The 72,089-nt window shown below is 41.5% G+C and overlaps 4 protein-coding genes and 1 long non-coding RNA gene across 5 annotated transcripts in view; 2 read left to right on the top strand and 3 right to left on the bottom strand.

Moving 5' to 3' along the window:
* Positions 1 to 12,718: 12,718 nt before the first annotated feature.
* LOC125376754 lies at positions 12,719 to 19,764 on the top strand. Its single transcript, XR_007219240.1, has 3 exons — positions 12,719 to 12,885; positions 14,308 to 14,457; positions 19,597 to 19,764. It is a non-coding gene; the product is annotated as an uncharacterized LOC125376754 (long non-coding RNA).
* LOC124121493 (glutamate receptor ionotropic, kainate 4-like) lies at positions 19,765 to 28,587 on the top strand. Its single transcript, XM_046484500.2, has 7 exons — positions 19,765 to 19,770; positions 21,023 to 21,123; positions 21,603 to 21,690; positions 22,462 to 22,771; positions 25,153 to 25,367; positions 26,290 to 26,549; positions 28,239 to 28,587. Exons 1-7 carry the CDS (start codon positions 19,765 to 19,767, stop codon positions 28,450 to 28,452), a joined length of 1,194 nt encoding a protein of 397 aa, XP_046340456.2. The 3' UTR covers positions 28,453 to 28,587.
* A 3,585-nt stretch (positions 28,588 to 32,172) lies between these two features.
* On the bottom strand, positions 32,173 to 36,345 carry LOC125376755 (glutamate receptor ionotropic, kainate 2-like). Its single transcript, XM_048388574.1, has 4 exons — positions 36,044 to 36,345; positions 35,213 to 35,430; positions 34,385 to 34,644; positions 32,173 to 33,063 (listed from the first exon to the last, which is right to left on the bottom strand). Exons 1-4 carry the CDS (start codon positions 36,336 to 36,338, stop codon positions 32,790 to 32,792), a joined length of 1,047 nt encoding a protein of 348 aa, XP_048244531.1. The 5' UTR covers positions 36,339 to 36,345; the 3' UTR covers positions 32,173 to 32,789.
* A 7,863-nt stretch (positions 36,346 to 44,208) lies between these two features.
* Positions 44,209 to 47,950, bottom strand: LOC125376746. The gene is made up of 2 exons (XM_048388542.1): positions 47,683 to 47,950; positions 44,209 to 44,403 (listed from the first exon to the last, which is right to left on the bottom strand). Exons 1-2 carry the CDS (start codon positions 47,902 to 47,904, stop codon positions 44,209 to 44,211), a joined length of 417 nt encoding a protein of 138 aa, XP_048244499.1. The 5' UTR covers positions 47,905 to 47,950.
* An 18,022-nt stretch (positions 47,951 to 65,972) lies between these two features.
* LOC124121476 (glutamate receptor ionotropic, kainate 5-like) overlaps positions 65,973 to 72,089 on the bottom strand; it is a 22,348-nt gene continuing 16,231 nt past the window's right edge. The window contains exons 7-10 of the mRNA XM_048388543.1: positions 71,251 to 71,569; positions 70,307 to 70,524; positions 68,040 to 68,299; positions 65,973 to 66,213 (exon numbers count right to left, since the gene is read on the bottom strand). Coding sequence (XP_048244500.1) covers positions 65,979 to 66,213; positions 68,040 to 68,299; positions 70,307 to 70,524; positions 71,251 to 71,569 — 1,032 coding nt within the window. The 3' untranslated portion in view covers positions 65,973 to 65,978. The remainder of the gene's footprint in view (positions 66,214 to 68,039; positions 68,300 to 70,306; positions 70,525 to 71,250; positions 71,570 to 72,089) is intronic.

Raw genomic sequence — 72,089 nt, forward strand, 5'->3', positions numbered from 1 at the left:
TCTTTTCTTATTTACTCATTTCTATACTGAGTAAAAAATGGAGACATTGAGAAAACATAACAGTCTAGTTATCTTATGTGTTGTAGACACTGATGGTCCCCTGTTAGTTCACTGATATTTCACTTATAGTTTACAGTTCATTTATCCAAGTCGGATAAGATTGTCGACAAAATCCAGAAACTGGAGGAAAGTCTTCTGTCCCTGATGAAGTTGGTCCTTTAGACTTGATATACTATTGTCTATCTCACGATAAATTCTCTTCTGGCTTGGGGGTGCAGCTCTGAAGTTGAGCTGTGAAAGTTTGGCCCTGTCGGTTCAAGTTGTTGTGGAATATAATACCCTTACTCGTCTTTCGAATAAAAAAAAAGCGACAAAACCCTTTCAATATTCGTAAGCATCCACACATCATCGTCGAGGGTTGTTTTTTTAGAGAGGTTTTTATACAGTTTTACTGTATTGCAGACATCAATAATGTCAACAAGTTTACCAATATGGAGAATTGAACACCACATGAACCGTATTTGACCGAAGGGAAGCAAATCTGTGTCGAAGCCGACTGCACAGTATGTTTATTCTGAACAATTCTCCCGCTCCCATGCCAAACATCCCACGACATCCTACACTCCATACCCTATACTACATGACCAGTCCCTGATGTCTAACGTGTCATGTGGATGTCACAATGTCGTGGTATGATGAGTGCGTGGTTCACTACTGATCTGCAAACCATGGACTCAAGGTTTCACAAACACCCAGCATGTATCGTATCGGATACTTTCTCCCAATGGCCATTAGCAGTTATGTCAAATATTTGTTAATTGTGGTACGGATGAACGGTTGCTCACGCAAACAAAGGAACGATTCCACTTAGACAATATAGTGTAAATATTGTGTTAATAGACTCAGCAATGATATCGACCAGCTAATATCAGTCTGTGTAACGGTCATTATGGTTGTTCAGCAAATATGCTCGCCACAATAAGGAGATGACATATAAATGTTATTTTCGGGCACCAGAAGAAAGATCAGCTTTGATTATGACTGCCTGAGATGGCAATGTTCTGGTACCAAAACCTAACGCCCCAACACACCCTAAACATTTCACGTAGACCACGTGGGAAAGACAACGTAGGCACAATTTTATGGATAACAACTTCTTTAATACTGTGAAAAGCGACGTTTCGGTATAGATATCCTTATATCATTGTGAAGCAAGACTGAATGAGGGACATAGTACATAATATATATACACGTGGGAAAGGGGTCATTCTTGATTTTAACACTTCATGAAAAAGGTCTACAAGTCGCTCCGAGACATTGGTGTTGTTGATTTCCATTATCCACCATAACACGAAAACTCTCTACTCTTGCTTGAATGCATATTTGTGATTGGTTGCGCGTCGTCTACAACGTGGTGTACGCCTATGGGAATATTGGCATGCTTTATGCATGCTGGTAGAACTCAAACAGCCAATCAAATCGCTGTCCACTTGTGCCACAGAAGTTCAAATTACTAACCAGACGATTGGATATCATCTTCATACAGCTAATCTGCATGCTCGGCGACCAAGTGTTGAACCACCGTTAAAAAGATTAATCAACACATTCTAGCCAGACGCCAATGGTGTGTGGAGCGTTGAAACTGGGCCAATCGCCGATGGTCTCGTGTAATGTTTTCAGATGAATCCATCTGTGTCGTATGAGCGCCATGCTTGTCCACACAACAACGCTCTTGCCTACCGTGCACGTATCGCAACTGACCTCCAGCAGCAATGCTGAACATCACCAGTATGCAATTGCCAGCCACGAGTCTTGACCTTTCCCACAAATAGTACGTCTGGAACATGATCGGAAGACGTGTACGCCGACGTCAAAGGCCACCCCCTACGTCAGCGAACTGGGTCAGGCACTCAAAAGCAGTGGACAAGACTTTCTCAAATTGTCGTTAGGGGACTACTTCGGACCATGCCACGCCGTATAAACGAATGTTTGACGAATCGTTGGGGCATGAACCTTTTTTGATCAAATCATCTCAAAGGTTCGTGACATTTTGACTGCACACCCCTGCCGCCTATCTTGGCTGTTTGCACCCTTACAATACACCGCCAACATGTTCTGATGACCACCATGTTCCTGTTTAATATCCATCCTTTACCATCACTCCATTCCTTTTTGTATTTCTGGAATCATCTGTTATTTTCGAAAATCCCCTACTCTTTTTTTGGCGAGTATATACAAGTATACCAAAAAAAAACGCTACCCAAGTCTGGTTACATTGTATCCATATACTTAGAGACATTGATTTAAATGGTCGCGTAGTATAAAGCAGTATTATCTAGATGGTGGATGGTATGTAGCAGCATTAAAGCTCGTAATATTATTCACAGTGATACTTTTGTGTAAACGCACTGGACCCGGAAACAAAGAAATCTAGCAAGATTTGTGAACTAATGCTAGTATTCACTTGCAGTCAATTTAGGGTTGTTGCAAAACGGCCTCAAACGTCAAGACGGACACAACAAAAACGTCATCACAAACACTTAAACAAAAGTCAAAATGGCCTCAGGTAAAAAGTCAAAATGGCCTCAGGTAAAAAGTCAAAATGGCCGTTATGATAATAAATAAACATCCAATGTGAGCAGGATGTGTAAAGAGTACATGGTAGAGAGGTTGTAATTACAAAGTAATCTCTTTGTGATCTCTTCCAGTAGCATGGTAGAGAGGTTGTAATTACAAAGTAATCTCTTTGTGATCTCTTCCAGTAGCATGGTAGAGAGGTTGTTATTACAAAGTAATCTCTTTGTGATCTCTTCCAGTAGCATGGTAGAGAGGTTGTTATTACAAAGTAATCTCTTTGAAATCTCTTCCAGTAGCGTTCACTTGTTGTTCTAACCATTCTCATCAAATTACTTTGTTCTTTGTAATGGGGGCGGTCGGGTAGCCTAGTGGTTAAAGCGTTCGCTCGTCACGCCGAAGACCCGGGTTCGATTCCCGACATGGGTACAATGAGTGAAGCCCATTTCTGGTGTCCCCCGCCGTGATATTCCTGGAATATTGCTAAAAGCGGCGTAAAACCATACTCACTCACTCTTTGTAATGACCGGTGTACCAATATGTTGAAAACATGAATAAACTTGGATCCTAAAGAGGAAACATTTCATTTTCTGTATTTCAAACTAATTCATTCGTATAATGATATATAAGATGCAGGAGTTTGTCACTGCAAGAAATTATCCTCGCAGTCTGGAGACCAGTACAAAGAAGGAGACATGACACCATCCGAGCTATTGAACATCTGTGCCTCCAACCATGCACCACCGCTATAATCTGTGATATTGTCATAGCGACTGATTTACGACTACCATTGTCTGAAGTACATTTGACTCCAAAGGCAAATTACCCTGTAGCCATGTCTCCATAACTTAATTGTCATTACGTTTTAGGCGCTAATCCCCGTTGTTAATCCTCACCAACATTTCATTGTATATTGACTGACAGCCAAACTGGGCTACTTTATCACTTTTCCGTTCATTACTGTTATTTATAGTATGACATTTATTGCCTTAATTGTTCATCCCCTAAGCTGTGTCACCCCCAGAAGTCCCATGTCCAGAGCAACGTCATTGTCTTTCCATTGTTGTTCATTACTATATATGTGCTACCATTACACTGTTACTTGGGTGTTAGTAAAGCTTGGTATTCCGAGTGCTGGCATAGGGACGACCTCGAGCAGGATGTGCCGCTCGTAGGCAAACGCCCTGAGGTGAGCTGGAGCTCCGCTCACCTCTTGTACGCCTGCCCTGGAAGGTCCGCTCATCGCTGTGTTTGTGTTGTCAGAGCAGGTATTCCACTCATTGTACAATTGTTGTTTATTGTTAACATGTTGTGCATAAAGCGTTCCGGGACAGTGATGTCGATTTTGTCCTTTATTCCCCCAAGAGCTAATTCCCCGTCAACATGCGCGTTGACAAAATCAAGAACCGTATGATCAGTAGTGCTGAGTTAGTTAGCATCAAGAACCATGCCCATCGTACGTGTCACCACCACCAGGGTTAATGTGATTCCTTGTTGTATGTACAATGTATAACATGTATGTGACATAATAACTGTGTTTGTCTTTAATTAGTGTGGCTGTTTTGAATTTACCTTTTGCGATCATTCAGACATGAAGCCACTTTGACCTGCTCCCTTCCATTTCGATCGCAAATACGAATATGCTCGATACAAAACTTTGTATTTATTTAACAACTACCTGGAAATTCTCATAAGAGAAAATAAACACAATCCCCATCAGTAAATACAAATTAATACGTTTTGTTGTTACAGTCTGGGATTGTCAATATAGATTCTAAGATAGGTCTGCATGTATTTGAACGTTTCATTTGAGGGTCTACTTGAACGCGTGTTCAGCAACTACTTAAACACCAAGGTCTTTTAAAGTCATTTAAGTTTCTGTTTCTGTTTCTGTTTCTGCCTGAGAAACAATTAATCAATACCTACTGCAGAGACTCAACATCAGTTTGGAACCACTTGTGATGTCAGAGTCACTGGAATGATGAATACGAGACTAGTCCAGTCGATACATAGATTTACCTCCACGCTGACGGTCTTTCTAGTACAACGTCAGAAATGTTGGCTACAAGACTACTTACCTGTGTACTGCTTGAAGTATGCCGCTTCTCCGTCTACAAGTGTTACCTTGTGAATCAAACAGGTGAGTAAATACCCATATAAATCTTCATAGGACATTTTGTATATATGGTGGTTGTGTTATGCCGCGATAATTATGATATACATATATCTATTTCCATTAACTGGAGGGATTGGCAAGCAATCATATTTTGTCTTTGGGAGGCATTGAGAAGTGATACACATGAGGAAGAGAATATATGGATATGCGTATTTCGCACACGGGCCCGGCCAGGCCATTTAATGTGTTTCCGAAAGGGGCGAAAGTGGTCTGTGCAACCCAAGAGGGGGGTTTTAGGGGTTGCTTATATAGAATTTGGGAATTTTGAGATTTGGAATAGATGCCGATGGGATTGGGGAGGAGAACTAAGGGAGCTGGGTATGGTGGATGTTTGTTTATGTGATTTTGATTTGGTAGGTTATTGTGTTTTTAGATGCGTTTTATTAGTTCCGGTTTTATTAAGAATACGCCTAAGGCCTTGGAGTTTTCTAGTTTATTTTGTGGGTTTAGTATTGCTTCTAGAGTTAGAGCCTTGTTTAGATTGAGGGTGGTTTGTAATGCGGTTCGATGTGTTAGGTAGTGTGTGCAGTGGATGAGTGCGTGTTCTGGGGTTTCTGGTTGTTTGCAGTGTGGACAGTTACCTGTAGTGTGTTTTTAAATTTTTTAGGTGGTTATTTAGGTTGGTGTGTCCTGTTTGGAGTTTAGTGATTATTTTTTGGATGGATGGCGAATTTTTGGTTTGGTTAGTGGTTTGCTGAGCACTTTTTTGATTTGGCTATTTGAGTTTAGATATAGGTTATGCCATTTTTTTGTGATTTTTTGCTTGTTTACACTTTTAATTTCTGATTTTGAGATGGGTAAGTTTAAGCTTATTTCTGGGATTTTGAGGGATAGTTTAGCTGCTTTATCGGCGTTTTCATTACCGTATATTCCTACGTGGGCGGGTATCCACAAGAAGGTTATTTGTTTGTCTGCCTTAGTTAGGTCGTTGGAGCTTTTAAGTATTTGATTTATTAATTTAGGTCGGTTTTTGGTATTTTTGTTTTGGAGGGCTTGCAGTCCACTTAGGGAGTTGGTAAGTATTAGGACTTTTTTGTGTTTTTTGGATTCTTGATTATGGAGGGCTGAGGCCATGCCCATTAGTTCTGCCGTGAATATTGATTGGTTGTTTGGGAGTCGGAAGGATTGTGTGGTTTTAGTTGGTTGTGTAGTATGGACTCCGAAACCTGTGTGTTTGGAGGTCGGATCTGAGGATCCGTCCGTGTAAATGTGACACCAATTTGGCCAATTTTCGTGTATGTATGCTAGGTTTGGTAGTTTTAGCTATGTTTGGGTCGGTTTGTTTATTTATTTGGCTAGCTAGTGTTGTGTCTATTTTTGGTATTTTAAGTTTAGGGGTGAAGATATTTGATTGTTTGCAGTTTTGTTTAAGATTTTTAATTTGGTGTTCATTTAGGTAGTTTGTTATTCTTTGGGATATTGGGGTAAGTAAGGGGTGTTTACGAGCTAGAGCTTGGTTTTTGGGGCTGATGTTTTGGTTTATTAAGTTTTGGATGAGAGGGTTTGATTGGGACGCGGCCCAGAAATTTAAGCTTAGCTGTTCCCTGCGTAGACTTAGTGGCATTTCTCCTGTTAAGGCCTGAAGTGAGGTGTAGGAGGTGCCATGTTGGGTGCGTGTAATAAGTTTGAGAGCCTGATATTGTATTGAGTCAAGTTTTTTAGATAGAGAGTTGTTTAGGGTGTTGTATATGTCGCAGCCGTAGTCTAGTTTTGATCTACTTAGTGATATGTAGAGAGAGAGGAGGGTATCTTTGGATGCTCCCCAGTTAGAGCCAGTAAGGCATCTTAGGGTGTTTAGGTCTTTACTGCATTTAGTTGTTAGGTTTTGGATGTGAGCATCCCAGGTGAGATGTTCATCGAAAATAAGTCCTAAGAATTTGGTTTGTTTTTGAAATTTGCTTGTTTGATTGTTTATCTGGAGGATTGGGGAGGCGGGTTTCATGTTTTTATGTTTGAATACTATTCCTGTTGTTTTTTCTGAGTTAAGGGAGAAGCCCCATTTGTCAGCCCATTGTTGTATTTTATTAAGAGATTTTTGGAGTAAATTTTGGACCATGTTCATGCTTTTAGTGCGGATCCAGATGGCCCCATCATCCGCGAATTTTGATGTGTTTACTTTAGGGGATAGGCCCTCGAATAGATCGTTTATTATTATATTGAAGTGGGTGGGGCTGAGGATACTGCCCTGTGGAGTACCATTTTCTAGGGGCATTGGTCCGATAGAGTTTGGTCTATACCCACGGTTATTTTACGATTGTTTAGGAATGCCATGAGGCAGAGAGCATATATATATATATATATATATATATATATATATATATATATATATATATATATATATATGTGTGTGTGTGTGTGTGTACAGGTGAGGACAACAAAGAGAACAAAAGGTGGAAAATAACAAAGGGTAGAAACTAACAAGGGAAGCCAACAGATGATTGGCGCTGATAGGTGATTAGCAATAGACAATGGAAGCCAAAACTTTACAGTAATTAGACCCCTTAACACCAGACTCAAAGAACATCGGACCTCTGTTAACAAACTCGACCTGAAATCCGCTATTTCCGAACACAGTACTTGAGTTATCATAGATGAGTAATAGATAATGGACACTGGGCAAACGGGAGGCCGGGGTAATTAGCACTGATAGGTGAAAGGAAGGACATAGCAAAGGGCAAAATGCAGCCAGCTTGGTAATTAGCCCCGACAAAGATCAAAGCAATAAGACCCAAGCACTGGGCAGATAGGTTCCCTGGTCATGGTTCATGGCTGGCTGGTGTCTCATGATGTCAATGGTTTTTTGCAGTTTTATTTGTAGCCAGTTGTTAGAGTTGTTGGTAGACAGGACATTGGTGGCTTCCCACATGATGTTATGGTTTTGGTCCTCAGGATGTGTTCGGAAATAGCGGATTTCAGGTCGATTTTGTTAACAGAGGTCCTATTTTCTTTGAGTCTGGTGTTAAGGGGTCTAAGGGTTTCTCCAATGTACTGGTGGCCACAGTTGCAGGATATCTGGTACATACATTCTCGGGGGGTTGGACTCTGACTTGATTTGTAGATGGGTCTTGATGGACTTGCCGCTAGAGAAGGTGGCATCTATGTTGGTTTTGTTCTCGATGAGGCGGGAAATCTGATAAGTGACAGGGGCTTGGTAGGGTATGGTGATTCTGATGGGCGATGGAGCTGGTTTGAGCCTGGGGTCGGAGTTCTTGAGGGTCTTGCGGATGGTTTTGGAGACTAGGTGGGCAACCGTCTTTACAGTTCTCCGGAAGAGCGTTCCACAGTTCAATCGTAATGGGAAGAAAACAGTTTGCATACCTTTGGGTCCTACAATTGTTATTATCGGGGACTTGAGTTGGATTTAGTTCACTGAGGTATTCAGGTGCAATACCGGTATTGATTCTGTAAAAGGTCTTCATTTTGAAACTGATTCTTCTTTCGAAACGTGTTTCATTATAAAGTACATCACGACTAATGCCGTTTGTAAATGAATGAGCGGACCTTTGAAACAGTGGTACAACATAAGTCAACTTGTTCCTAATAAACGATCAAACAAAAAACATCCTTTGCTACTTGTCACAATTATATGATTACATTTCATTCAATTTTATTACTTTTTTCAGAACATACTAAATCATACTAAATTAAAGAAAAAGAAATTGTTTGAAAATTTTGGGCAGCGAGTTTCAAACTTTACCCCTCTAAATTGCAAAAGGACATTTCTTAAAGGTTCGCATCACTTTTAAGCAGCAGTATATCTGCACTTGTAGGCAGCAGACGTAAATCTAAATTAACAAATCGTTTTCAGTTTTAACAAAATCAGCACACTAATGTATCACTGGATTGTTTGATTCATCATTAGATTGTCTGCTCCAAGACTTGGCTGTTTACAGGCCGCCGTCGTATGGCAGGAGTAATGTTGTAACAACAAACAAACACGTACTTTTTATGTCAATTGTGGAAATGGCGGGTGTTGCCAGAAGTGCAGGGCACCCGTGAAGATTCGGGGTAGAATTGGTCTTCAGCAACCCATGTTTGTCGGAAATGGCGACTATGCTTGTCGTAAGAGACGACTAATGGGATCGGGTGGTCAGGCTCGCTGACATGGTTGAAGCATGTCATTGATCCCAATTGCGGCGATCGATGCTCATGATATCAATCACTGTATTGTCTGGTCCAGATTCGATTATTTACAGACCGCCGTCATTTCGCCGGAATATTGGTGATTGGGGCCTAAAACAACAAACCAACATGCTTATCCCTTTCGCGAACACCCGGTGTCAAAACTGATTTTCAGTGATCCATTTATATAATTTTTACAGCTCTTCTCTTTTTACGCCCAATGGAAACTGTTTCGGGGGAAAAATCGATTATTCCCTGGCTTATACTATAATTACTTTGTTTCTTTATTACATGCTTTTCTTTTCAACTATCCTTATTCGGTTTTTCTTATTTTGGAGTCAAATGCTTTGCAATGTGTTTCCTGCGTTCCTGGCTTTGCTCCAAACTGGGTCGGATTCTTACCTGCTTTAAATAAATACACATAATATGAGTTTCACCGAAAATAATCATAAAATGCCGTTAAAATACAACATGTTCGGTGGCTGTAACGAATCGATTTGCTACCACTCAAACGATTTGATCGGCCGATTGAATGTCGATCTCATAATATCTCGCGGTAATTTGTTTTAATGGTATCAAAATGTCTGAAGCAGACGTGGCAGCAGTCAACTGCTGCGCTATATTGTGTGAAGAAGACGACAACGCAAAAGCGAAGACAAAGAGAAGCTGTTGTACGAAAGACTGGATTCTCCGCCGCGACAAGCCTGGAGCATACAACAATCTATTTGAAGAATTAGAAATTGAGGATGAATTACAACTTTTATCGCCGTAAATGAAGCATTCCTCTTATCACTTTTGGAATAACCCTTGCATGAGACATTCCACAGGGTTCCGTCACTCAGATAGTGAGCCACAAAACCCTCGGTTTCCTCTCTTGAAAAGTCGAGGCGTGGTTTCTTCGCAGCACGTGACTCCCAAAATCAATTTGATTTGCCGCGCCACATCCAACTTGCCGAACAGCTAAAACAGACTCTACCCACTCGCTACACAATCGATGCGGGTTCGAGCGACCGATTTGTCCCTTTTGTCGAATTCGATTAATCACTCAGACGATACGACTCGGTCGGATTCGGCATTTCGATTCGAGGTGCCGAACCGTGTGAGTCGTCCTTAATGTGAGTCGACGCCATATTGTCAACAAATTGTGTCAAGGTCGGTTTCACATGTGGTAACTCGGCCCCCGTTTCTGTCGATGGTACACGCGATACAAACATAATACAACTACTGAAAACATCAACATAACTTCTACAATGATTCCAGCAATACCTTTTTGCACTTGGGTAAACCGCTTATGGATACGATGTGCTGTATAGTTTGATTTTGTTTTTCCTGTCATTGAAACTGTGATAATGGCGCTACGATTGGTTTGCTGAAATAGTATTTTCCGTGAGTCTAATGTACATGGTACATGCTGTGATTTTACAAGATAACTGATTTATTTCATCTTACTAAACATCTAACCTCTACTACTCCGAAGAAAGCAAAGTTTGTTCTATCACTTGGCAAGGCGGGTGATGGCTTCGGTTTTCCAAAGGATTCCAAAGGATTCCAAATATAAGATAATTCATGGCCACTATGGCCACTATTATGCTAATCTGCTCAGGCAACTGCGTCATAATACTATGGCACCAAGAGGTGAAAAACTGACTAAAGTGTGTTGTACCACCAGTAATGCATAACTGTGGCTTTGAACACATTGAACATCCTCCTTATTCACCACATGTGACACAGTGACATAACACACACACACACACACACACACACACACACACACACACACACACACACATACATACATACACACACACACATACACACACACACACACACATACACACACACACACACATACATACACACACACACATACACACACACACATACATACACACACATACACACACACACATACACATATATATATCCTTTGAATATTTGAATATGGTGTAATGTTCCAGGTTCCACTTCCTACTGTTTCATTGTCCTCTGCAAATGGCCACTTAACATTTGCAGCATTGATGCTAATGGACTAAATGTTTAGTACGGCTTTGAAGACACATTATCGGTGATAACTGCATATGGGCCATCCGGTGATCAGCATCATGACTCTAAAACGAAGAGGTTCCGAGTCAGTATTGATCAGCAACTGCTGGTCTGTGTCTGAAAGGATTCCCATTAACAGATGACAACCAGAGGACGACAAGGAGAAGGGCATCAGGTCACGGTGTCCAACGTTAACGTGCGACGTCACTGTCACAACTCATCAAACATATTAATGGTGTTTTCACACGGCAGCAGTGTTGTACCCTTTAACGGCTTTCGGCTGATATCCTTGTGTGCAAAGGTTGTCTGTATTATAATATTACTCCGAATACACATGTGTCATATACCGTGCCCATCATATACAACACTTTACATTGGTATATTAACAATCTTTATAATAATTAAATAAAGCGACAAAACCCTTTACATAGCCAATAGAAATTTCTGCATAAAGAAGAGGCGATTGTACGATTCCGACTATATCATGAGCATGTGTATATGAATCACTGTCAAATAGAATTTACACCAGGTGTTCGCGAGGAATGCGATATCCAACGGTATTTCATCATATTTACAGTAAAGGTAAAATCCATGTAGACGTGGCGTATTTTAAACAAATAGGTTGCGATTCGCAAACGTATTTAATCCTATTTACTATGTATGTAGAAATCATTTAGATACTGCACTGGTCGTAAAAGGTCGTTAATGGATTTGGTGGTAAGGCTCGGTGACATGGTTGATGGTGTGTCAACGGACTCCGACGTCGTGAATCGTTGCTCATAATATCAATCACTGGAGAGTCTGATCCAGACTCCATTAGGTACAGGCCGCCGTCATGGAGCCCTGCGTTAAACAACAAACAAACAAACAAAACAAATGCGTATATTTTCAGAACCACTGCACAATACCTGGTCGACAGCTATTGCTTCCGGAATCATCCAGCAGCTGGGTTGGACGTCCGTGACCATCATCACTGATCATTACACAGGTACACAACATATATCTCTGTATCATATTGATGGGTTACTCTTTCGAGGATTCTACATAGTCATAATCACTCACCACATATTTGTTTGAGTTTGTTTTTGTTTTGTTTTTGTTTTTTTGTTTTTGTTGTTTGTTTGTTTTTGTTGTGTTTTTTTTTGTGTGTTTTTTGTTGTTGTTTTTTTGTTGTTTTTTGTTGTTGTTTTGTTTGGGTTTTTTTGGGGGGGCACGGGTGGCCCAGTCGTCTAAGGCGCCGCTGTTCGCTGTGCAGAGTTGCGTCCTTTGGGCACGCCAGAAACCTATGATTGTGGGTTCGAATCCCGGTTCGCCCTGATTATGTTTCTAGGGTTGTCAGCACCATACCCGTGCTCGTGGGTTTCACCGAAGTGGTAAACGTCTAAGACCTGCATCACTTCGGGCTTTCCTCCCACACTTAGCTGACACGCAGCGATATAACTTGAATACTGTTAAAGGCGGCGTTAAAACCAACTCACTCACCCTCTGTTTGAGTTTGGATGTCATTTTTAAAATTTGCTAAATTGTGCAGTGTCCAATACTGTGTTGGCTGTGAGGGTTGGCTTGAACGCCGCCCAGTATATGTGTATGCCACGGCGTGTCACGTCAATGTTGAAATAAAGTCCTGGTCTTTGTCGGTTACCACCTGAGGGAAACCAGCACATGGGTTCTGTGAGACCATAGATGAACGTTTGAGCCGAATCATTTGATCCCAAGTGAGACATATAATATGAGAATCAACGTTGACTGTGGATATGCTCACGTAGGTTTATTTGTACATCGCAGAAGCGGGGGTGTCTCAACTTCTCGAATCCACTGACGTCACACTCTACGCCAATCTTCGTGTGGGTCCGGAAACAACTCGGGCATTTCTCAAGGGCATTCTGAAGCACGTGCAGCTGCTGAAGTCGCGTCATCGCAACTACCTCGTGATCTGTGGCCGAATCTGCATCACCGATGTTATCGATGTGGTTAGTAAAATTGGCTTTCAGGGATTCTACTCATACCTTGGCGCCCCGTTGAGATTCCTGGTTAGAATAGCTCCTCTGTACATAACGTGTTGGTCGTAAGGAGCGACTTGGCGGACCATGTGGTCAGGCTCGGTGACTTGGTTGATTGTGTGTCGTCGTACCTCTACGGCGTGGATCGTTGCTCACAGAATCAGAATCAGTTTATTCTCAGAAACCACAAAAGGTGGTACAAAAGGTGGTACAAAAGCACATTACAATAAATAATTATGCATATGTACAAAAAGCAGACAAGATGGCAATTAATAACAACATGTGATTACCTAGCATTTTTAATACTAATGGACATTTGTACAATAAATCTCGATATTTTTTTTAGATCCTGTGTGTTTGTTGTTGATAAGAGTTTTACAAATTTTATAATATTTGGCCATTCAGTATAATATGGTGAGAGAAATGTTCGCCTCTCTCTTTTAAAATAATTACATCTGAATAAGTAGTGAAATTCATCAGCAATAGATGGGGAATTACATAATTTACAAGTTCTATTTTCCTTTGGAATATTTTTCCATCGGCCAGTCTAATTAGGTAAATTATGATTACAGGTTCGAAATCGTAGTATTGGAATTGCTATTCGTTTTGGCAATAGAAGATATTTATCGAGAACCGGAATGTCCTTTAAATGTTTATAGTATAAGCCTTTAGAACTAGAATTAACGTCACTTCTCCATTTCTGAAAAAAGTGATCTTTAAGTATTTGCTCTACTTCTGACACTAGCCACTTTGTTGTGCAGATTGACGGATTGTTAAATACATAAGATAATCCAATACTGTCTAATATATCCATAACACATCTAACCCAGGGATTTGTTGATGCAAATAGTCTTGTTCCCGTTAATTGACAGATATTGATATAACAGCTGTGAAAGTTTATACACACCAGTTTGATATGTTAATTTGTGCCAGAAAGATATCATTCGTTTACAAATTATTATTCTTAATGGTAGCCTACCTAATTCGCCATATATCATATAACGAGGAGCTGAATTTCTTAATCATGTGATAAGTCTGAGGAATTTGAGATGTATTCTTTCTATAATTTCTAAATTTTCAAAGTCCCAGATTTCTGAACCATAAGTTAATATTGGTAATACCATCGTATACCAATACCAAGCACTTGAGGAGATTCGATTATTTACAGACCGCCGTCACATAGCTGGAATATTGTTGAGTGCGGCGTAAAACAACAAAAAACATGACTACTATTTGGTACGTTACTAAATTGGAGAGCAAAAGAAACTATACCTCTTGAATGATGTAATCTGTGTTTGATTTTCACTTGAAAAAATCAAGTTATTCAAAACCCTACCGGGTACCCATTCAATGATGAATCGTCATGATTTGTTCTTTTCTTTTGTTTTACAGGTGAACAATCTTGACACGGAGTCATGCCATATAACTTATACACGCCGTCAATCACGATGGCTGGTTATGGAGTCACCTTATATGGCGTCGTCTGACGGATTTCCAGATCTGATGTCATTGGGGAATCAACTGGATAACCTCGCTGTAATGGTGGGTATGGATTCGCTCACGAGCATCATTAAAGTCAGAAATATAAATTGAAAGTTAAACTTAAAGTCCCCGTGATGATCCCTGTTCAGAATAGACCCAGGTGGTAACTGTATGTTGTAAGTGAGTAAGTTGGGTTAAACGCCGCTTTGAACAGTATTCCAGTCATATCACGGCGGGTCAGCTTAATGTGGGAAGAAAGCCCGAAGTGATGCAGGTCTTAGATGTTTACCACTTCGGTGAAACCCACGAGCACGGGGATGGTGCTGACAAATCTGGAGTGAGTGAGTGAGTATGGTTTAACGCCGCTTTTAGCAATATTCCAGCAATTTCACGGCGGGAGACAAACCTGGAAACATCATCTCGACGAACCGGGACGCGAACCCACAGGCATACGTTTCTGGCGTTTCAGTACCGACATTGTGTTCACCGGATTTTCAGTACCGTTATTCTGTTCACACAAGATTTTCAGTATGGTTATTGTGTTCACCGATTTTCAGTAGCGTCATTGTGTTCACATCGGATTTTCAGTACCGTTATTGTGTTCACCGGATTTTCAGTACCGTCATTGTGTTCACCGGATTTTCAGTACCGTAATTGTGTTCACCGGATTTTCAGTACCGTTATTCTGTTCACACAAGATTTTCAGTATGGTTATTGTGTTCACCGATTTTCAGTAGCGTCATTGTGTTCACTTCGGATTTTCAGTATAGTTATTTTGTTCACCGGATTTTCAGTACCGTAATTGTGTTCACCGGATTTTCAGTACCGTTATTGTGTTCATCGGATTTTCAGTACCGTCATTGTGTTCACACCGGATTTTCAGTACCGACATTGTGTTCACCGGATTTTCAGTACCGTTATTGTGTGCACCGGATTTTCAGTACCGTCATTGTGTTCACACCGGATTTTCAGTACCGTTATTGTGTTCACACCGGATTTTCAGTACCGACATTGTGTTCACCAGATTTTGAGTACCGTTATTGTGTTCACACCGGATTTTTAGTACCGTTATTGTGAACACTGGATTTTCAGTGTGATTATTGTGTTCACTGGATTTTCAATACCGTTAATGTGTTCACTGGATTTTCGATACTGTTATTTTGTTCACTCGAATTTCCGTACAGTTATTGAGTTCACTGGAGTTTCCGTACCGTTATTGTGCCCACTGGATTCTCCGCATCGTTATTGTGCTTACTGAATGTCCAATGCCGTTTTTGTGTTCATTGGATTTTAAACACAGTAGTTGTGTTCACTGGATTGTCATAACCGTTATTGTGTTCACTGGATTTTCTCACCGTTATTGTGCTCACTGGATTTAAACACAGTAGTTGTGTTCACTGGATTGTCAGTACCGTTATTGTGTTCACTGGATTGTCAGTACCGTTATTGTCTCCAGTCCATATACGTTTGATACAATTTTCCGTATAACACACTATAGACAATTATACAACATACACATGTCAGACAGTAACAGTCTCGATTATCCGCCAAAACAGATTCCATGAAGCGTAACAGGCAAAATAGCGGTAACACTTGCGCGAATGGGTCACTGAAAAGAAACAACAGGTGTTCGCGGCTCTAGTAAGCATGTCCTAAGGGCAGGCCCCACCGGTCGCACCCGCGCCGTCACTCACACAATGTGCATGTGTTTGTTCGAAGGATGGGAATAGGTCTTGCCGGATGCAAGTTCGATGTATTAAATGCTTGCTCCTAACAAATTCAGTCAGTCGGGTATATCCCCGTTTCTCAAAGAGAAATCAAAGGTGGTACAGTTCCCATCTTCAATTCTTAGTTCTTTCTAGAGATCAGTTAATTCCGTGCAATCTGTTCAACGTTGCTGATGTCGGATTTCACGACGTAATCAAAGACATCATTTGGAGAATGTACCCGGTTTCATGTTTTGTTTATTGAGCATACGAAAGTTGTCTGGATTGGATCAACCACTTCATACACAATATAAACATAAATATAGTGTTTATATGTACTCTTTCAAATTAAAACGTATTATTTTTATAGAAACTGCCGGGCAATAGAAAGTTTTTTTTGCTTTTTTTTATGGTCTCTAAAAATGACTCAAGCAAAAAATAGTTATTCGATGGTGATGTATTTGGGATGGGTATCATAGTTGCGTTTTGGACCTTAAGTTGCATTGTTTACCGACTGTTTTCAGCCTAGTAACGTTCTGATAACGTTTGGAATTGTTGGTCCAAAAAAATTCCAAGTGTATACTTTCTTTTGCCCCGCAGTGTAGTTTAGTGATCCCTGGATTGCTCATGATTTACCTTGAACCGTGTGATCCAAATAACGTGATTAAACGAGCTGTATAAAAACGAACGTTAAGTCCCATAATGAAACATTATTAAAAACATTCAAATTTCATCGGTTATTCTTGTAAAACTTATGTTGGGGTAGTTAGATTTACACCGTGCCCACGCATTCGACTCCCGGGCTCACTGGCACAAAGCGATCTTAGCGCTAAGATGATCGTAACTCCGATACTTTAACACAGGCTTACAATAGTCGTAGCACTAAGATCGATTTGTGGATATGGGCCCCGGTAAGATGAGTGTGACCAATGTCATGTATTACGTCACTTTATGGCAGGTATATTGCAAATGAAGCATTTGATGGTATGAATGATGCCCGTCAAGGCCCGTTAGCAGATTTGTATGTGACAGCGGTTGACAAATAAAATAGCGGTTAATCTAATAACGATAAATGCCAATCTAATTTACAAAATCGAGAAAAGTCTACAAGGCTTGGTAAATGACAAACACTTTGAGACCCTTTGGAGATCCGGGGTAGAATAGGTTTTCAACCATGCATGCCGTGTTTGTCGTAAAAGGCGACTAACGGGATCGGGTGGTCAGGCTGGCTGACTTTGTTGTGAGGGAGTGAGGGAGTTTGGTTTAACGCAGCTTTTAACAGTATTGCAGTTATATCACGGCGTGTCAGCTTACTGTTGGAGGAAAGCCCGAAATGGTGCAGGCCTCAGACGTTTACCACTTAGGTGAAACCCACGAGCACGGGTATGGTGCTGACAAACCTAGAAACATAATCGGGGCGAACCGGTATTCGATCCCACAATCATAGGTTTCTGGCGTGCCAAAGGGACGCAACTCTGCACAGGAATCGCGGCGCCTCAGACGGCTGGGCCACTCGTGCCCCCGCTGACTTTGTTGATGCAGGTCATCGTATCTTAAATACGTAAATCGATGCTCATGATGTCAATCACTGGATTGTCTGATCCAGACTCGATTATTTACACTCTTCAAAAACAGAAACGCACAGGTAGATTTTTAGTAAATATATTGTACCTTATAAAGTCGATATATTTAATTTAATATCAAAGATAAAAATATGAAAATTTGATGCTCGATAGTCACGTGTTTTCGTTGTACAAAGGCATTGAAAACTGTTCATTGTCATGTCACATAAGGCCACAAGGTTGCGCTGAACTCAGTATCTCGTGTGACCGCCCCAGGCAGCAATCACCGCTCTGCATCTCCTCGGCACTGACTGGATGAGTGTACGAATTCTGCGCCATTCTGCTTTTAACGCGTTGGCTAGTTGTGAGAGTTTCTGCGGCGTGTTCTGACGTTGACGTACACGTCGATCGAGTTCATCCCATAGGTGTTCGATTGGGTTGATATCTTGAGATCTCGTCTGCCAAAGCAAGGGGTTGATGTTGGGACTATGAAGGTAATCTACCGTGACACGAGCTGTGCGCGGTGGAGCGTTGTCCTGTTGAAACAGCTCCCTCTGGCGGTCAAGATTGAAAGAAGGCAAGGTTGAAGAATTTGATTCATGTAGCAATTTGCTATCAAATTTCCCTGAACCACCACAACATAGTCAGATCTCGTGGTGTAGGATATGCCCCCCCCCCCCCCCCCCCCCACACACACACACACAACATGACACTACCGCCACCGAAATTGTCGAATTCACCTACACATTGTTGGGCAAAACGCTCATTTCGACGACGATAAGCACGTTGTCTTCCACCTTGCGGGTGAAGAAGAAATCGTGATTCATCGCTAAACCACACTCGTCTCCAGTTTCTCAAATTATGTAAGGTATGGCACAAACGCACGCGTCGCTGTCGATGGATCTGTTGCAAAATAGAGACGATAACTGGTCTTCTGGGTCAGATTCAAGTCTCGAGAAGATGGATTCTGACTGCTTTCTTTCTGATTGTCCGATATCCTCTTCAAACCAGGGATGCGTCCTGCAGTCACCGTAGCTGTGGCATTGCGATGACGTAGGTGGAACAGTCGAATGTAGCGATCCTGTGCAGGGGTGGTAACTCTTGGTCGGTCGGTTCTCGGACGGTCTGCAGTGGAATTCAACTGTGTGTATCGGGTCCCAAAGGCGGCAAATGATGCTGTGGTGGACGTTGAAGTGGCGTGAACAGAAGACGTCACGCCAGCATAATGAGGATGAAACGACCAGGGGGTTCCAGGTCGTAAGCATTTACCATTTACCTGAAAATCCAGTGAACACAATAACGGTACTGACAATCCAGTGAACACAATAACGTTACTGACAATCCAGGGAACACATTAACGGTACTGACAATCTGGAGAACACAATAACGGTACTGACAATCATAGGAACACAATAACTGTACTGACAATCCAGAGAACACAATAACGGTACTGACAATCCAGTGAACCAAATAACGGTACTGACAATCCAGTGAACACAATAAACGTATTGACAATCCAGGGAACATAATAACGGTACTGACAATCCACTGATAACCAATCCAGATTTTCATAGATGGAAGTAAAATATTTTTTAAACTAAAAAGGAGACTGGTTATTCTCTTGCACTGTCCTTTGATATGGCTGACTATAGCTGCTGACCCGCGGTGGGTAGCTGGGCGAAGTCTTCAAGTGATGGAACATTGTTTTACACAGTAATCGGCAAATACATCAAGACGGCCCGTAAACAATCGTGTAGAACCAGACAGGTGTACAGTAACATGGCTGAGAGCAACGAGAGGCCAACAGATCCACAAAAGTGGATTACCCCTTGAATATACACATGATTTTCCTGGTTTATGATGCAGACTCCAAAATCACCTCAGCAAATAGATGGAAATGGGATTATTTATTTTTGTCTTTGTGCTGCCAGAACCACACAGCGGATGATATTGAGGTGAACACGCTGATGTGGGTCCCTGGGGGGCGACAGTGGCGCCAGGTCAACATGGAGACGTGCAGGGAAAACTGCGCCCTGGCTGCTCAAATATTTCCCAACAGCATTACGGGATATAATGGGCGACAGTTAACTGTTGCATTGATGGAGGTAATGTACATCTACGTTTTCAATGAATGCGTACGTTTAATTTCGAATGAAAGGTTTTGCTTGTAAAGAGCGGACGAGCAAAATCTATTGAGTGAGTATTGTTTTACGCGGATTGGAGCTATATTCCAGCAATATCACGGCAAGGGAAACCAGAAATGTACCACATTGTATCTGTTTGGGGAGGCGAACCCGGATCTTCAGCGTGAAGGGCGAACGCTTCGACCACTAGTCTAGCCAACGGCCCACCGCCAAATCTGTATTGATGTGACCAAAGTCTTCTTGAGTGCAGAAAAACATAATTAAAAACTTACAACGTATAAAATTTTATTGTGGCAGGATATTTGAACATTTAAATGCAAACTTCGGACTTTCAACATGTTTGAACTGCTTGTATATCTTTCATACTTGATTATGTTGTAAAGAGTTAAGTCACCCTCATCATACATCAGGTTAATTTACGAGCCTATCATTATCATCAAAATCGATGCAACAATAGCTGAATACCTCCATTACCACACTGTCAGAGACATGTACAAACATTTCTTGTCGTCAACATGGACGTGGCTAACTACTTAATACCCCATCAATGTGTACACCGAGTCAACGCCTCGGAGCTTCCACTTCACACGTCGACCTGGCAATAGTTAATTGCCCTGATGTACAAGGACAATGGCTCAAATTATCCTAAAGAACAAACTACGTATTGACTTGTATTAGATGATAGCAGACTGTGCATGCTATATCCTCTTTAATCGAAAATAGTAACTAATAAATGGTGATTATTATGTAATACATGACACAACGTATTCAAATTGTCGTTTTATCCCATTATTTGGATATTAAGAGTGAGTTTGCTTTTTAGCAATAGTCATGCCAGGGGAAACACAAAATGGGCTTCACTAATTGTTCCATGTAGGGAATCGAACAATTCAAGCATGTCAATATGAGTGAGTGAGTGAGTTGGGTTTAACGCCGCTTTCAGGTTATATCACGGCGTGTCAGCTTGAAGTGGGAGGAAAGCCCGAAGTGATGCAGGTCTCAGACGTTTACCACTTCGGTGAAACCCACGAGCACGGGTATGGTGCTGACAAACCTAGAAACATAATCAGGGCGAACTGGGATTCGAACCCACAATCATAGGTTTCTGGCGTGCCCAAGGGACGCAACTCTGCACAGCGAATCGCGGCGCCTTTGACGACTGGGCCACCCGTGCCCCCAATGTCAATATGAACTTGTATGATTTTGTTTTCAGTGGAGACAGTTCATCATAAAGTCAGAGAGTAACGGGTCAACCATCTACAAAGGCCACTGTATAGACCTGCTGGACATAATGGCCTACCTGCTTAATTTCACGTATGTCACCGCTTTTGGTTACAAATCCAAACCCACTGGAAATGGTGTATTAATTGAGTTATCAAAAAGAATATTATTGTTTCTTTATATGTAGCCATTTGAAATAGCATGCGCAAATTTGTTTATACCATTGACCGAGACTGACCACAGCGAGGGGAGTTCCTGGACTAGTGGGGGTCAAGAAGGGATTCTTTAGACTTGAGAAATATAACCCTATAAATATTCACACTTGCACTGTTATATAGTTCAAACTGAGTAACTTAAAATCTTGTTATTATATTATGAGTTTTCCGATCGAGGAACATGATAAACCAAGTGATGAAGAATGCATTATATTCAAAATGTTATTCTTTCCTAAGTGAGATATTAGTATCACTTGAGCAATGTCCTGCCATCACTTGTGCAGCATCATGACTCCTGGCCGGGACGGTGATGTGCGTGTATTCCACGGCATCGTTCACATCAACATCTCTTTCCAGATACGTCTTAGTGGAACCTCCTGACCGACGCTGGGGTGTTGAGATCGACGGCCACTGGGACGGTATCGTACGTCAACTCATCGACAGGGTACGTGGAAGACGTAGTACATTTGTGTAAAGAGTGTCCCATAAGTGAACACTAGAGTGAGTGAGTGAGTGAGTTTGGTTTAACGCCGCTTTTAACAGTATTCCAGTTATATCGCGGCGTGTCAGCTTAATGTGGGAGGAAAGCCCGAAGTGATGCAGGTCTCAGACGTTTACCACTTCGGTGAAACCTACGAGCACGGGTATGGTGCTGACAAACCTAGAAACATAATCGGGGCGAACTGGGATTCGAACCCACAATCATAGGCTTCTGGCGTGCCCAAGGGACGGAACACTAGAGCTATCAACATAAAGCGGAATAAACCCTAGAGGCCGTCGGATGAACTTGTTGTTCAACTTGGTACCCTGAAATCTCCGAGGTATTTCGCGAAGTAGATGCCATTCCACATTTAGTAATTATTGTAGAACTACGTGACCCAAGCACTAAATATTCTTTCTGGAATTGTCCAGCGCCATTTGTAAAATAATAAAAATCTTCATTGTTTATTCAAAGAAATTTTTATTCATCACCAACATTATTTCCCCATTGCCAAAGCAATGTCTTTCTCGAACACCTGATGCCATCACTCATATTCAGTGACCCAGTCATAAATGTTTCACCGTTATGTATTTATGAACAAATGGAATCTGTTTCGGCGGATAATTGAGGGTGATTATACGCTTCGCGTTGACGTTATGTAAATATTTTATTATCGAGGACCAAACAGTGTCATTATTATACTATTCCTTTGATGCTATTTCTTTGAATTATCAGGTAGTGGATTTTACGGTTGCTCCCTTGGCGATGTCCTCAGAACGGCAGCGCGTGATCGACTTCCTATCCACGCCTATCTCATATGAGTATTCTGACGTAGCGTTCAGACGGCTCGACCAGACCATGTCAAAATGGCGTCTCTTACTGGACTTGTTTCACCCCAAGGTCTACTTATGCCTGGCGGTAGCTCTAGTCACAGTGAGCTCTATCTTGGCCTACATCGTGCACCGGACTGAAGGAAGAACACATGGTTTTGTGATGTCTTTTGCTGTTTCATTGTGGCATATGTACGCATGTATGTGTCAGAGAGGTAATTAACATGGTAAACATAAAATATGATAGATTAGATTAGAAATAGTTACAAAGTTTGAGAGAGACAGACAGAGACACAGATAGAGAGCACATTCACATCACAATCAATATCAGCATAAACACATCACAACCTCTATCAGCACAAACACACAACAATCACTATCAGCCAGACACATCACAATCGCTATCAGCCAGACACATCACAATCGCTATCAGCACAGACACATCACAATCGCTATCAGCCAGACACATCACAATCGCTATCAGCCAGACGCATCACAATCACTATCAGCACAGACACATCACAATCGCTATCAGCACATTCACATCACAATCACTATCAGCACATTCACATCACAATCACTATCAGCACATTCACATCACAATCACTATCAGCACATTCACATCACAATCACTATCAGCACATTCACATCACAATCACTATCAGCCAGACACATGACAATCACTATCAGCACATTCACATCACAATCACTATCAGCCAGACACATCACAATCACTATCAGCCAGGAACATCATAACCACTATCAGCCAGACACATCACAATCACTATCAGCCAGACACATGACAATCACTATCAGCACATTCACATCACAATCACTATCAGCCAGGAACATCATAACCACTATCAGCACATTCACATCACAATCACTATCAGCCAGACACATGACAATCACTATCAGCCAGACACATCACAATCACTATCAGCCAGGAACATGACAATCACTATCAGCACATTCACATCACAATCACTATCAGCCAGACACATGACAATCACTATCAGCACAGACACATCACAATCACTATCAGCCAGACACATCACAATCACTATCAGCCAGACACATGACTATCACTATCAGCACAGACACATCACAATCACTATCAGCACATTCACATCACAATCACTATCAGCACATTCACATCACAATCACTATCAGCACATTCACATCACAATCACTATCAGCCAGACACATCACAACCACTATCAGCTAGACACATCACAACCACTATCAGCTAGACACATCACAACCACTATCAGCACAGACTCATCACAATCACTATCAGCACATTCACATCACAATCACTATCAGCCAGACACATCACAATCACTATCAGCACAGACACATCACAATCGCTATCAGCCAGACACATCACAATCACTATCAGCACAGACACATCACAATCACTATCAGCCAGACACATCACAATCACTATTAGCCAGACACATCACAATCACTATCAGCCAGACACATCACAATCACTATCAGCCAGACACATCACAATCACTATCAGCCAGACACATCACAATCACTATCAGCACAGGCACATCACAATCACTATCAGCCAGACACATCACAATCACTATCAGCCAGACACATCACAATCACTATCAGCACATTCACATCACAATCACTATCAGCCAGACACATCACAATCACTATCAGCCAGACACATCACAATCACTATCAGCACAGGCACATCACAATCACTATCAGCCAGACACATCACAATCACTATCAGCCAGACACATCACAATCACTATCAGCACAGCGGAAAGATGAAAAAGACATATTCGTGTCAACAAAGACAGGCAGCGGGAAATATCTTTCATACGAAGGTGTACCAGTCGTAGATGTTTATTTTGTGAAACATTCTCTGTTCTCTATTGATATGTGCGATTGTCCAATCATATTTAGCACAGGAAAGTTGGATTGGTGGGACAAAGGTGGGAACAAGACTTTGATAAAAAGGCTAGTGGACGCTCTCGTACCTCAATAAGACTTCACTCCCCCCTCCTGTAGGTGGACGTCGTTATCTCAATAAGACTGCACTCCCCCCTCCTGTAGGTGGACGTCGTTATCTCAATAAGACTTCACTCCCCCCTCCTGTAGGTGGACGTCGTTATCTCAATAAGACTTCACTCCCCCTCCTGTAGGTGGACGTCTTTATCTCAATAAGACTTCACTCCCCCCTCCTGTAGGTTGACGTCGTTATCTCAATAAGACTTCACTCATCCTGCAGGTTAACGTTATCTCAATAAGACTTCACACTTCTCCTCCTGTAGGTTAACGTCGTTACCTCAATAAGACTTCACTCCTGCAGGTTAACGTTATCTCAATAAGACTTCACGTTTCTCCTCCTACAAGTGAACATTGTCTCAATAAGACTTCACATTTCTCCTCCTACAAGTGAACGTAATCTCAATAAGACTTCACACTTCTCCTCCTACAAGTGAACATTATCTCAATAAGACTTCACATTTCTCCTCCTACAAGTGAACGTAATCTCAATAAGACTTCACACTTCTCCTCCTACAAGTGAACATTATCTCAATAAGACTTCACACTTCTCCTCCTGCAGGTGGACTTATTCCTCGAACGGGGTCCGGGCGGATGTTGGTCTCATCGTGGTGTTTGTTCTCTGTGATCATGGCGTCAATCTTCAGCGGTAAACTCATAGCTACTCTTGCTGTCCCTAAAACGCCTACTCCCTTCCATTCCCTCACAGAGTTGTTGGACAGTGAGCAGTACACGTTGGGGATCGTTGGGGGAGAAGCCCATCAGCAGTTTATATCGGTAACGTTTACATTAATAGACTCATTGGAGTAACCAAGATATTAAAGCGTTCGCTCGTCAAGCCGAAGGCTGAGGTTCGAATCCTCACATGGCTACGTATACAAACTGTGAAACAATTTCTACACTACTGTTAGAGTTGGTTGGTTGGTTGTATGTTTAACGCCGCACTCAGTTGTATTCCAGCTATATGACGGCGGTCTGTAAATAATCGAGTCTAGACCTGACAATCCAGTGATTAATATCATGAGCATCGATCCACGCAATTGGAATACGATAACATGCATCAACCAAGTCACCAAGCCTGACCACCCGATCCCGTTAGTCGCCTCTTACGCCAAGCATAGTAACCTCTTACGGCAAGCACCGGTTGCTGAAGACCTATTCTACCCCGGATACAGTATATTTCATCATAGGCGGCAGACATTATCGCTTTTTGGACAGTCCCCAAAACTACACTCTGTCAAAGGAGATTTGAGAAACCGGTTGACCTTTCTAAAAGGATGGGGAGAGTGGCATAAAGATGGATCAGCAACCATTGATAAACCCCAATCAAATGACCCCACTTGCAGCAAATGTTTTTTTTAGATTCGGGGTAGATTCAGCAACCAATACTTGCCGTAAAAGGCCGTAAAAGGCGATTATGCTTGGCGTAGAAGGCGAATAACTGGATCGGGAGAACTGGATAGGTAACTTGGTTGAAGCATGTCATCGTATCCCAATTGTGTAGACCGATGTTCATGATATCAATCAATGGACTGTCTGGTCCAGACTCGATTATTTATGGATCGCCGTCATATAGCTGGAAAATTTCTGAGTGCGGCTTTAACAAACAGACAAACATACAAAACAAAACATGTAAGTGTTCTAGACATATACACATCACCCCTTGTGGAATATGTACCACCAGTTGTATCTGTCTCAGGAATCCACAGATGATGTCCTCTTGAGGTTGTGGCACACGATCATGAAGCACAACAAGACCGACCCTTCAGTAACAAGTAGTAACGTTTCCAAACACATGGATCGGGTGTTACTCGGCGAGTATGCCTTGGTTTACACTCGGTATAAAGAGGAGACGCCGTGGAGCTGTGACGTGGACTTCCTAGGACAAAAGATAGCGGTCTTCACTGCAAGTCTGGCCATGCCGAAAAACTCCCCGATTGCTTCAGATTTTAATAAGTTGTAAGTAAAGTGGCTTTTGAACGAACGTACAAAACGAACATATTTCTTAGACATTGTTTTCTGTATTTAGTTTATAAGCAGCAGAATCATTAGTCGAATAAACGCACAATGTGATGCTAGGTACGAGATGAGGCAGCATTTAAAGACGGCTATAAATCTATGATTTGTGAGAGCTACACAACTAACACGTGTGGTATTAATGACATTGTATTTCAGTACATGGCGTCAAAGCAGAGACCAAATGAATGACCCTTTTGTAACATTTAGCCGGAGAATTGATTTTCAAACATCAGTAATGAAACCACACATTGCATTGAATATCTCAGTGTCATACGATCAAAGGATGGCATGGATACACACAAAGCCTTATTTGGAATGGTTGTCTATATTCGATGTCGTCAATACCGCTGTCCACGCGTTGGTATGGAATATTTACGCTAATAGTTATTTACAATGGCGTCAGTTTACTTAGCTTCGACTTCCTTTTGTGTGACTTGATTTTCTGGTCCAAAGTTTGAGTGTCTGGTTTGTTTACAGACCGCCTTCGTATGACAGGAGTACAGCTGTGCCGCGTCAGGCAACAAACAAACACTTACTTTTTATGCAAATAGTGAGTGGCGGGTTCTGCCGGTAGGGCAGGACATGCCGAATTGAACCCTTTTCGCGAACACCTGGTGTCATAACCTATTTTCAATTATCTATTGACATAATTATCACCGCTAGTTTGTCTTTTACGCCAATTGGAATCTCTTTCGGTGGATGCTCAAAATTAGTCGAAAAGGTTTGTCCGTTTATTTGTAGACAAGTCTGTTACATGGTACTTATTCCACAGCAACTATGTAGTGTTCCATCATAATATTTAGACCGGAACGCATTGGTGCATTTTTTTACAAAATAAACAAAATGAACGATATAATATTTAGATATTTACAAGTGAATATTTACGTACTTCTGTACGATACCTTTTCCGTTTCTATTCATGGTTGATGAAGGCCTCACAAATAGTAGAAATAGTAAATGTTATGTCGTGATCCGACCGCACAAAATCTATTTATGCCCATGGACCTGACAGTTTTCTTTGTAGAGCTGTGTCCCCTAGCCGTGCAAAGATCCACTGGTAATGCATTCGATTTTGTTTGTTTGTTGTTGAACACCGCCCACAGCAATATTCCAGCTATATGATGGCGGTCTGTAAATAATCGAATCTGGACAAGATAATCCAGTGATTGACATAATGAGCATCAATCTACGCATTTGGGATGCAAAGGCATCCATTAACCAAGTCAACGAGCCTGATCACCAGACCCCGTTAGTCGCCTCTTATGACAAGTATGGGTTGCTGAAAATCAATTTCACGGGACTTATGCTTTCATATCACATATTCTTTCAACTATGAAACTTGGTCTTTCAACGATAAATCCACATGATGCATCAAATCAGTGAACGTCTGCGGCCTGTCTCGCTGCTGATATTGCTCCAATACTGTTTAAACGAGCGTTAAACCCACTTCACCCACTTCAGGGGATCTGGGGTAGTCTCGTGGTTCGCTTATAACGCCGGAGGCCTGGGTTCGATTCCGTACGTGGGTACAATGTGTGAAGCTCATTTCTGGTGTCCCCCGTCATGATATTGCTGTAATATTGCTAAAAGCGGCGTAAACCCCAACTCACTCACTCACCTTCATTTCAGGTTAATGATTCTAACAGACCGAGGCATTATACAGAAGCTAGAGGATAAATGGTTGTCGGCAAGTAGCACATGTGCCTCAACAACGTCACGCACTCGGCCAGTCACGGAACAGGACCTTCAGAGCGCTTTCTATACCCTCATAGTAGGCATCGTATCAGCCTTTGTTGTGCTGGGCATAGAACTATTGTATGTACGTATTGTCAAGGCTTCCTAGAGCTCATTCATCAACCAACCCATGCTTGTGTACGGAACATTTCCACAGGGACTCTTGACGATTTGAATGCGTGTGTGTGTATTTTCATATATTTTCGATCATTACGAAAGTAAAGGCTTTTGTTGTTTCTGCACATAGCAGGGTAATGGAAATCGCTTGTTGTTTTTCCTTAAAGAGAACTGTTTGGCTCCACCTTCACACCGCGTCATACCAAAAGACGTTAAAAGATGGTACTTGTTGTTACCCTGTCAGGCGCTCGGCTTTAAGGGGCTAAAACAAGGACTGGTCGGATCGGAGTCAGTGTCTGAGTGGGGTATTCATGTTAAACTCGCATGGTATCTGCGGCATGGTATCTCAGTGAGCTAGCACTATAAATCGGCATCAGTCCGGACTAGTACAAGCAGACACACACTCACAAATGTACATACAAACTAACACATACACACACGCGGGCACAAACACGCACACGCACACGCACACGCACACGCGCACGCGCACACACTCACATACAAACGAGCACATACACACATGCAGGCCATACAAACACGCACGTGCGCACACACTTACAAACACAAATACAAACTAACACACACACACACACACACGTGCATGTTCGTCGCTATATAAGTGCAATAATCTTGGACGCGACGCTAAACCAAATTACACCGCACCTCAAATCGGGTGGACCGTAGGGAAAATATGAAAATCTGTCTTCAACTAGGGGTACGTATTCGGGTCTCTCTTGTGATATGGGGAATTAATAGACTTAAATACGAGGAGTACTATTCACGAATCTTGGCTAAGACAATTCTTAGCGACAAAAGATTCTACCATAATCTTAGCTACAACAGTTAGCTCTTTTGTGACGGGGGTAAAACCCACTGGGTGTTTCCCAAAGACGTCATCGATTCTTTGAAGGAGATTAACGTAAGATGTGGTCCTTTATAGATAGATCTAGCAAGCAATGAAGATTATTATATCGACTTCGAAACGAACATGCCGAAGGAAAAAGAAAATGCAACAAAAAATATATGCGTAAATATTGTTGCAAAAATCGCAAGCTTGTAGCTCAGGAAGCGTTGCATGTTGTGGGGCGTCGCAAATACGTTGCAAATATGTCGATTGCGATCATAATATTGGGTCACCGATTTTGCGACGTTCTTTTCATTCGTTTTAAGAACATACCTGCAACTTGCAGTATTTCCGAAATTATTTGTATACAAAGTAAGGACGAAAGGAGCGCACTGCGTTACAGAAAAGAACAATGCTGAACACAAGCATCTTGCATGCACTAAATGTTGAGGAGTTCAACTGATATTGTTTATGTGGTGAGGTGAGGTGAAATGGGGTTTAACGTCGCATTCAAGATTATTGCACTTATATAGCGACGTGCATGTACGCGTGTGTGTTCGTGTGTGTGGCTTCTTGTAATAGTCCGGACTGATGCCGATTTATAGTGCTAGCTCACTGAGATACCATGCCGAGGTTTAACATGAAAACCCCACTCAGACACTGTATATTGACTCCGAGCCGACCGGTCCTTGTTTTAGCCCCTTAATGCCGAACGCCAGACAGGGTAACAACAAGTCCCATCGTTTAACGTCTTTTGGTATGACACGGCCTGGGATCGAACCCCGGACCTTCCAATCTCCGGGCGGACGCTCTACCACTAGACCACGGAGGCGGTCTTATTGTTTATGATATTCTTTCAGACCGCTGCATGCGATGACTCTGCTCTCCATAGGCTAGTGAACGATAACAAGGACAATCTAAAACCTTTGGAATAAATGCCAGTCAAGGTCAAGTCAAATTAATTTATTTGTGTGTAGGCCTTTGGCCCATATACAAGAAATGCAATGCAAATAATACAATGTGAAGCACATTACATGAATGTTACGACTTCATGTCTTTGTTTATATGCATAATATACAAAATATTGCAGGCGTTTTAATAACTCATCCTGAGTTGTACACAATAAACTTTTGATTTTATATATAGTTTGAAATTTCCAATACAATTCTGGCAAATAAACTTTACGCAGTTCAGTATAATGTTTACAGATCAATACGAAATGAAATTCATCTTCAACAGACATATTGCAAACAGGACACATACGTAAATAGGATTCAATAGATTGTCATCTACCCTCGTTCTGTCGTTAAGGCAAAACATTACATCTTAATTTAATAAAAACACTGCGTACATGTTTGCTATTGTAAATACTCAAATATCGTTCAGGTCCAAACAGTGTTATATATTCTTTATACATTACATATCGGGTACTACTGTTGAGTGGTGACATCCAGTTTTGACGATATTCATCTACAAAACACATTTTAAATACCCCATTGAAAGCTATTTTGTCCCCAGCAGACTGGTTTAACCATACAAATCCCAAACCATGCGAAAATACAAAGCAATACACTTTGTCTTCTTGAAAGTTGAAAAATATATTACACCTAAGTACTTACAGCTGTTAACTATGGGCAGGGGGATGTCTTTGTATGTCCAATTCTCCTTGGCAGACAGCGTGCCTCCCCTTCTGAAAACAACTACGTTTGATTTTTGCATGTTAACAGTTAATCCCCATGTATCTGGAAAAAAAACCTTGGATGTTAAGCGGAGTCTGAAAACCTGCAATAGATTCTGAGACAAGTATGACGTCATCTGCAAATAACAGTAACAGAATTTCATGAATATCTGGAAATCATTGTAAGCCATGTTTACCGTTTTCATTTATAGCTTTTGAAAGTTCCCCTATAAATAAAGAAAATAGCAAAGGGCTAAGTATGCAACCATGGCCTACACCATTTGGACAGTCAAAGAAATCGGTACATGAGAAAGTTTGTCTGACACAAGATTAAAGAGAAGAGTAATTGGCTTTTAGGGCTGATAACATTTTTCCACCCAGGCCATTATGTTGCAAACAGTACCATAGTTTATTTCGAATAGTCGAATGCTTTCGTAAAGTCCGTAAATGCAACATATAGTTTTTTTCCTCTTTTTAATCAAACACTTTTCTATAATAGAGTGTAAAGTAAAAATATGATCGGTCGATTAAATGTCCAGAGAGATTTTATTTAACATAGAAGACTTTATTTGTGCATATCTTCTAAAAGGTATAATAAATCTTGAAGAAAGTTCCCGAGTTAACAATCATCCTTGTTATGTCTATTTCATCCTTGAAACTCACACAAGAAATATGACTGTGTAAATACCATGTGTGTATGTACGTCTCATTGTTATAGGGGCGGTCGGGTAGCCTAGTGGTTAAAGCGTTCGCTCGTCACGCCGAAGACCCGGATTCGATTCCCGACATGGGTACAATGTGTGAAGCCCATTTCTGGTGTCCCCCGCCTTGATATTGCTGGAATATTGCTAAAAGCGGCGTAAAACCAAACTCACTCACTCACTCTCATTGTTATATGTCCAGGCCTTCCTTGTGACGTCCTTGAAGATTAAGTAATCTCCTGGAAACTTTAACTGTATGAGCTTACATCGCGCAAAAGGGAAACCATCTACCAGGACAAGAACTGTGTGCATTGTATCGGTATGGACAATTTTCAAAAACAGATAGACTGCATCGAACACCCTTGAAAATATGATATAACTGCAATCTCTTAAAAAAATATCTTAACGGTGACCCTCTGTGTCAAGATCTCAGAAACGGTGACCGCTAAATCTAAAAAATCGACACCATATTTCATACTAGTAGTCAAAGGGAAACCACTCTCACTCGCTATATAATTAACTCCCCTTGCCAAGACAAGGTCACGGTCATAACGATATCAGTGCAAACATGTTGCTAGTGTTTCTGTTATCGACTCGCTGTTAGGCATTAGTCATAATCGGTAAATGCGATGTTTGTGGATTGTTTTCTGGTATCTGTTGTTCGCGTTTCGAAAGTGCAAGTGGAAAGCTGTTGGGTTTATAGTTAGAAATGATACAGTAGACACCTACTGCCGAATCGTTTTCTTCAACATACATTCCGTTGTCGGTCATCTTACCCTACTTTTAGCGCTACTTTTAATACAGCATCGAGAATGGTGGACTCAGTTAAGATTTGTTTCGCTACGACACAATTACGACAATCCTAGCGCAGAGACAGCTTCGTGAATAGGCTGACAGAAAATTATATAAGACAGTTGACAGTAAAAACAGATAACAGCAATGAACCTAACACAACAACTGAAATCATGTACATCTACAATGCATGATAATCGATGTCATTACAGAAGGGGTATTCTGTACTATACATATGTCTGTTAATATAGAACTGTTTCCCGTGTATACATTAGTTTAAAGAATCATACATAGGCACAAGTAGTTATGAGCAATCAATAACATAATAAAGGATTACATTGGCTACTTATGGCAAAATCCTTTTTTTGTTTTTCAAATCGGTAAGACTGCATCATGCGATACAACCATTCAAAGATGAGGATGCAGCAGCTGGCGCCGAAACCCGCCAGCAGCAGGTAGAAGGCACTGTGCATGTCCTCCAACGTCACAACGGTAGCAGCCGACTTTCCCACAAGGCATTGCCCGTCGGATATAATCCACTTCTTGGCCAGGCGGTTGAGAAATCCCGTCTCGGATAAGTGGATCATTCTACAAAATATAAGTAAATATGCATGTACAGAACATTTAAAACATGCACTAAGTAAGGGACCGACGATATGATATTCTGGTCAGGGCAGTAATCGACGGTAAGCGCGCCATCAGCGTACACACATATCAACTCAGTACATACGGTACATGCTTATGAACATTCGAAGGTAATACTCAACAGCCATTGTGACTCACATGGCTTTGGCGTTCTTAATCCTTGATTTAATCTGTATCGTTTTGTTTGTTTGTTTGTTTGTTGTTTAACGCCGCACTCAGCAATATTCCAGCTATATGACGGCGGTCTGTAAATAACCGAGTCTGGACCAGACAATCTAGTGATTGATATCAGGAGCATCGATACACTGTATCGTACATCAATGTTATTACTGGATGTATTGTCTGTCAACTTCCGCCGCTGTCAACAATATTCCAGCTTTTGTTAAGGGGACTGTAAATAATTGAGTATGGGTCACACGAAACCAGGGTTGATATTATGAATAACGTTTTATGCAGTCGGGGTGCATTGACACGCAACGAGCCATGTCACCGTACCCGACAACCGCAGCCAAGTTAGTTGACTTTTACGACATAGGACCCAATCTAACCCTGGTACCCACGGGGAGTAATGTATACTACTCAAACCAAGTTAAGGTCAACCTGATTCTTTCATATTACTATAGTTAATCTGTCATAGCACACACACAAACACGCACACGCTCACAAACACATACAAAACTAACAAATACACACACGCAGGCACACACACAAACACGCACACGCGCACACACTCATAAACACACATACAAAGTAACAAATACACACGCAGGCAAACACGCGCACACATTCATAAACACACATTCAAACTAACAAATACACACACGCAGGCACACACACAAACGCACACGCGCACACACTCATAAACACATACAAACTAACGCATACACACACGCAGGCACACACACAAACACGCACGCGCGCACACAATCCCAAACACATACAAACTATCACATACACACACGCAGGCACACACACAAACACGCACGCGCGCACACACTCACAAACACACATACAAACTAACACATACACACACGCAGGCACACACACAAACACGCACACACTCACAAACACACATACAAACTAACACATACACACACGCAGGCACACACACAAACCCGCACGCGCGCGCGCACACACTCCCAAACACACATACAAACTAACACATACACACACACAAACGCACACAAACACACGCACGCGCGCACTCGCACAAAGACACGCACGCGCGAACACACGCACAGCGGAACAATAAAACTCTACGCACACTTTATCAAAGTCCTCCTTGAGGGGTGAGTCTTGTGGTAAGGCCATCCCCTTGCTGTATTCAAACAGCTTCTCCCTCAGGAAGGTAACCTTACAGTCCGTGCCGTTCCCCAGCTTGTCGTGGCCCATGACGTACGCGTACGGTTCCGTCAGGACTTTCTCAATGTGGTCGGTTATGCTGCGGCTGAACACGGAGGGGTCGGTCTTGTTGAAGATAACCATCTTCTTCCAAAGTTCCTGAATGTCGGAATCTTTGGATATCTGGGAGCACGGGAAATATCGTTGAAATATACGGTACACCAACACCATACCAGTGCCATGTTTAGAAAGCAATCGTAACGATACAGCTAGTTAGTATATATATATATATATATATATATATATATATATATATATATATATATATATATATCTAGTGAACAAAACAAATTAGGTATGAAAAAATACCCAAAATTATTCATAATCCGTAGCTATTTTTGTTGAGCTAAAGCATAAAGGAGATACGACAGTCATAGCTAAGTGTTGATTGATTAGAGTCATTTAGAGTCGTTTCAGGTTTTAAAACGTTAAAATTTCCGTAGATCAAATCTAACATGTGTGTGTGTGCCTACATTAAATAATTGGTGATAAGTTGGTTGGCTTGGCTCATTGCCGCTGTGAACACATAACAAGGAAGGAAAGCTCAAAGTGACGGATGGTACTAACAAACCAAGGATCATACTCAGGGTATCTTTCCCTGGTACCCGTTGATCAGCCAATTACAGCGGGTGAGATGACTAAGCCACTCGTACGCCCAACGAATTGTGTAGTTGTGGTGTGTAATGCATACCGAGAGTAGAGAGTAGGTGGAACTTTTCCCGACCACGCCCCACTTGTAGTCTGTGTTCTCCAGAAGCTCCCTGGTGGAACTGAAGGGCTTGTCTACCCTGGGCACAGCGAGGTTAGCGATCAGCTTGGCGCTGTAGGTCGCCGACATCACGATAGAGAAGATCCACCACGAAGCCACTAGAAACCGCCCGGATGCTGAGAACGGCAGATGCTTTCCTCCTATCAATATATTACAGAGTGTCTGCTTAATATAGGAGGGAAATCCAATATTATACAGGTCTGAAACATTCACCACTTTGGTGACGCAAACGTCCACGGAGTGGTCACTTTGCATTGCTTAACATGTTATAACATCACTTGATATGTCATATAACGCCTCTTATTGCCTCTTACGCCCAGTGGTATCTATCTCGGCAGATAATGGAGAGTAATTATCCTCTGGCGTTGACGTTTTGAAGATACAACCTGTGATTATAAACTTATAACACACATTTGAACAGGCAGTGACGAACTACGTTGTCCGATCGCGATAAACATCATATACTAGCTAATACGACGTCAGATATTAACTCGTATATATAGCTGATCACGGAAATGGAAACAGTCCCATAATGTTTGCCCTAAATCCTGTAGAGGCAATGGTGTAGCCTAGTGGTTAAAGCGTTCGCCTGTCACGCCGAAGACTCGTGTTCGATTCGCCACATGGGTACACTCTGTGAAGCCCATTTCTGGTGTCTCCCGCATTGATAATGCTGGAATATTGCAAAAGGCGGCGTGAAACCATCCCCACTCACTCTAAACCTTGTAGACGAGTAATTAAAAGAATATATACCTTGGCTGAAGAGAGCCCCGTAAATATAGCAGCTGACGTTGGATATGTAGACGCAAGTTCTCTCCTCCCGGCGTTCCCTGGGCCCGAGCTGCAGCAGGAGATACAGAGATGTGTACACCACCAGAGCCACGCCGATACACAACAGAACAGTAGGTCTAAAGATGTCCAACAACAGGCGCCAGTTCTTCGTGCTGTTGGACTTCCGGTACATGATGTCCTTGTAGTCTCTGAAGAATGGGGTCTCCACGAAGTCCACCACGGCGTCCCGATCTGAGTTCCGACTGAGAGATGCCATTGCAAAGTCGACTTCCTGTTTCAGGAAATATTGCAGATTAATTTTATCTGTTTGTTGTTGTTGCTCTGATTGCATATTATTTGTATGGATGGAGTTTCACGGTTGCTAATGGAGTGGTGTTGTAACCGTATGTTATAATCCCCTTCTGATAGAAATAGAGTGGAAATAAAAATCAACAATTCTTAGATAAAAGCACATCACAAATAAGTATACATTATTTATAAATATAGTATTCATGTTATACTTCATCACTTCAATTTTCAATTTTAATATAGATATTTAAATAGGTTGGTTTTTTTCTTTATGATAGATGTGTCCTATAGTGTTCACAAATGTTATTAATGCCACAAAGATTTCATATTAAAAGAAATCAAAAGTACCAGCCTAATGTATTTGAGCTGTATTTGTAAGAAAATACCCTACTAAGCAATATTATGGATTTTTACCAAATTGCCGAAAAGCGGATTTAAGTGGGATATTTTGGTGACCTTTTTACTACAAACTGACTGGCTCTGAAATGCCACATGGAGTGGAGTAGCCTTGTGGTTCGCTCGTTACGCTGAGTAAGTGAGTGAATATGGTTTTACGCCACTTTTAGCAATATTCTAGCAATTTCAAGGCGGGGGACACCAGAAATGGGCTTCACACATTGTACCCATGTAGGGAATCGAACCGGGTCTTCGGCGTGACGAGCGAACGCTTTAACCACTCGGCTACCCGACCACCCCTGAAGTCCTGGGTTCGATTCCCTACATGGGTACAATATGCGGATCCTATTCTTTGTGTCCCCACCATCATTTAGCTTCCGTAATCTCACACTCACTCGATATGCCCCTACAAGACGTATTCCTTACCCTTCGTTGGAGTTGTCCAACAATACCACTCCATCGCCCGTTTGCCTTTGAACCCCATTCGTTGTCGCCTGGCTCTATCAAAACGTACCTGGTAAAACATGTTTTAGCATCACCTAACATGTTGAAAGTAGACAAATTCTATTCAGTGTTCTTGTTTTAACGTCAATATCAATATATTGGTAGCATTACAATCACTTTCCTTTCATCGGCTACATGAAGCCTTTGGGACCCAGCTTAGAGTGGGTCCCTATCACACAAGAGGCAAATAAATGTGATGACGAAGCGTGGCCCGATGTCTCAGGTCTTTGCTAAAGTTTTCATCAACCGCTTTCATGATCAAGATTTACTTGAATATTTTCTGGTTTTCTTTCCTTTTTTAACTTATACAGGGTTGCTCATGATTATACGGGAATATTGCTGACTGCGGCGTTGTACAACATTCACCCACAGATTTATCAGCTACATAGTGATTGCCAGCCACTAGGGCTGTTTCTTTCTTGCACGTACTATATCAAGGTGTAACTAATGGAATGATAAATCTTATCAATTCATTTCCAAATTTATACTTACGTGAAGTTGAGAATATGCGCCAGTTGATTGAGCACTTCGATACAGAAGCCATCAAAGGTTGGTTCGTTGCTGTCAGTATGTTTCCGGACGAAGCCAAGCCACTGGGGAAAAATATACTCATCCTCGATTATCCAGGGTAGTATAACTTCATTACATTATGATAAATACCCTGATAAATAGCCCGATTCAAATGGCACGAATAGCCATCCAATCAAATTACACTCATGGGCGAGAGAATATATGTGCAAAGATAGGGATAGGACAGATGGAAATGGTAACGTCACTTCCGAAACGACCTGTGGTGGAAAATAGGTCCAGGGTATTATCATAGCAGAATGAATATATAATACACTGGTTAATTGAGAACGTGTTCAGATTATCATTTAGTCTTATCGGGTTAACATTGCATATGCATATTTGGGAATTGTTAAAAAAATATCATTTTGGGAGGTTATGACGTGATTATCAATTGACTTCAGTTGGTAGTGCTAAGGTTCTACTACCACACTTTCTAGGTGTATTTTGTGACAACTTGACAGTACTCAGTGATTCTTTCCTGTATTTGTTTCCTGTATGTAAGTTTCAATTTTTATCAAATTTAAACTTTGTAGTCCTCACAACAGACTACAGTGACAAAATAATCCTGACAACAGATTACAGTGACAATATACTCCCCACACCAGATTACAGTAACGATGTTCTCCTGACAACAGATTACAGTGACAATATAATCCTGACAACAAATTACAGTGACAATATACTCCCCACACCAGATTACAGTAACGATGTTCTCCTGACAACAGATTACAGTGACGTTATACTCCTGACAACAGATTACAGTGACATTTTACTCCTGACAACAAGTTACAGTGACATTATACTCCGGACAACAGATTACAGTGACAAAATACTCCAGACAACAGATTACTGTGACATTATACTCCGCACAACAGATTACAGTGACAGTATACTCCGGACAACAGATTACAGTGACAATATACCCCCTGACAACATATTACAGTGACATTATACTCCTGACAACAGATTACAGTGACATTATACTCCGGACAACAGATTACAGTGACATTATACTCCGGACAACAGATTACAGTGACAATATACTCCGGACAACAAGTTACAGTGACATCATACTCCGGACAACAGATTACAGTGACATTATACTCCAGACAACAGATTACAGTGACAATATACTCCGGACAACAAGTTACAGTAACATTATACTCCGAACAACAGATTACAGTGACATTATACTCCAGACAACATATTACAGTGACAATATACTCCTGACAACAGATTACCGTGACAATATACTCCTGACAACAGATTACAGTGACAATATACTCCGGACAACAAGTTACAGTGACATTATACTCCGGACAACAGATTACAGTGACAAAATACTCCTGACAACAGATTACAGTAACGATGTACTCCTGACAACAGATTACAGTGACAATGCACTCCTGACAACAGATTACAGTGACAATGCACACCTGACAATCGAGTACAGTGACAATGTACTCCTGACAATCGAGTACAGTGACAATGTACTCCTGACAATCGAGTACAGTGACATTATACTCCTGACAATCGAGTACAGTGACATTGTACTCCTGACAATCGAGTACAGTGACAATGTACTCCTGACAATCGAGTACAGTGACATTATACTCCCGACAATCGAGTACAGTGACATTGTACTCCTGACAATCGAGTACAGTGACAATGTACTCCTGACAATCGAGTACAGTGACATTATACTCCTGACAATCGAGTACAGTGACAATGTACTCCTGACAATCGAGTACAGTGACAATGTACTCCTGACAATCAAGTACAGTGACAATGTATTCCTGACAATCGAGTATAGTGACAATGTACTCCTGACAACAGATTACAATCACATCAGGATTTCAGTTGTATCAATATGCTGTTGAGGTTTTCTGGAGCGGCGGTGAAACTACCCCCAGATTCACCTACATATATACCGAACAAAAAAGGTTAGGGATCATGAACATTTTGGAACATATTTTAATGAAATTGTGTCCTCAGTCTTCACCGTACAAAAGTATCCCCAAAATATTCATGATCCCTAACTGTTTTATTCAGTATAGTTAAAAGCCGTTGGCATATTGCCTGAATATAAATTTATGTTCCCTGTTTTACCGTTTACATAATCGAAGTTTCTAAATATTATACCATTTATATCTCAAACAAAGTTAATGGTTGTCAGCCTCCAATTACCCCGTCTAGGGAAGACGACCGTTTTCCAATAATCAAATATTAGCAGTCAACATTCGGACGACATGGTGACAATACTTTTCAAATAAAACCAAAACATAAATACGAAACTTCTTGATTGAAGTTGAAATGTCTAACAATGTCACTCCACACACTGGTGTCCGAAAATAACGGATAAATCATGATCAATCCCCTGTCGACGGGATCAAATATTTGAATAACGGAAACAATTGGAAAAGCAGGTCACGATTTTGTACGTATCCGGTAATGAGACCAGCAGGCACGTACTTTGACGAACCAAAATGATTTGTCACATCATCAAAGTATGTACTTATCAAAGGCGTATTTGAACGGGTGCTGTAAATATTTAACTCATTGACGTGCTGTAACAGTTACAATACCCGCGTGTACCCCAATTCAGGTCATTGACGTACATTTCGATAACGACAAGATCAAAAGATAAAATCTATAACATATCTTTCATCGCGCTCAGAGCGTTCGCATTGCCTGATGACTTCCCTTTGCGTTGAAGACCAGGCTTGGAGCGCTTTCTTGAAAACCGTTTGGTATTGATTTAATAGGAGCTATGTACATATATTTCTTATTCTGTGAACGGATTAGCCGTCCTACGACATCACAGAAGTAGAATGAAATAGCAATTCTAAGAACAGACGTTTATTTATTGCTGGTTAACAGTAGATCCTTTCAAATTAAATCATATTGTAAGGGTTCATGCATATATTCATTTAATTTGTTGAAAGAAAGATTGCTTTGATGTCAAACAATTCAATTTTAGCTTTAATTTTTCCACATTGTGAACTGACATTTGTTTGATTTCCAAAACAACCAGTAAACCAAGTTATTAGATGTCTTACAATACAAACGTGTATTTATGTCTTATCGAAATTGGTTGTGAATACTTGTATTGACATGCGGGATGTATGCATGTTTCAGACCCATGAAGATCCGGGTTACAATGGGTCCTTAGCAATCCATGCTTGCCGTAGGAGGTGACTATACTTGTCATTATAAGAGGCGAGTAACGGGATCAGGTGGTCAACTTGCTTGATGCATGTCATCGCATACCAATTGCATAGATCGATGCTCATGATGTCAGCCACTGGGCTGTCTGGTCGAGACTCGATTAATTACAGATCAATGTCAAATAGCTGAAATGTTTCACCACTACTATAGTCGCACCAAACACATCGGGGTGAATTGTCGCTTTGGGACATTTCGTAACCATTTCAAAGTCCATCCAGGAAGTATAAATTTCCATCTTGCCCATTAAAGCTGGGTTTCCGGGATAACTAGGTTTCTGTTACGGGAGTGGCTCTTTGGCCATGTAAAAGTCTGTTCTCAGTGTCAACTTTTGCAAGGAAATGTGTAGATTGATGGACACATTTAATATATTTGCTTTACCCCTCAAAATATTTAAATCATAAATATTCGAAAATCTCGCAAAATTTCATTTGAAAAATAAGAGCGTTTAGGCCATGTTATTAAACCGGCCTGTAACTGACAGACCTCCAAATAAACTAAGCGTACAGATACGAGTAATAAATGAATAGTATTGTTCATTTCTCTCCACCTGCAATTACTACATTTGTATGTTGTGGGATGAAAAAACATTCCCAGATAAGCGATATACACAAAATACAATTTACACAAAAAAGTGCGTTTGTGCTTGGTAGAAGAAACATTATTTGTTTCACGGGTCCCACTTTCAGTACCACCCTTCAGACATGCGATGAATATTGTATTTAACAAGCATTCGTCACCACTCGCCCCTTTCCGTAACCTGCAAGAAGACGGTTTGTCCCGGAATAACACGAGTTGGTCACGAATGTTTAACAAGCTCAACCAAGTTGCCTCCCTTTATCTGCGCGAAGAGTTTCAGACAAGATGGTGCATCGACATTGTTTCAGCGCTGATCATTAAATCCCACTAGAGACGTTGTTATCAACTAGAGGAGGGGATGGAGACGACTTGAAAAAGTCACTATTTTGAACAAGAATTTAAAAAATAATACTGTATTAAAAATCCGAGATTTAATTTGTTTCCCTTTTCTCGCTTGTGTTCCGAATGCATAATATACCCAGTTTTATTATTTATTGAACAGTGGTTCCCATAAATGATTTTTTGCTGCATTTTGTTTGTTTGTTTTAAGGTTATGTTTTAATTATTATTTTATTTTTAATATGATACTAATATATCACATATATAACTTATATATATAGCTTATGTTTACTTTATAACCACTTTTATATCGACCATACGTTGTATATAGGAGGGGTGGCGTTTAGGGATGTAACGCCGCTTTGAACATTTTTTTCCGTTAAAGCATGAAATGGCAGCTTCATAAAACTCAAAGTGAATGAACGAGCGCGGTAACGGTTCTGACAGAATAAGCCCGTCAGGACCCGGTTAGAAGCAAGTTTTCACGGAATGCCTGCTTATCTGGGCATACTTAAGCTGGAATGCCCGCTTACCCGGGCATACTTAAGCTGGAATGCCCGCTTACCCGGGCATACTTAAGCTGGAATGCCCGCTTACCTGGGCATACTTAAGCTGGAATGCCTGCTTACCTTGGCATACTTAAGCTGGAATGCCTGCTTACCCGGACATACTTAAGCTGGAATGCCTGCTTACCTGGGCATACTTAAGCTGGAATGCCTGCTTACCTGGGCATACTTAAGCTGGAATGCCTGCTTACCTGGGCATACTTAAGCTGGAATGCCTGCTTACCCGGGCATACATAAGCTGGAATGCCCGCTTACCCGGACATACTTAAGCTGGAATGCCTGCTTACCTGGGCATACTTAAGCTAGAATGCCCGCTTAACCGGGCATACTTAAGCTGGAATGCCCGCTTACCCGGGCATATTTAAGCTGGAATGCCTGCTTACCCGGGCATACTTAAGCTTGAATGCCCGCTTACCTGGGCATCCTTAAGATAGGACGCCCGCTTACCCGGGCATACTTAAGCTGGAATGCCCGCTTACCCGGGCATACTTAAGCTGGAATGCCCGCTTATCCTGGCATACTTAAGCTGGAATACTCGCTTATCCTGGCATACTTAAGCTGGAATAATCGCTTACCCGGGCATACTTAAGCTGGAATGCCCGCTTACCTGGGCATACTTAAGCTGGAATGCCCGCTTACCTGGGCATACTTAAGCTGGAATGCCCGCTTACCCGGGCATACTTAAGCTGGATGCCCGCTTACCCGGGCATACTGGGAGAATAACTCCTTTACGGGTTTACACGAGAAATGTCGAACCCAAATTATATTTATGACAGAGTGACATTGTGAGATGTTTATGATAGGTCTTCAGCAACCCATGTTTGTCGTAAGGAGCGACTAATGAGATTAACTAGGCTGACTGACTTGGTTGATGCAAGTCATCGTATCCCAATTGCGTGGATCGATGCTCATATCAATTACTTGATTGTCTGGTCCAGACTCTTGTTAGACCGCCGTCATATAGCTAGAATATTTCTGATTGCGGGGTTAAACACTAAACAAACAAACAATATGGTGTTACATAACACATCTGACAGAATAAGAATCATATTGCGGGCGCGTTGTATGAGTGAGCCAGTTGAGTTACAAGCGCCTTGAACGGTTATTCCAGTGTCAGCAGGGAATGTCAGCTGACGTCTCATAAGCCAAAGAGCATGGTATTGGTACTGACAGGATTATAATCCGGGCGAGTTGTATGTGTGAGTGAATGAGTTGGATTTAACGCCGCTTTTAACAGTATTCCAGTTATATCACGGCGTGTCAGCTTAATGTGGGAGGAAAGCTCGAAGTGATGCAGGTCTCAGACGTTTACCACTTCGAACCCACGAGCACGGGTATGGTGCTGACAAACCTAAAAACATAATCGGGGCGAACCGGGGTTCGACCCAAAATCATAGATTTCTTGCGTGCCCATGGGACGCAACTCTGCACAGCGAATCGTGGCGCCTTAGCCAACTGGACCACTCCGTAGGTGTTAGCTTTGAACAGTATTTCAGTACATCACGGCGTGTCAGCTTGAATGTTGAAGGAAATCCGCGAGTTGCATGGAGAGGGCAGGTACGTGTTTGAAACATACACTAGTTTTGTTATTGAATACGTACAAGTTATTATTTGATCCTTAAACAGTAGACATATAGTTTTGTCGTATACAAATTTGTATCAATATGTCATTCTTACGGTTTTGGTGGTGACAAGAAACTGGCGCTGGTTGTAGCCAAACATGATGTTTGGGAAGACCGTCCCCTGAACAGCCCGGCTGGCGCCGGAGTCAAGGTAACACACTGTGCTCCACACACGGCCCTCGGGGCTCCTCAGCAGGGTCGATAACTCCAGGCAAACGCTTCCTTCAGTGGTCTGCATGGAAAAAACCTCAGATTATTACATGCACATATTCATTACAAGACATTTATCAGGGAGACTATACAAAGACATTTTATTTACTATTTATTTTATTTACTCCACACAAAACATGTTGTTAAAAGGTAATCATTGTTTAAGAAGTTCATTGCCGGAATTATAGTGTTTGTATTGTTAATTGATTAATTGATAAATTGATTCATTTTAAAGGGGTTTTTTTCTCTTGCATTAGAGTGTAATCTGTCATCAGCAAAGCCCTCAAATGGAGTCTATATATTCTTTGTATAGTTTCCCTGGTGTTAGAATGTACACCGAAAAGTTTAAATAAAATTGTTTAAAAAAGACAGCATCCATTTCTCTACTTGTTCTTTTGGGACCCGTGAAGATCCGGGTTAGAATAGGTCTCCAGCAACCCATGCTTGCCGTGAAAGGAGGTTATGCTTGTCGTAAGAGGCGACTAATGGGATCGGGTTGTCAGACTCGCTGACTTGGTTGATCATGACACATGTGGATGGGAGTCATCGTATCCAGATTGCGTACATCGATGCTCCTGATGTCAGTCACTGGATTGTCTGGTCCTGGCTAGATTATTTACAGACCGCTGGCATATTGGTGAGTGCGGCGTTAAACAAATAAACAAAAAAAAGCTTGTTCTTATGCCATATTTTAGCGTAACTGATCAGGCATAGGATAGTTCTCAACAATAATAGCGATTCCACGAACGATTGTGTTATGGTACGACTTATATTAAGTAACCATAGAAAAAGACCCAGAAAATACTTCCAGTGCGTGATTATATTAGGTTTAACACGGTTTTGAAGAGTATTTCATCATTCTTCCCCGCCCTGAAGGCGGGGAAGTATACGGGAAACGTTAATTTTGTAGTATGTATGTCGACATGTTGGTTTATTTGAAATTTCAAGCCACGCATTTACGGAAACAAAACATACAAATCATGTGCGTGGAATGTTGATGCTATTCTTTTCCAGCAATAAGAGATACTTCAAAATCGTCTTTATGTAGTTAATTGATACATCCGACCGTTTCTGGTCATTAGCTGACATTATTAAACCATCCATGTGTAATCCGATGTCCTTTTTTCCTCAAGGACTAATTTTCTCATTTTCACGGTGTATACAAAAGAAGAACTGTACTCCGGAGATCGTAAATAACAGCATATAATATAAAATATGTTCTGAATATGCCTATTCATGAACAACGACGACATCTCAATTTAAATGTAATATGGCTGAAATCCACATTCGACATACTACACTTTTGATTGTTTGGATGCTTATGTTCACTGGAAATATTTGGAATAGTTATATTCCGAATTTTGAATTAACCCAGTCCCCCGTGTTTTTTTAATCAGTGCACCGCACACAGCCACATGTGACACGTTTGGTAGCAAAGTCAAAGCAAAATCGGAGTAGTGTGTCGGCGAATTTGCATCAAGGCTGTAGTATTATTCAACCGTTTAATGGAATTCAATGTACAAGCCGTAGCTCTGGTCACTCATATATTTTGTGCCCCATGACTCAAATCTATTTGCGTCTGTACCGTGTTCCACTGACCTCGATAATCTGTTGGATGAAGGCACAGCTCTCTACAGTCACATAGTTAACACCGAAGGCTATGGGGGGTATTTAGGTCATAATCAGCTCCCAGCTGCCACTGCCTCAAGCGATATTGTCTACATAACAGATCAGTTTTATGGCCCCGTCACAGGTGTTCAAAATATTGACGCAAATTTCATAGGATCATTTAAACAATCAATATTGATATCCCCGTCACTTTTGGTAACTTTTAATGATGTCTCCATTTTTACGGATTTTGATTCGTATGCATTATTTGACTCTCATCAGCGGAATGGTTTGGGTCAGACTGATCCGAATGGAGCGGGTTTACTTCAGTTTAGTAGTATGGATGAATTGTTATGTTACATCTTAACAGTATATCAGGCGACTATGCTTGTCGTAAGAGGCGACAAACGGGATCGGATAGTCAGGCTTGGTTGATGCATTGCATCGATCCCAATTGCGTGAATCGATGCTCATGATAATAAGCACTGGATTGTCTGATCCAGACTCGATTATTTACAGACCGCCGTCATATAGCTGGAATATTGCTGAGTGCACCGTTAAACGACAAACCAATCAATCATCATCATATGAACTCAAACCAGTCATTGTTACAAGTAAACCACATTCCACAACAGTTACTGACACTGGATAAAAAAACAGTACATAGAAAAAAACCAAGTAACTCAACTCATCATGATCACAATTACTATTCTTTGAAAGAAAGAAATACAAAAAAGAAACTGACCAAAAAAAGTAATACAAGAGACGAGGAATCTCCGTTATTGATTAGTCCCGGTATTGAAATGTTCTCCAACTACGTGATAATATTTTGAGTATGCACATCTGTGGTTGTGACAAAAAGACCTTATCTAGTATGACTTTTTTGCCATATGGAGCCCTTAGTATTTTCGTTTACATTATTATAACCAAATGCCAAGTGTAAAAAGAATGTGATCTATTATTTGAGTATGTGCATCTGCCAATGTTGTTGGCAGTTTTGATACCATTTCCACATGTTTACATTTTTGCCAGAAATTGCTTCCACTTCCTTCGATCTACTTTTTAAATAAAGACCCAGGTTAGAATAGGTCTTCAGCAACCCATGCCTGCCGTAAGAGGCGTCGAACAGGATTGGGTAGTCAGGCTCGCCGATTTGGTCGATGCATAACATCATATTCCAGTTGCATAGTTCGATGCTCTTGGTGTCGATCACTGGATGATCTGGTCCAGACTGGATTATTTACAGACCGCCGTCATATGGCTTGAATACTGCTGAGTGCGGCGTTAAACAAGAAACTAATTTTAAATAGACCTACCCTATGCAATTGTATCAACTCTATTGCCCAATACTCAAAATAAATTAAAAAAGATTTCCACAACAGCGTTGTGTTATTTGTTGTTAATATAATTATGCTCCTTCATGCCTTTCAGTAATATCATAATTATGCGTTTTTGAGGCATCACATATGGCGGGGAACTTTGATGCTTTGCATCAATGTTTTCTTGTAGTTAAATCACAGGACGGCAGCTTCTTGTGGAAGGAAAGCCAAAAGTGATGCAGGTCTTAGACGAAACTCGCACGTAAAAAGGGACGCAACTCTGCACATCGAATCGCAGGGTCATAGACGACTGGGCCGAGCTCCAATATTGCCCCCTACACAGATAATGTGATACACGGAAATGGTGAACCTACCTCCGAGGTGCTGTTAGCTTTAACACCGACGTCTGGGTCCTCGCTACATTCGGGGTCCGACAATATTGCGATGTTGTCAAGTCCCTCGCCGAAATCAGGTAAACGGTCTTTTGTGTCACGTGATCCCGCCACGAGCCACCGTGAATGATGTCGCATGTAGGTGTAGCGATCGGTGTAAGAGTCGAGGAAGTTCGCCTTTGGGAAACAATTCATCAAATGCATACACCAAGCCGATACCTACGAGAGCCTCATGGTGCCACTTTGGTAACAATTATTTGTTTTGTATTTAATCGAAATTTCTAGTTCTTTCTCGTTACTGCGAGGTCTTTTTCACGTTACTTTTAGATTATTTTCTCGTTATTTCAATTATTTTCTCGAAATTATTTTTTTTCTCTCGTTACTTCGATTATTTTCTCGGTATTTCAATTATTTTCTCGAAGAAATGAGTTTTTCTCTTTACTTGGAATATTTTCTCGTTATTTCAAGTTTATCTCAAAAACTCGAAATATCGATTTTTTTTCTCGTCGCCTAGATTATTTTCTCGTTATTTCAATTATGTTCTCGTTATTTTGATTATTTTCTCGTTGCTTCGAAAAAAATTTCTCGTTATTTCAACTATTTCCTCGAAATCGTTTGGTATTACGAAAAGACAACAGAAGTAACGAGAAAATACTCGAAATTTCGAGAAAATAGACAAATAAGTGAAATAACGCGAATTTTCGATTTTAAAAAAGTGGCATCATTAGGCTTTCATAGATACCAGGTCCAGCCAATGAGCTTCTGCTTTTTCCTAACCGGAACAATAGTAATACCTTTTTCTAAATCTTGTTACACATTTGGACACGGGTGGCCAAGGGTCTAAGGCACCACGACACCGTTGGTTTGAAATGCATTGTGACAAAGGTAAAGCGTCATATCATGCAGTCACAAGTATTGCAATAATATGTACAATGTACAATGATGTTTAAACTATTGTACTACTATTGTATTAGCCCCGTGCTGATGACAAGAGTATGTCATTGAGTGAGTTGGGTTTAACGCCGCTTTTAACAGTATTACAGGTATTCCACGGCGTGTCAGTTGGGACGAAAGCCCGAAGTGGTGCAGGTCTCAGACGTTTACCACTTTGGTGAAACCTACGAGCTCAGGTGTGGTGCTGACAAACCAAGAATCATAACCTGGGTGAACTGGGATTTCTCATGGGAGGCAACTCTGAACTGCTAATTGCGGCGCCTTAGACTATTGGGCCATCCGTGCCCCACTGCTGACAAGAGGGTGGATGAGTCAGTGAGAGGCTAGGTTTGAATCAGTGAGATGCTAAGTTTGAATCAAAGAGAGGCCTTACCTCGTGAATGACAGCAGCGACGCATTCCTCGCTACAAAAGAGTACAAAGTTATGCGAGGAGGTCTCCGCCAGATAGAACTGCTTCAGCTGTGATCGCAGGTCAAGCGACCTCAGTGACGTAACGTTGACAACGTTATAGGATCTGGTTGTGTTGAACGTCATTCCAAGCTGTGTGACGTCATGCAACAACCCGGCTAAAATAGATATTGAAAAAATAGATGCTTGAACAGTGTATACCTTGTATCTTTCTTTCAGCTGACATCCGATTTTCCAACATTGTTTATGGCTTTAGCCATTCCTTAGGCATGACTGTAACAATGACTTAGGTATGACAGCAAAACTGAGGCATGGATGTAAGAACCACTTAGGCATAACTGTAGCAATGACTTAGGCGTGACTGTAGCCATAACGTAGTCATGACTGTAGCGATGACTTAGGCATGATTGTAGCAATCACTTAGTCATGGCTGTAACAATGACGCCATCATGACTGTAGCAAGGACTTAGTCATGACTGTAGCAAGGACGTCATGATGACTGTAGCCAGGATTTAGTCATGACTGTAACAAGGACTGTAGTAAGGACTTAGTCATGACTGTAACAATGACTTAGGCGTGACTGCAGCCATTACGTAGTCATGACTGTAGCAATGACTAAGGCATGATTGTAGCAATCACTTAGTCATGACTGTAACAATGACGTAATCATGACTGTAGCAAGGACTTAGTCATGACTGTTACAATGACATCATCATGACTGTAACAATGACGTCATCATGACTGTAGCCAGTATTTAGTCATGACTGTAACAAGGACTGTAGCAAGGACTTAGTCATGAGTGTAACAATGACTTAGGCATGATTGTAGCAATCACTTAGTCATGACTGAAAACATTACTTAGTCATGACTGTAGCAATGACTTAGGTATGACTGTAGTCATTACTTATGATGACTGTAACAATAACGTCATGATGACTGTAGCAATCACTTAGTCATGACTGAAAACATTACTTAGTCATGACTGTAGCAATGACTTAGGCATGACTGTAGTCATTACTTATGATGACTGTAACCATGACGTCATCATGACTGTAGCCATTACTTAGTCATGACTGTAACATTGACGTCATCATAACTGTAGCAAGGACTTAGGCATGACTGTAACAATGACGTCATCATGACTGTAGCAAGGACTTGGGCATGACTGTAACAATGACATAATCATGACTGTTGCAATAACTTAGGTATGGCTGTAACAGTGACTTAGGTATGACTGTAACAATAACAATCTCTTAGGCATAACTATAGCAATGACTAGGAATTGGTTTAAAGCGTGGAGTCTCGTCAACAAAACGGTGCAGTGTTAGACGCGATGTTGTAGATGATCATTAATCAAAGAACCCAGTAGACATTCTTGTTCTCAAATGAAGCAAGATATAAAATTCATCCCAGATATCCCTGCATAGCAACATCCACCTTTATCCCAAATACCACCGCATACACAACCCGCCCACCTCATCCTAAATAATGCATCATTCCTCCACAATCTCATCCCAGATGCAACCACATACCACCACCGACCTCACCCCAAATACAACCACATACCACCACCGACCTCACCCCCAATACAACCACAAACCACTATAGACCTCATCCAACATACAACCACATACCACCACCGACCTCACCCAAAATACAACCACATACCACCACCGACCTAATCCAAGATACAACCACATACCACCACCGACCTCACCCCAAATACAACCATATACCACCACCGACCTCACCTAAAATACAACCACATACCACTATCGACCTCACCCCAAATACAACCATATACCACCACCGACCTAACCCCAAATACAACCACATACCGACCTCACCCCAAATACAACCATAAACCACCACCGACCTCACCCCAAATACAACCACAAACCACTATCGACCTCACCCCAAATACAACCACAAACCACCACCGACCTCATCCAAGATACAACCACATACCACCACCGACCTCACCCCAAATAGAACCATATACCACCACCGACCTCACCCAAAATACAACCACATACCACTATCGACCTCACCCCAAATACAACCACATACCACCACCGACCTCACCCCAAATACAACCACATACCACCACCGACCTCACCCCAAATACAACCACATACCACCACCGACCTCATCCCAAATACAACCACATACCACCACCGACCTCACCCCAAATACAACCACATACCACCACCGACCTCATCCAAGATACAACCACATACCACCACCGACCTCACCCCAAATACAACCATATACCACCACCGACCTCATCCAAAATACAACCATATACCACCAACGACCTCACCCCAAATACAACCACAAACCACTATCGACCTCACCCCAAATACAACCACAAACCACCACCGACCTCATCCAAGATACAACCACATACCACGACCGACCTCATCCAAAATACAACCACATACCACCACCGACCTCACCCCAAATACAACCACAAACCACTATCGACCTCACCCCCAATACAATCACAAACCACCACCGACCTCATCCAAGATACAACCACATACCACCACCGACCTCATCCAAGATACAACCACATACCACTATCGACCTCACCCCAAATACAACCATATACCACCACCGACCTCACCCAAAATACAACCACACACCACTATCGACCTCACCCCAAATACAACCATATACCACCACCGACCTCACCCCAAATACAACCACATACCACCACCGACCTCACCCCAAATACAACCATATACCACCACCGACCTCAACCAAAATACCACCACATACCACCACCGACCTCACCCCAAATACAACCACATACCACCACCGACCTCACCCCAAATACAACCATATACCACCACCGACCTCACCCCAAATACGACCATATACCACCACCGACCTCACCCAAAATACAACTACATACCACTATCGACCTCACCCCAAATACAACCATATACCACCACCGACCTCACCCCAAATACAACCACATACCACTATCGACCTCACCCCAAATACAACCATAAACCACTATCGATCTCACCCCAAATACAACCACAAACCACTATCGACCTCACCCCAAATACAACCATAAACCACCACCGACCTCATCCAAGATACAACCACATACCACCACCGACCTCACCCGAAATACAACCACAAACCACCACCGACCTCATCCAAGATACAACCACATACCACTATCGACCTCACCTCAAATACAACCACATACCACCACCGACCTCATCCCAGATACCTTCGCATACCACAAATTTGCTTCGATATGCTCAAAATGGAGCGGTAAAAAAATGACACACGATCAACAAATGTTTCATTTCGGTTCGACTTTTCAATAGTGAGTGAGTGAGTATGGTTTTAAGACGCTTTAGCATAATTCCAGCAACATCCCCCGACCTAAACCCAAATACAATAGCATACCTCCACCGACTTCATCCCAAATACAACAGCATACCTCCACCGACTTCATCCCAAATACAACAGCATACCTCCACCGAATTCATCCAAAATACAACAGCATACCTCCACCGAATTCATCCCAAATACAACAGCATACCTCCACCGACTTCATCCCAAATACAACAGCATACCTCCACCGACTTCATCCCAAATACAACAGCATACCTCCACCGACTTCATCCCAAATACAACCGCATACCACCATCGACTTCACCCCAAATACAACCATATACCACCACCGACCTCACCCAAAATACAACCACATACCACTATCGACCTCACCCCAAATACAACCATATACCACCACCGACCTAACCCCAAATACACCGCATACCACTACCTCACTCACTGTTCTAACAGGTAACTTTATCATTTGTACGTGGAATATAATAATCTAATAATATAACAAATTTGCTTCGATATGCTAAAAATGGAGCGGTTCAAAAATGACACACGATCAACTAATGTTTCATTACGGTATGACTTATCAATAGTGAGTGAGTGAGTGAGTGAGTGAGTGAGTGAGTGAGTATGGTTTTAGGCCGCTTTTAGCAATATTCCAGCAACATCACGGCGGGGGACACACATTGTACCCATGTGAGGAATCGAACCCGGTCTTCGGCGTGACAAGCGAACACGTTAACCACTTGGCTACCCCACCGCCCCGATTTATCAATAAGTCAGTAGGCCTACAAAAGTCATTACACAGGATATAACATTGATCAGGGCCTCGTCGTTCTTATCAGATGCTGTGTCATGCTTGTCTTCGAGGGCTATCTCATCCTATCACTTGCCTGTAGATTGATCATAAATCAATGTGCACCGTTTCCACTTCAAATAGTCCAAGGTTCTCCACAGGGCGACAGCTATCACGCCCCTCGGTGTGGGTCGTGTGTGGTCAATGTGTTGACAATATTCATGCACCCAGTCACTAGGGAACCACGGGGGGTAATTGCATTTCATTCCGCGGACGTTCTCGATGAAAACACCTGGAACATAGATTGTTGTTATAAGATTTATGTGAACAAACATGTGTATTGATTTTGAATGGTGATTTACAATTTGTCCTCGCCGTAGGATGTCGAATTACCAACGACTTTTAAAAAAACCAGTGCCTCGAGGAGAAGGTGTTTGCAGAGCATGGCAAAGGGAAGACATGTGTTTTGTCCCACTGCTAACGAGACAAATACAAAAAAATTCATATTTTCAATAAAAATTGGTTTTCAATATGGATGACATAGATGTAACATTAAACATCCGATTTTGAAAGTATACTCTTTAAAAAAATAGGGGGTACTCGGAAATAACTGAAAATCTCCGAATTTGTTAGAGATGTTAGTTCCTAGTCATAGTTGTATGATATTAATGAATGAATTGGTAACACATTACAACCGGCACTGAAGTATGACAGCAGGTGTTTTGACTGCCAACAATCTTGAAGGACGATAGGAGTAAGATGGGAAATGTCAAAGTTGACGTTCTGGATGAGTATTGCGTAAATCCGCCACGTTTGTCAAACATTCATTCCCTCGACGAGGCATCCTGCGTATGAGTCTCCCAATGGTCTGTGCCACTCCTCTTGCGGCACCTGGACAAGTTCAGCCAACGTGGCTGGCGGCCTATGACGTTGACGCACACGTCTCCCTATCATCTCCCCGACGTGATTAACGGGGGAAAGGTCTGCGCTCATTGCTGGCCATGGCATTCTATGGATGTTGTGCTGCTGGAGGTGACGATTCGTACACGGTGAGGACGGGCGTTGTCGTACTAGAAGTCAAAACGCCGACCCACACGCGTGTCAGTATGTTGTCCCGATAGTACTATTCAGTTACCTTGCACAATATGGAGTGGGGTTCGTTCAGTCACAGTGATGCCACCCATAACCATAACAGACCCACCGCCAAATCTGTTTCTGAGGGCATAGGTTGACATTGGCCTGACGTCAATTTCGACGTCGCCAGACACGACAACGCCTATCACGGAAGTGCAAAGTGAATCGGGACTCTGAAAACATGACACGTGACCAGCGACGATTACCCCAGTTTCAACGTTGTGTACACCATTGACGTCTGTTGGCAATATGACTATTTGTAAGGGCGGTATAAAACGTGGTCGTCGGGCATTGAAATGAGCTGCATGACCCGTAACTCGCACCCCAATAGCCTGATGAAAGTTTGCAGCCAATAAGCTGTAGACGCTCCGCGCGTTGCAGACGCCGCATCGCTAGTTCATACACAAACCCTGGATGAAATCAAGTAAATCACAACTGTATGATAAGCGGAATCATTAAGATTGACAAAATATAAAGGTCTACTGACATAATCGACCTTCCTTGAAGGTGTCAAAATCAGGAAAGACACCCTACGCACTTGTGTGGATCTACTGCGTGAGGCACGTGCAAACTATAGGGTGTATTTTGGTGTTGCATAGATGTTTGTCGTGAACACTTATCTGTGTTCTAATACTTGGGTATACCATTTATACTTAATGATTCCCTACTTTTTTAGAGTAAATATCGTATATATGCAATATTGGAAGATATTTATGCTGATATAAAACCATTGTACGGTTTGCGAAAAGGTGCGCGCATCTTGCCCCACCGGTGGTATCCGCATCTTGCCCCATCGGTGGTATCCGCACCTTGCCCCATCGGTGGTATCCGCACCTTGCCCCATCGGTGGTATCCGCACCTTGCCCCACCGGTGGTATCCGCATCTTGCCCCATCGGTGGTATTCCCCACCTTGCCCCATCGGTGGTATCCGCACCTTGCCCCACCGGTGGTATCCGCATCTTGCCCCATCGGTGGTATCCGCACCTTGCCCCATCGGTGGTATCCGCAACTTGCCCCATCGGTGGTATCCGCACCTTGCCCCACCGGTGGTATCCGCATCTTGCCCCATCGGTGGTATTCCCCACCTCTTCAACGGGCAAGCGAAGTGTCAGCTTCATTGTTCAAGTTGTTTCTTCGGAGAAGATGTTTACAGAGCAAGGTATTGTATATTGTGGGTCGTATATATGATATCCTACATAATCAGGGCCCTGTTCCACAAAGAGATCTTAGCGCTAAGACTGCCGTAAGTCTATGTTAAAGTTTGGGAGTTACGATCGACTCAGCGCTAAGATCGCTTTGTGGAACGGTGCCCAGGCCATGAACACCTTCAGGTAAATACAATGTGACTCTTAACATAAAACGTCAACACCCGAGACTTGATTACCTGCCGAAACAGATACCACTGGACGTAAAAGGCAAACAAGCGGTGAGAATAATATGAAATGATCACTGAAAATCAGTGATGACACCAGGTGTTCTCGAAAAGGGTAATCAATGTCCTTGGAGCACCCGGAAACCCACACAATTTCCTAATGAGGCAGTCAAGTTAAAAAACTGAGCTGGTGCTAATGATGTTTACCACCTGACTATCAGTCTCCAACATCACTTAGTAAATAGGCTGGATGCTGGATCATTGTCAGTGTATTTCAAGGTCATTGTCAGTGTATTTCAAGGTCATAAATGAAATCGGTTAAGACCTTAATAGAGAGTGTGTTCTAAACATGTTTGCACATTTGATTTTCTAATGCTACTACTTATTGTATCAGTGCCTCTTTTTTAGCTTCCTTTTGGATTTATTGATAAAGGGACACAAAAACCTGCAAAATGTGCTAAAAAGGAGCGAGATTATACTCCAAGTCTTTTCTTTACTGCCACTGCTCGTTGCTCGTGACAAAAATCAAACAAAAGCCCCACGTTCCTGAATTTGATACATTTCTAACAAGGGGATTGATGTCTCGTGCAAAAATCCGTTCCACAATATTTCAAATTTCAGGAACCACCAACAGTTTTATTTTCTTATTCGAACACAATTTCATCCAAAATATAGGAACGTGTTGCAGAAGGTGGACTAGGCAGCTCATGATGTAAATTCCACTACGGGTGACTGCCAAAACTGCTACCGACCTGTTTGTCATATCCTCACAGATTCTCTATTGTTGACAATAACAACATTCGTTAGTTTTGTAAGTAAGAGAGTGAGTGAGTTCGTATTTAACGTCACATCGGCAATATTTCAGCCATATCGTGACGAGAGGTTATACATTAATCATATATATATATAATAACTAGAATATCACAGATTCGATTGAAAACTAGTAGAGAACATTGTGGTTTATGTGGTTTCGTGTAACTTGGGTGTCCCACTTCTTTTGCATCAGATCTAGGATGTAATATCTAATAACAGGTTTATAGTCACTGTATGGGATTAGAAGTGGTGTCACAGACTTTTCGAGAGCTGCTTTTGCGGCAGCATCGGCCATTGTTACCTATGATACCAACATGGCTGGATAACCAACAGGAAACGATGTCGTATTGGCCAATAGCAAGATAATAAGGCAATTCAACAATTTCAATTAAAAGTGGATGTGTGCAAGACAGGTTTTTGATAGCCTTAAGGCAAGAAAAAGAATCTTTAAAAAATGTGAACCGTTTATGTTTATGTGCAACAGCGTCACCATCCTTGGATCCATCTGTCAATATAGATTTGTAAGTGTCATATGTGCTTCAGAAATTCATTATATTGTTGTTGATAAATTATTTGATTGTGCCAGATTTCTTTAGTTTAGTTAATGTCAGGTCAACCTGGTGGAGAAGAGAAAAGCTAAATGGGGGCTTTATTATCTAGATTTATTTTAGCAGCAGAAATATGAGATTGTATTCTTATTCAAAGAGGTGGAATAAGTGATGATCTATTTTTATTGTAAAGTTCTTCATAAAGAGGATTAAAAACACATTTGAACGCGGGATTGGATTTAGAAGAATGTAATTTAGAAATGTACTGTAAAGACAATTTAATGTGGCGTTGCGTAAGGGACGGCTTATCAGCCTCCACATATAGACTTTGTATCGGAGAGGTACTAAAAGCTCCAAGGCAAAGGCCTTGATGATGAACAGCATCTAGGTATTTTAAATTGTTTTTAAAAGCTACACCATATACGATGGAGCCATTATCCAATTTAGATCGGACTCTGTACAGTTGGAAGAAGGTTTTCTGATCCCCTCACCACATCGAATTTGAAACGACTTTCAATAGATCAAGTGCCTTCAGACATTTATTTCTTAAGTAATTAGTATGTGGTAGAAAGGTCAAGTTATGGTCAAATATAATACCAAGGAACTTGGCTTCTTTAACTATTTTGATAGGAGTTCCATCCGAAACTAAATCGGGGTCCTTATGTGGCTTATATTTTCTTCAAAAAAGAATGCTAGTCGTTACAGATTTAGAAAACTTAAAACCATTTTCGAGTGACCTTTATTAATTTTATTTAAACATAATTGGAGTTGCCTTTCAATAGTATGCATGTTTTTACCACGACAGGAAATATTAAAATCATCCACAAAAAGTGATCCATTAATGGAATCATTTAAAACCTTTTATAAACTATTGATCTTTATACTGAATAATGTGACAGGCAAAATACTGCCCTATCGGACACCCTGATCCTGATTATAATGGTCTATTATTATATTATATTATATTATTATATAAACGTACCAATGTAGCTTTTCTTAAGTATGGACCAAATTAACGTGACCTGCCTCCTACCAATTGGGATCACAACTTTAAATCATTTGAATGCTGTCGAAGCATATGCCAAAAATGGGCTAAAAGAGAAGATGAACCCATTGAACGTTTTATTGAATGATGTTGAAAAAGAGGAAATATTATTGGCATGAACCAGTCTGTCCCAGCCAGCTGTCATCCATGAACAGTCTACCCTACATGACTAGGCTACCCTACATGACTAGGCTACCCTACATGACTAGTCTACCCTACATGACTAGGCTACCCTACATGACTAGTCTACCCTACATGACTAGGCTACACTACATGACTAGGCTACCCTACATGACTAGTCTACCCTACATGACTAGTCTACCCTACATGACTAGTCTACCCTACATGACTAGTCTACCCTACATGACTAGTCTACCCTACATAACTAGGCTACCCTACATGACTAGTCTACCCTACATGACTAGTCTACCCTACATGACTAGGCTACCCTACATGACTAGGCTACCCTACATGACTAGGCTACCCTACATGACTAGTCTACCCTACGTGACTAGTCTACCCTACATGACTAGGCTACCCTACATGACAAGTGTGCAGTTGTTCCCACTGACGAGGCCTCACATAACATACTATTACATGAAAGCATCAGTACTAGCAAGTTTTGATTTAACTCTAAAACCTGGAAACCGTCCTCTTTTGCACTGAGTTCCAAAGCTTCATAAAGATCCGTAGAAAGAGAGAAATATTGCTGGATCCAGCAAATGTACCACAAAATCCCTATCTTAAAGAGTAACCATAAATCCTTCACTCAAGGAAGCATTTTCTTTATGTTCGCATTGAGTACGTGAGACAAGTGGAATTAATATTATGTGGATTCTCAAAAACTCAAGGGATTTCTACATTATCAAAAATAACCAAATTCAATGCTGTCAAATCATTTGATTTCACAACTACACCACGAAAAATCTAAGAGGGGCGTCATTCCTTGATCCATGGTGCATGTGTCACTATACGCGGTTGGTTGGTTGGTTTGTTGTTTAAAGCCGCACTCAGCAATATTCCAGCTATATGACGGCGGTCTGTAAATAATCGAGCCTGGACTAGAAAATCCAGTGATTGATATCATGAGCATCGATCCACGCAATTGGGATCGATGACATGCACCAACCAAGTCAGCGAGCCTGACCTCCCGATCCCGTTAGTCGCCTTTTACGACAAGCATAGCCACCTTTTACGGCAAGCATGGGTTGCTGAAGACCTATTCTACCCCGGCATCTTCACGGGTCAATAACGCGGTGGTCATATATATAGGTACATATATATCGTCCGAAATTCGGGAAAATTTGTCATAAATGAAAGCAAATGTCATTCATCTGAAGTTCACTGAGATAACAATATGTGAAATGCTGAACTGCCTCTTTGATAACATCTGTGTGAAATTGTGGGATAAGACATTGAGGTACGACGTATGCATCCAGATGGGCGCCACATGAGTGCCCCTCCTGTTGATTTGTTTCTTCATGCATATTAATCGGAATGTCTGCTCGGATTGGAAAAGTCAAAACAAGGGAATCTGGCCAAGAAGTTTAAAAGTATAGCTTCAGGTATATCGATGATCTGATATCTTTTAATAACGATCAAACACCCAGCTGAACTAAAAAATAGAAGCGTCTTGTGAAACCGCCCCATCTGTTTCATTTTCAGATTTGAGCATAGAGATTCAAAATGACCACAGACTTACCACAAGGTTGCATGACAAGAGTGATGACTTCAACTTTCCAATAGTCAACTTTCCCTTCATGTCAAAGCCATACTTGTCTACTTTTCACGACCTTTGAGGTACAATCGAGCATGCCCTTTCTACTAAGATTTCAAAAAGCGTACCACTTTTGCTCAGACGTTGTTTGATCATCGTTACAACATTCAAGGCCTCGGCAAATCTTTAAAAAAGTGTTATGATTGACCTGTTGAGGACATTTCCAAATTTGATGCATCAGTGACAAATTTCTTTTGATCCGTTCGGAATATCACTTAAAGCAGCCAAAATTATGTTTGTAATAAGTCTCCGAGAGATTTGAACCACATTGGAACACTTGTTCAAAGTGTGAAAGGGTGTAATCTCCTATTTTATAGTATATATTCCCATGTTTTTTCATGTGAACAATTGACTTGCCTAGCGTGTGTTTGTGATGGACAGGAAAACCGATGAAGCAGGATACGCTCATCTCTCAGCGAGTAACATCACTATTTGATAGTGAATATTAAACACGGGCTCTTGATACAGTCCAAATCGCACAATTATGATTATGGAAATGTTTTTGTCGCTTTTATTTACAACTTGGGGTGGGGATGGGGTGCGCACGGGTTGCCAAGTATTCTAAGGCGGCGCAATTCTCTGTGCAGAGCTATCCGACCCAGTTGTCACTTGTTCGATAACGGTACTAGCATCTGAACCAAAATATCGCATTGAGAAAAATACGAACTTTAGAACCATAAGTCATAAGTCTTCATGAAGGTTAGAATTCAAAATCCTTTAGGTATTATGCAAATGCAAAATTTAAAAAATTTGATAAATAACTGCATGTCCGCTCTTTTGTGCCTTGTGCTTTTTACAAATTAATATGAAAACAAAAATATTAAAAACACATACCTTGTGATGAGAAGGTGATCATTTTTATCCAGATAAGTCCGGCGATAAAGTGGACATTCCACGCAGCCATTGTTGTCCCTGTGGCCAACAAGCTGCCACTGATATGCGATGTCACCGCTGACAGTCTTTATGTAATGTCCGTCTTATTCTGAAGCATATATGTTTAGAGCAGACAAAAATAATTCTCTTTTGATCTTAACTTTTAGTATATTTCATATCAATAATTAAATGGTGTACGTGTTTTTATCGAACATGAACTTATACCCTGAATGCTAAGCAGCGCTAATATCTGTTCCATGAGAACATGTCACCATCACATTAGATTGAAATACGATAGCCGCAGAAAGGGTGGGGTCAATTAAGGGAGATTCGATTAAAAAAGTACCCATTGATTTCTACCCTTAAGGGAGTATGTATTGACAAGCAGACCCAAAGATATCGAATTTTAGGGAACCAAGTGGAATCGTGTACTATTAGAAATCCTGTTAATCATTCACACGTTTGTTTCAGCGTGAGGGTTCACACAAACAAGTCCTATCAATGAAGACAAAGATGTTCAAATACACTGATGACAGTTCACGGGCAACGCATACGCATGCCTCGGCTATTGCTGAAATTCCTCTGTGTTAAGATCAACTGGCCTCGGTGTTAACGACACCCCAGCTGTATTTGCTGAGCTGCCAAAACCCGATGGTCACGGCAGATTGAGTTAAACCATGTCAATTATCAGTTATATCGATGCTTATTTTACGAAAACGTCAAGAAAACGGTAAACGTTGTACTTGTAGTAGAACATTCATTTGTGATAGGGGTACTTTGTCCTGTGTGTTTTGCAAGAGAAAAGGTTTAAGTAAACGCGGTAGTGGTTGAAGTCGATGTAGTAGCAGAAGAAGTACACGTTGTGGTCGGAATAATAGTGTAGTAAGTAGGTGTGATGGTAGCAGAATTGTAGTGAGTGTCGCATCGTTAGTAATGAAATAAAATGCAATCTAAAAACTCGGTAGTGAAGGATGAAATAATACGTCAATCTTAAACATACGGTGGCCCATACCCGCCACTGGTTAGATCATTTTTCACTGTATGCCTCTATATGTTATCAGGCGGCCGCCAGATACTTCCACTGGTGAGATAAGATATAGAGGTTTACAATGGAAAATGATCTCACCAGTGGCGGGTTTGGGCCACCGTGTAAACAACATACATGCTTCAAAAGACATACATACCACTCTATAGCCTCGGAGGAAGTCAAGACGTTGCCGTGTGTGTTGTTATAATGACATGCAGAGAATACAGCGGTACTTAGTCATACATGAAGCTGTTTATGGAGTTCCTCATGCCCCCAGAAACAAGTTACACTGAATATCGATTTCATGAACCTGTTTTTGAAACCGTTTTGAACAACACTAAAAGTTCAATAAGTCCGCTTTAGAGATTATTTAGGCATACACACAACTGGCTCGAAGTGATCGAAGCATTCAGATTGCTTTATATTGCAAATCAATTCTACATTTCTCATCAAGCTTGTAGGATCTGACAAATGCGTTTACAATAACGAGCAAACGGACCAGTTAACATTGTTCTAACGTGGTGGGAATGTTTGGAGGGGGAGTATATTTATTTATTTATGACGAGACGTTCAGTCTGAAGAGCTGAACTTAAAATATTGCTCATTTATTGATCGTTGCTACTCGATGTTTTGTTTCTGTTTCGAGATTTAAGTGGCTGGGGATGTTTATATATACCACGTGGTCTTCACGTCGGCGTGCTCCATGTGAAAGAGTGTACCTACTTTGCTTGCTGCTACTTGTGATTCGGATAAAGTGGTGTTGGATAAGTAAATAGCGTCCAAGGCTTTGTAGCTCGCCTGAAAAAAACAGACTTTTATCTTTTTTAATCTGTGCGCTATACTTCTTTAAGACGAAATATTCAGTTTTATCAGTATAATAGTAGCAATGTAGCGTTGCCGTAAATTCTGTTTTGGGAATTTAAGCAAACTAAACAATAGTGTATGATGACACAAAGATTGAATATAGATAATCTTTCTATATATGTACTTCAACAACTGATACAAGGGACTAATTGGGGGAAATCATTACAATATCTTGCATAAATATTAGCGACGAAAAACCATCTCCATGATCCAAAGAGTCCATTGAAACATTCCGACTATATCATGAAGCATCCTTATCAAATAGTGATGATACCAGATGTTCGCAAAACGTTCAGCGTATCCTGCCACACCTTTAGCACCCGTCACAACGACTTGCAAACTTTAAGGAATGACAATTATTCACCTCCAACTCCACGGGAACATATGGTACAAATCCAAATGGGGAATTTCATCGGACATCATTTTACTCAGGATGCATCAAATTTAGAAATGTGAAGGATCACATGTCTTCCCTATAACTTTTTGAATAGTTTAATGAATTCGACGAAAGCATCAAAAACGTCCTACGTGGTCCGTTACCTAGTTCTATTACATGGACAGACAATTCGAATTACAGTAAGCTACGGTTATAACGAACTCAAATGGACCACTAATTTTAGTTCGTTATAAGCTTATATACAACGTCTATACAGCAAGGGCCGGGACCAAAAATTAAGTTCGTAATGTCCGTCAGTTCGTTATAAGCGTGTTTGTTATAAACGTATTTACTGTAATATTTAGGAAATGCTTATGTGGAATGTATACATCAAATTTAGGTAAATACATTCACCAAAACGCAGCTAAAAGTTTAGAATATAGCGGGCCGATAGTATATTCAAGTGTGTAATATGTCTTTTTATTTATTTGCCCGTGAAGAGATCACCCATTAATAAACATACAGCTGTATTGCACATTATGTAATACCAAAGCGCGTTCTTATGTACTGCGGGAACAAGTTCCACTAACAAACATTGAAAGCTCTCAGCATCTCTTGGCCTATTCAACGGTATTGCGTGAGGAGATGATAGATCACTGAGAGGAGCTTATGCACACTCAATAACCCCAGCAACCTCGTTGCTAGGCTGACGTCACATGGCATTGTTTCGCTGGTGGATCTTGCAACAAGATTCCACAAATCACGTCATAGAGTATTGTGACGTGAATGTAAACTTGGGGGTGCAGGCCCCGTTCCACAACCCATGCTTGCCGTAAAAGGCGACTTACTGGATCGGGTGGTCAGGCTCGCTGACTTGGTTCATGCATGTCATCGTATTACAGTTGCGTGGATCGATGCTCATGATGTCAATCACTGGATTGTCAGATCCAGACTCGATAATTTACAGACCGCCGTCATATAGCTGGAATATTGCTGAGTGCGGCGTTAAACAACAAACAAACAAACACAATCTTAAACATGCAAAGACGCGTGTTTTCATTCACTTCGAGCATAATGTGTAAATATGTACTGATCTCCACATGAATTTCGGCCCAGTGCTGGATCATGTGTGGATAATGGCATGTCACACTTTAAGTGTTTTCTTGTAGAAGAGGAGAGGTTTGTTCGTCTGCATATATACTTTCTAATAACACTTATGTAATGTAGCTAATGCAGCTTTCTGGAGTTTTAGCGTTTCAGTAGCTTTATCAATATTGGCATTTGTCAGTTTAGAGAAGGGGCAGGAGATCCTCCCTTTGGTCGTTACGTGAAACGGATATCCTGATGTTTTTACTTGGCTAATAGACAATAGACGAACATGTAGTCTGTGAAATCATTTATTACACAACACATTTCACTCCTCAAAATGCATTTTTCCTGATGCTGATTTCATGTGAAATAGAGATGGATAGACATGCTTACGTATGATCTAGATTGACTTTAGTTTCATAAAATTCATATAAACTGACGAGTAAAAACATTTTACCAGCCAACATTCTGTGTTCCAAAATCGAGAACAGGACCAATATCAAGGAAGATAATTGTCAAAAGAGATTAACGACATTTTTACAAGTTATTCCGTGAATGAGAACAAACATAATGGTTTCGTGCCCACAGTTTGGAGGATGGGGTCAGTTGTTCAGTAATCGATCAACGATCAAGGCCGAAATCAGCACATGAAGCTCCCTTTAATCCTTCAGAATGTCACTTTTGACAGTCAATATCGTGTATGCAACCCACGAGTATCAATGCACGCCCTGGTCGTTTGAAGATAAGGTGATCCCACAAGTGTTTATAGGTGATAAATCATGTAATAGTGCTTGGCAAGGCAAGACGTTGACGTTGAAGCCATTGGCTTGCATGAAATCTGTATGAGCCTTGTGTTATCATGTTGAAACGGGGTCCGGGGTTCTGTTACAAGAACGCTCATACAGCAGGGCGGAGAACGTGGTCAGTGTAACTCTGTCCAGTTATGTTTCTTGCCAAAATCACCACATCTGACTTGGTCGCAGATGTCGCCTAAACCATAATGCAGCTGCCTCTTCACAACGGTTCGACGTCTTGAACGCAACAACGCGACGTTCGTTCTCCTCGTCGGTGTTAGACATGAGCTCTGAAAACCCAGAATCTTCTCTTGTCTGTGAACACCAGTGTCGCAGTGTTCAAGCCCATCAATGTCTTCGAAGTCGGAGTTCCGGTGTCTGCGTTATGCCGCATAGTGGTCTGCAAGCTCTGATATTGTACCGATGCAGTCTTCTGGCCACTGTCCAGTGACTGACAGGATGGCCAATGCTAGTCGCCGACGATCACGTACCGAGAGTCACCGCTTTTAACAGTATTGCAGTTATATCACAGCATGTCAGCTAAATATTGGAGCTTTGAACAGTATTCCTGTTATATCACGACGTGTGGGGTGAAAACCCTAAGTGATGCTGGTCTAAGACATTTACAACTTTGGTGAAATCAAGAACACGGGTATGATGCTGACAACCAGGAAACATAATCGCTTAGAACCGGGATGATTCGAACAATCATAGGTTTCTTGCGTGCCCAAGGGGCGCAACTCTGCACAGCGAATTACAGACCCTTAGAAAAATGGGTATTAATGCACGCCCTAAGCCGCCCTAACACAGAAGCATTATGTACATACGTAGAAGCATTGAAAAAGCAACAGTACCGGGTACTAGAATGCAAAATAAGCTGGGGGTATCCGGGTGCATTGATGAACTTGTCAAACTGTTGTTACCCGGATACGTTGATGTGTCTAAGTAGCAGGAGGTCTACAGTCATATATCAGGCAGACGGACATTCCAGACAACACGGATGTGCAGATAATACATATTCAAATTAATATATCTTATTTGGCATTCCAAGTTTTCGTGCACGACACCCCGGCACGAGGCGCTAGGTACTCCAGCATGAGCGACAGAAGGGCGCACCCGAGGCCAATGAACAGGGCATAGAACACACTCTGTATGTCCACCAGGCTCACTGAGACGCTCGTCCGTCCGTCGCCTCCACACTCCCAGTCGTTCCGTAACCACTTCTTGTCCAACAACCGCAGCACTCCATTCTCCTGGAGATTCAGCATTCTAAACAAGAAAGAACAATATGCAAGGAATATTTCCGTATCATGTTTCCAGATTTAGGCAATACTACAGATAACATGCAGCAACGTGATCAATTTCAACTCGTATGTAAATGTTTATCATAAGAAAAATATAATAAAGTATATTATACAAAATAAAAGTGACAAAAAGCTTTCCATATTCATACGATAGCTGTGCCAAAAACAGAGTCGATTTACGATTCAGACTATGTCGTGAGCATGTGTTTTTGAATCACTATCCCATAGTGATGATACCAGGCGTTCGCGAAAAGGTGAGCGTATCCTGCCCCACCGGTGGCACCCGTCACAAACACATGCAAAGGTGAAACTGAGATAGTGTTTCTATGTAACAAAGGTACGTCGTAATCATCAACTGTTAGATTGATATACATCATAAAATGTAAAGTAGCCTTGAATCACACATGCTGGGGCAGCCTAGTCCCCCTTTAAATGGAACGCACTCGAACAATATTTATATGAATAAAGTGTACTAATATACAGTAAACTACGGTTATAACGAACTCAAATGGAACACTAATTATAGTTCGTTATAACCCTAGTTATAAGCATATATACAACATCTATACAGCAAATAGCCGGGACCAAAAATTAAGTTCGTAATATCCGTCAGTTCGTTTTAAGCGTTTTCGTTATAAACGTATTTTACTGTACTGATGTGTGAGTACGGTCTCCTCGCTCGGAAATACGAAATGGTCAATGTTTTGGCCGAACGTGCACATGTTAATTAAAGCTATACTATCAAATATGCTTTTCTTTGAATGCTCTAGGCCTGATACCGTTGCGTGTTATAGCCTTATAGCAGTAGCTATATGAATTATACAAAGGTATTTAGTAAAGAAAAACAGTCAGACTCAATATCTTTACTCAAATAGCCACACTCATTGTCTTTACTCAAACAGTCGGGCCAAATGTCTTTACTCAAACAGTCAGACCCAGTGTCTTTACTGAAACAGTCAGACCCAGTGTATCTACTTAAACAGTCAAACCAAATGTCTTTACTTAAACAGCCACACGCATTGTCTGTACTCAAACAGTCATAATAAGTCCAATGTAATTACTCAAACAGCCAAACCCAATGTCTTTACTCAAACAGTCAAACCCAATGTCTTTACTCAAACAGTCATACCCAATGTCTTTACTCAAACCGCCAAACCCAATGTCTTTACTCAAACAGTCGGGCCAAATGTCTTTACTCAAACAGTCATAAAAGGTCCAATGTAATTACTCAAACAGAAAAACCCAATGCCTTTACTTAAACAGCCACACGCATTGTCTGTACTCAAACAGTCAAACCCAATGTCTTTACTCAAACAGCCAAACCCAATGTCTTTACTCAAACCGCCACACGCATTGTCTTTACTCAAACAGCCAAACCCAATGTCTTTACTCAAACCGCCACACGCATTGTCTTTACTCAAACCGCCACACGCAATGTCTTTACTCAAACAGCCACACGCATTGTCTGTACTCAAACAGTCATATAAGGTCCAATGTAATTACTCAAACAGCCAAACCCAATGTCTTTACTCAAACCGCCAAACCCAATGTCTTTACTCAAACAGCCAAACCCAATGTCTTTACTCAAACAGTCAAACCCAATGTCTTTACTCAAACCGCCAAACCCAATGTCTTTACTCAAACAGTCATACCCAATGTCTTTACTCAAACAGTCATACCCAATGTCTTTACTCAAACAGCCAAACCCAATGTCTTTACTCAAACAGTCAAACCCAATGTCTTTACTCAAACTGTCAGACCCAATGTCTTTATTCATGCAGAAAGTCTTACATATTGTCCAGGTCCACCTTCAGTGGTGACCCTTCGGGCAAAGCCAGCCCTTTAGAGTAGACGGTCAGTTTAGCCCCCAGGTATTCCACTTGACAGGCCACCTCCTTGCTCAGCCGCTCGTGCCCGTACAACACCGCGTACCGCCCCCTCAGCACCTTCTCAAAATGCAGGTACGTGTCTCCGTTCAGAACAGAGCTGTCCGTCTCGTTGAACCTGACGATGCTGCGCCAGAAAGCCTGGATATCTGGGTCCATGGATGTCTGGAGAACAATTCATATTAGCGACTGCTATCATACTATTAGACTAACATTTAGTCTCTGAAATTTCATATTACACAATATCCTTCTTGACTCTAAAAATATTAAAAAATCCCTATGCTGATTTCTGTGGAATAGAGCTAGCTTGAGCTGGCTAGACTTGCTTTTGTGTGCATTTCTAGATTATTATTTTTTCATAAAATAAAAATATATTCCACGGTCATGGTGCAGGACTATCATACTATGAGTGTACGTCTTTACGCCAAAGCCAAGCTAATATTAATTAGAAACGCATAACTCCAATTTTAAATTTATATAGTGTCTTGATATATTTATATACTTATATATAATATGATCAAATGTCCGATTGTATTAGAGGAAAAAATAAAAGAGACAAAAATCTTTTCCATAATCATAATCAGTGTCAAGTTCTCTTAATTATTCCCACTACATCATAAGCATGTGTTTATGAGTCAGTATCATATAGTGATGCTAACAGGTGTTCGCGAAAAGGTGAGTGTATTCTGCCCCATCGGTGGAACCCATCACAAACACATGCAAAGGCAAATCAAATGTTCACCTGAAAAAACTCGGGAACATTTGAAGTATGTCAAAATTAGGAACTGCATCAGACACCACTTATTCAATGGTGCATCAAATTTGGAAATGTCCTCCACATGTCAACCATTAAACTTTTTGTAAGGTTTGCCGAGGCCTTGAATGTTGTGACGATGATCAAACAACTTCTGAGCAAGAGTAACATGACGCTCTTTTAAATCTTCGTAGAAAGAGCATGCTCGACTGTACCTCAAAAGTTGTGACATGCAGACACCAAAGGCCGGAGCTGCTGGAATATTGCTCGACATAAAGGGAAAGTTAACTATTGAAAAGTTGAAGTCAACTTCATACATTCCTGTGAAGACGTTGTGTCGCCATTTTGAGACAAAAAGATAATAGTTAATCGTCAGAGTGTTTGGTATATATTGGCCTTGTAACGTTGTTCGTGTATGTTTTTCTAACTGACACAATTTAGGACTTTATAGCATGTACTCAATGAAGGTGTGTTTGTTACGTTTGCAAGTGTAAAACAATATTTGTATATTTTATGTACCTGTCAATAATTTTTTCGTAGTATTGTATAAATAAACATAGAATGAAACCGAAAATCATTATATGTTATGTTTCACCTGTATTGTTATGTTATTTACTTGTTATTTGCAAACTGTATTCACCAGCTGTCAACAAGGATCGCAAAATGACCAAGAAACGAGCCTTTATCAAAGTGTAGTAGTATTTACAAGCTTAGTAAATATACTACTGCAGTAAGTACATTATGAGAAGAATCTTTGAAAGCTGGATAGTAATCTCTACTAATTGATTAGTAAATTAGACTCGTCTACGATAGGCCACCTATACCCTATACTAGTCTAATTAGCAAATATCTACTAACTGGTTTAGTAAACTCTCCCATGCCAACAAGTTCACTATATTCACTTACTAAGAAAGATCCACGATGTCAAATGCCCAGGACAACGAATAGGTAGAGCATCTTAGGTAACGTGGTGAGTGAGTTTAACGGTATTTCGGTTATATCACGGCGTGTCAGCTTCAGGAATGCCCGTGATGCAGGTCTAAAACGTTTAACACGGTGAAAACTACGAGCACGGGTATGGTGCTGAAGACTCACTGATCATCAACATGGCGCATCTGGGATCCAACCAACGACCATGGGATGATGGCACGCCTACGGACTGCAACCCCACCCTCTTCCCCACCCTCTTGTTGTATCTGACCCGTGAAGATCCGGGTCAGAATAGGTCTTCAACAACCCATGCCGTAAGAGGCGACTATGCTTGTCGTAAAAGGCGACTAACGGGATCAGGTGGTCATGCTCGCTGACTTGGTTGATGCATGTCATCGTATCTCAACTGCGAAGATTGATGCTCCTGATGATCACTGGATTGTCTGGTCCAGACTCGATTTTTTACGCAGCAGAGGGGGGACACTAACCGAGATAAACCCCTCCGTGGATCCCCCGCCGATGAGGCCCCAGGTGTAGTCCGGACTGCCTAGCAGCTCCTTCAGTGACGTGAAGGGTTTCTCCGGCTTGGGCACAGCGAACACGGCTATAAGGTTAGCGCTGTACACAGACGCGAAGATGATGCTGAATAGCCACCACGTGGCCACCAGTATCCGCCCAGACAAGGACACAGGAAGGCTGGAACCGCCTGCAAAAGTGCAAGGTCATTAGATGTGAGGTGAAGTGAAATGGGGTTTTACGTCGTGTGTGCGTGCTTGCGTCTGCTTCTACTTGTCCGGACTAATGCCGATTTCCTAGTGATAGTTCAACGAGATACTATGCCACAGTTAACATGATTACCCCACTCAGATACAGTATACTGACTCCGAGCCGACCAGTCCTTGTTTTAACCTCTTAATGCCAAGCGCCAGGCAGGGTAACAACAAGTACCATCTTTTAACGTATTTTGCGTTAACAATTACTTACAGACCGCCGTCATTAGCTGGAACATTGCTGAGCGCGGCGTTAAACAACAAACAAACAAACAAAATACCCACCTGGTCCTCATTATTTCGTGTGGACCGCCGCATTCAGCAATATTCCAGCTATATGACGGCGGTCTGTAAGTGATTGAGTCTGGACCAGACAATCCAGTGATTGACATCACGGGCATCGATCTACACAACTGGAATACGATGACATGTATCAACCAAGTCAGCAAGCCTGACCACCCAATCCCGTTAGTCGCCTCTTATGACCTCACTTTAGTCCGCTCTTACTAGAATCTACCCATCCCGGAATTCCCACGTGGTATTACCTTAACTAAGACAAAATTGTTATGGATGAGCAACTTCTTTATTACAATTGGGCGACGTTTCGGTGTAGATTCTAACACCGTTATCAAGCAAATTATATCAGAGAGAACTGGTATTACCTTTATGAAATATGGCTCCGAGCATGTACCAGAATGATTCCTGGAGTAAAGAGAACGTGGTGCTGTGTATGATGGTCTTGAAGGGTGGCGCTGCCAGGAGACCGAACAGTAGGAGGCTGACGATGAGGTATGTTGCAAGGCCTACCAGCAGTACCAGGGGGCTGTACACGTCAAGCAGTAGGCGCCACTTCCCCTCGTCTGACCCCATCTTCCGGTACACGATGTCCTTGTAGTCGTAATTGAGTGGGGTGGAGACGTAGTCGATCACTGCCTCGCGGCCAACGGTAAACGACAAACCCGTGCTGGCAAAATCTACTTCCTGGAAATATTTAAAGTGTCTTTTCTTTGATCCTCGATTAGCCATTCTAAATTATACATACCCTGGACCCCTTCGCTACCATATCGTCGTAACGGAAGTGACATCAGCACCTCCATCTCTGTTACACAGATCAACAACCAATCAAAACGACTTTTCTAAGAAGTTACATCGGCCGCCTCGTCCGATCGAGCCTTCGATTATATCAATCGAATCGGGAGATTGTTACAAAAGAAATGGATTTTCTGAGTTCTAAGACAGGAGAGGAAGTCCATACGCTACAGGACGTTCAGGTTGGATCTGTGACGGCTCGCAAAAGTCAAGTTGAGTTCTGTTGATATCGTCGCTTGAAACCTTGAAAGAACACTTAATTTGATTGGACGTCTATTTTTAGTGTCGTATCATTCAAAGCGGATCCAAACCAAAGGTTTGGTGGCGAACGAGTCCAGGGTATTTATTTTAATAACATGAAGATATAAAATACTGGATAATCGGGGTTATTTTTTTTATTATTTAAGAATAC

This window comes from Haliotis rufescens, unplaced genomic scaffold (genome assembly GCF_023055435.1).
Source record: "Haliotis rufescens isolate VD_foot unplaced genomic scaffold, xgHalRufe1.0.p SCAF_73, whole genome shotgun sequence".
NCBI lineage: Eukaryota > Metazoa > Mollusca > Gastropoda > Lepetellida > Haliotidae > Haliotis > Haliotis rufescens.

Excerpts from the sequence above, each read along its gene's own strand:
- LOC125376746 (XM_048388542.1), bottom strand. The coding sequence starts at position 47,904 with ATGCATTTGATGAATTGTTTCCCAAAGGCGAACTTCCTCGACTCTTAC. Across the intron at positions 44,404-47,682 it reads AAGCTAACAGCACCTCGGAG|ACCACTGAAGGAAGCGTTTG; the intron begins GTAGGTTCACCA and ends TTTTCCATGCAG.
- LOC124121493 (XM_046484500.2), top strand. Across the intron at positions 25,368-26,289 it reads CCCATCAGCAGTTTATATCG|GAATCCACAGATGATGTCCT; the intron begins GTAACGTTTACA and ends TATCTGTCTCAG. Across the intron at positions 26,550-28,238 it reads GCTTCAGATTTTAATAAGTT|GTTAATGATTCTAACAGACC; the intron begins GTAAGTAAAGTG and ends CCTTCATTTCAG.
- LOC125376755 (XM_048388574.1), bottom strand. The coding sequence starts at position 36,338 with ATGGCATCTCTCAGTCGGAACTCAGATCGGGACGCCGTGGTGGACTTC. Across the intron at positions 34,645-35,212 it reads CCACCTACTCTCTACTCTCG|ATATCCAAAGATTCCGACAT; the intron begins GTATGCATTACA and ends CCGTGCTCCCAG. Across the intron at positions 33,064-34,384 it reads AAGGAGGACTTTGATAAAGT|AATGATCCACTTATCCGAGA; the intron begins GTGCGTAGAGTT and ends TATATTTTGTAG.